Source organism: Lygodium microphyllum, chromosome 26 (genome assembly GCF_053477565.2).
Source record: "Lygodium microphyllum isolate KBCC chromosome 26, Lygodium_microphyllum_v1.1.10, whole genome shotgun sequence".
Lineage (NCBI taxonomy): Eukaryota > Viridiplantae > Streptophyta > Polypodiopsida > Schizaeales > Lygodiaceae > Lygodium > Lygodium microphyllum.
This window is the reverse complement of record NC_141160.1, coordinates 81839864-81911952: the sequence shown is the minus strand read 5'-3', so window position 1 is coordinate 81911952 and position 72089 is coordinate 81839864.

Here is a 72089-nt window from a genome sequence, read left to right as displayed (position 1 = left end):
CACTCTAGTAACCGATCATAAGAGTCTCAAATGGATTTTTACCCAGAACGAGCTCAACATGAGGCAACGTCGATGGATTGAAGTATTGGAGGAATTTGATTTCGAAATCAAGTATCGACCAGGGAAAGAGAATGTGGCTGCTGATGCACTCAGTCGCAAGGCATTCCTAAATTCCCTAATCTTGCAGAATCCATCAACGGCCAGATCTCTGGCTACAAAGGTATCCATGCCAAGCAACCCTATACTCGAATTGGCTAGAGAGGAAGCATGCCATGACTTGGCCTACCAAGCAATGATAAAAGAAATATCTACCAAGGATCAGAATCCGAAGTTACAGGCCAAGTATCATGAATTTTCTATTGACAATGGACTTGTTTATTACAGAACAAGGCTATGTATACCAGCAAGCCAGTCACTTAAGCAGAAGATATTGTGGGAAGCTCATGACTCCCCTTTCGCAGGACATCCTGGCTATGCAAAAACTCTTAATGCAGTTAGGAAAAGCTACCATTGGGAGAGGCTCAAAGGTGACGTCCTCAAATATGTCACTGAATGTTTGTCTTGCCAACGTATCAAGGCTGAACATGTCATGATGCCAGGAAAATTACAACCACTTGACATTCCCCAAATGAAATGGGAATTCATCAGTATGGATTTTGTGGTGGGCTTACCTCAAGTCCAAGGAGGGTACAACTCCATTATGGTTGTAGTTGACATGCTTACTAAGGTTGCACACCTGATTCCAGTAAAGACAAACTATAAAGCCTCCGATATCGCAAGAGTGTTTATCAAAGAAATATTCAAGCTACATGGTTTACCTAGAAGGATCATTAGCGATCGAGATTCTCTTTTCACTTCTCACTTCTGGAGAGCTATCTTTGAAGCTATTGGAACCCAACTCTGTTTTAGCACTGCCTACCATCCCCAAACAGAGCGAGTAAATCAAATCATTGAGGATATGCTTAGGGCTTACTGCTGTCGAGAGCCGAAGAGATGGATTCAATACTTGCCGTTAGTAGAATTTGCTTACAATGCTTCTTACCAGCAGAGCATTCAAATGACTCCCTTTCAGGCATTGTATGGTCATGATTGTCGAAGTCCCCTAAATTTTTCTGATCCTACCCTAAGAGTGGAAACCTCAAGACAAATGTTGGAGGACATGGATGACCAAATAAGGTCAATAAGACAGGACATACAAGCAGCCAAAGATAGACAAAAAGCATATGCGGATTTGAAACGCCAAGAGAGGATCTTCGGAGAAGGAGACATGGTTTTTATTCGTGTACGCCCCAAGAGGAGCTCTTTATCTCTAGGTAAATGCAAGAAGCTAAGTCCAAGGTATTGTGGACCATATAAAATCCTCAAAAGCCTAGGACCCAATGCCTATAAATTGCAACTTCCTGATAACCTAAAAGTTCACAATGTATTCCATATTAGTCTCTTGAAAAAGTATGTACCCAACCCAAATCATGTACTTGATGACCAACAAATTGTAATGCCTAGTCAAGGAATCCTTGAACTAAGACCGGAAAAGATTTTAGATGTCAGGGAGAGACAGTTGAGATCTAGAACCTTGAGAGAATGCCTCGTCCAGTGGAAAGATTATCCCGAAGAGGATGCTACCTGGATGGATGAAAGCTCTCTCAATCTTCAATATCCCCAGTTTATCTCGAGATGAGGAGATCTCGATTCTTCTAAGGGGGAGAGAATGTAATATTTTCGCGTACCCCGTACCGTAAATATTAACTTTCCGCACGCCGTGTAAACCCTGTGCAAAGGTATTCCCTACTTCGTAAATTATCAGTAACTTAATCCATACCATTCACGAGGCCGCCGCATTGTGAATTAAAGACCGAGGTTGAGGACCGTGAAAACCGCAAGGAAACGACCGCTTGGGAAGGGGCAAATGGATAAATTCAAGGCAATTTTTTTTATTATTATCCCTTCCCCCAGCCGATGCATGGCTGGAGGAGAGGGAGTGGGAGGGGAATGGCCAAGAGGGAGTGAAGTGGGACTGCATGAGGGGGAGTCCTCCACGTGTGTGGAGGCCCTCTTCCCCACCCCCCATGCCTATATAAACACCCCCTAGCAAGGGGGTGTGCTAGAGAGAGCTTGAAGGGGAGGACGGCTGTGATAGGGAGCTAGAGGAGGTCGCCGTGCTGGTCGCCGAGCAGGAGGAGGTCGCCGACACCACCGCGCACAGTCGCCGAGTCCGCCGCTAGCTGCCGGTCCGCCAGCGACCGCCACGATCCGCCATCGCTGCCGCCCTGACTGCCCGGCCATCTCAGGCCGCCCCGCCACGTTGGATCACGACCCCCCCCCCCCACGTGTTCTGTAGAAGCAGAAGCTTCTCACAAGCTTCTTTAGAAGCTTCTAAGGAGGGGCCTCCTTAAGCCCCCTTCCCACCACATCTCCAAAAAGACCCCTTCATACCCCTCCCCGGGACTTTGAAGAGGAGGAGGTGAAGGCCGTAAAGAACCCCACAAGACCCTCTGAAAAAGGCTTTCGTAAAAGGACTTTGAAGCCGCAAGTCATCCGAGAATCAACTCCGTGCCAACCCGGGGTTTTCCCTAAAGATCTCCTAAAGCCTTTTCCGCAAGCGCCATCCCGAAAAAGAATCCTCCGCACACGGGGAAAAAGACAAAGGTCGGGAGGCTGCATCCCGAGGCTAGTCATTTCGTAAACCACCAAGGCAAATCAGAACCGAATTTACGACTACGATGGCCCCAAAAAGATCACAAGGTGCGACCGCGGGAGGCTCATCTCCGAATATACAAGTGGACATCTCCCCGAGCCCTCAAGTCCAGGTTCTTTCGAGTTATTCTCGCATGATTAGGCGCGCTTAGCTCATAAAGGAAATTGCATTTTTACGCTTAATTTTAAAGCATATGGAAATTGGAAAAAAAAAACACATTTGATAAAGCATCTCTTGAACATTAGGCAAGATTGAAATATGTCATGAATTTGAACGAGTTATCCACCTTAGAAGGCTAGTTGCATGTAGTTTTCGTACCTTATCAAAGTAATGAGTCTAAACTTAGGCAAAGAAATGGAATTTATAAGTGCATTCTCTTTTGTCCTAGACATGGTAGGAATAAGCGTGTGCCGCATGTTAGGCAACATCCTTCTCGTAATGATTTCATGAGGAAAGGTTAGCACCATAAAGTATTATCCGAAAAGAAATAATAGAGTACGGAAATGATCGTATGGACTAAGTTAACATTAGCTTTAGTTTGGTATAAACTTCGTTAACTACATTATAGCTAGGGGAATGTTGCGTATCGCATAATCATCATGCGATAACGTCATTCATCAGAAGCCGCATTTAGGAAAGGTTGCATGGTTCGTCAAAGCATAAGATTCGGAAGTATAGACTATAAGGTTGTAAGCATGATTAATTGATGTAAATCCTAGTATGTCTTAGGAAAAGTTAACTTCCAGATTATCATGCGGTTTTGCTACACCAAGGAAAGATAAAGTTATCATGAACCATGTGATGCGTAGAAGCAATAAATCGCATGTTTACGCGTATTGGTAATTATTGTTCTCCGTTAGATTTAGTTATTACCTTTAGAAGGATCATCCTTGTCGCAAGACAAGCATATTTGAGTTGACTAAAGTAATCTAAACCACAAAGATTCGTATGGGCATGATTGAGTCGATATGATAGATATCCCAAGTGTTAACTAGGGGTTAGTGCAATAAGAATTCGACCTAGTTTTACACTGGTTGCCAAGACAAAACCCGCGAATCTAAAGATCTTACACACGTTCACGAAATGTCGAAGCAATTGGATGTTCATGCATGAAATGATCTAAGGTTTTATCCTAAGGATCATTCAAAATGATGAAACTCTGACGGAGTTGCCTATTTCTAGGACCATGGGCCAACATAATTAGGAATGGTTTGGAGGATACCCTAAAACCCTGCTACTCGGCTGGAGGTAAATTCCGTGACCGAAAAACGCTAAACAATGCGTAGAATAATCCCGTGGAATAGATGCAATACATGTGCAAAAAGCTGCAACTTTGTATAAACTTGAGATTTGCCCACGAGAGAGTTTTTGTCATCTCTCGAAACGAGGTTGGCAAGTTATTGAAAGAATTTAACTTACAAGAGGATGAGTAATCATCCTGTTACTCACTTTTCTTGGGGAATAACTGCCAAGGAAAAGGAAAGGTTAGGTGTTCGCCTTGAAGCAAATGACCAGACAATAAATTAAAGCGACATGGTCGCTGGAACCTACCACAACAAAACCTAAAGTATTGGTAGGGTATGACCCTAACCCAAGAATGATAGGAATCTTGCCAAGTTGCAATTGATTCCGGATCGAATGCGGGTTGCATTCGGAGAAAAGGAGTCACTCCTTAACAGTTTGCCAGCTGAACGACCATTGGAAATTGATTGTGCTTGTAACAATTTGGAAAGCACTGTTTGCATTGTTTGCTCAATGAACTAAAGGACGAAAATATATCTAAATACTTCAGGTTGAAGCCTGAAGGGAGAGGCAGCTTCAGTTACCCCCGACTGCCTGCCTGACCCTAACCAAGGGGGTTGTTAACCGCGCCGGGAACGTGGACCGAACCCGCCGTGAGAGGTCTCTCCGTTGAGTTCTACTTGGAGCAGGAGGACGCTTGGGTGCCAGAGGGGGCTCTGGCCGTAAATCCCTCGCCTTCCGGGCCCTGCACAAGAGGCTAACGTGACTCGCGATTGGATCTCGAGGCCCGCATACTAGTCTACGGGCGGAAACTTGGATTAGTAATCCCTGGTGGATTACTGGATAGCCTTCGGGCGGATTATGAATACGCCTACGGGCGGGAACCCCTTGTATTTCAAAGATAAAAGGATAAAATGATAACAAAGAAGTTGTTTGACATTGTTTTCTTTATGTCCTGTGATAAGATTACGTGAAGGAACCAGTGCATAACAGGGTTAATCAAAGAAGCTGTTTGTATATGTCAAACTAATGTGGTAGGTAATTACATAACTAAAACAAACCGAGGAAAGTGCGGAGGATGGACCATGGGTCCGTCCTATGGATGGGTGGTCCCGGTTAGCCGGGAACTTTTCTCAAAGTCTTCGACGAACAGAAGGATGATCAACATCACCGAAACAAGTAGTGAGAACGATGACTTGGAATTACCGATTACCCGATTCACGCTGTTTTAGGGGAACGGAATGGGACTATGCCTTTTGGCAGAGAGGTCGAGCCTTGCATCCCTCTCGTTTCCCATTCTCCTTGAACCAAGTGCAGCATGAATCCGTTTCAGACCAGGCGTTTCTGCGTAAAGTAGATCGATCAGGTCTGACGCTAGTCGCTCTTAGTAAATGACAAAACAATTCCGGTCGATCCTAAGTGGGAAACGGCCAGGACACTTCCGTTACGTGGCAGACGTGGAAAGTCATAGATTGCAAAACCCGCAACATTCCATGGGAGTGCCGGGTGGAGTTTTCTAGACAACCTTTCCGATGGACTGCTCAGATGTGTCCGGGACGATTCTATTGGACACGTTACAGTTGGTATGAGAGCCGACTTACAATGGAATTGTTTTCATAAGATTTCATTAGAAGTGAAGTAAAGAAATTGTTCCTGTCCAAACATTTTCTCATCTTCAATACTGTCTTGCAGAATTACGAGGCGTGGAACAAGTTTTTGGTGTTCCGGATCATGTTCGTGACTGCAATGCATTCTCCGCATTATAGGCAGAGAATTGAAATGATGAACATCTTGGAGCAGATCTATAATCCATCACCTCTATATATAGAGCGAAGATGGACTGGGTCTTCAGGAATCTACTACATAGCTGCCCACCGGTTCGCTTATCTACAGACCAACTTGAAGAGGATCAAGTGGTTGGAAGATTTGAAAGTCGTGAAGCTGTTCATTTTTGTGGAAGCTCACGTAAATTCGACCTTGCATATTCGGGGTCGTAGAGTTGAATTAAACTCATATGTGTATGAGGAAGTAACCCGTGTAATTCCAGCTGATAGAATTAAGGTATTGGGCCGCCATGGGAAGTATGGATTCCAGCGGAAAGGATATCCCGAACTTCCGATGAATTATCGATTCCTAAAGATACATGACCCAAAACCCTACTATTACACAGTTCCTGTAGACAAATCCAATACTATGTTGTTCTCCCCAAACTAAATGTAATGATTGGACTATCCTCACTCGAGATGTTGTATGGGGCTACGCTATATAAATATAAATAAGGACTTCTTTTATCACTATCCGATTGTGCATCAAAGTTGTTGCAAAAAGTTAAGTAGCTTCATGAGTTACGAAATAGTTGAACTAAAGATAACTAATGTCAATTATTATATAATAATGTTAAGAAAACTTTTACTCAGGCGCAACCCCAGGTACAAGTTCCAAATTCACCCCCTACGGCAAGTACGACTGTGATCCAGGAGAAGAAGTTCCTCCTCAAACAGATTAAGCCACCCGAGTTTGACGGGAGAGGCAGATTCGTCCAGTCAGACGCTAAGATTTGGATTGAATCTATGGAGGACTACTTCGAAGCCGCTGGCACTGCACCAACCAATCAGGCCATGCTCGCCAAATTAAAACTCATCGGTGAAGCCAGACTATGGTGGAAACAATGGTGCAGGGATCAAGGGATTTCAGAGGGGTCCGTTACCTGGGAGAAGTTAAAGCAAGCCGTGCAAGGGAGATATTTGCCACCCGCATATTGTACTCAGAAAATGAATGAGTTCTATGAGCTAAAACAGTTAGGACTCACGCTTGACGCATACTACTCTATGTTTGTCTCACTCTTAAAGTATGCGCCACAAATGGACACGACACAGCAGGTGTCCAAATTTTGCGCAGGCTTAAATCCACCTGTAAATACCCGTCTCGAATATATGCGACCATCAGACCTTCAGGATGCACTCATTCGAGCGGCACCTATAATTCAGGAAGTGCAAGCTAAACCAAGGAGTATTAAGAACTGGACTTATAGCAACCCAAGCAGAGGAGCATTCAGACCCCAGGTTAAGAGAGTTCAAGGCCACAATCAGGGACAAAGAAAGAAAGCAAGGACAAATAACGTCAACAACTTTGTTCCTACTCACGGTAATGGCCGGAACATCCGATGTTTCCACTGCAATGAACTCGGTCACTTCAAAAAGCAATGCCCCAAGCTCAGCGAGGGACACCGTCAAGGTATTGGCCGCGGTCAGGGAGCCGCCGCCCGTGGAAGGGGAAGAGCTGCCTGCATTACCAATAGGCAAAGATGTGAAGCAGAGGAAGAGGAAGATCCGACTATGGAAGCGGATTTCGAAAGAGCGACGGTTCATGCCGCTGTACACAAGAAGGGGCCGAATCGCCAGTTCTCGGTAATTCAAACACCGTCGGACTATCAAGGTAAAGGTTTCAAAACCTTGATTGATTGTGGCAGTACACATTCCTTTATCTCACCAGCATGTGCTAAGAGATTAGGAATAGCCACAGTAGAAGCACCTACCCTACTTGTGGAATTGGCAAACGGTCGTGAGGTAACTTGTGCTAGGCAAACTGCTAAGGAGGAGTTCTATCCGGGAGGAAAGAAAACTTCAGTCAAATTCAGAGTCATGAACTTAGGCATCCATGAGTGTCTACTCGGGATGGATTGGCTTAAGCCCAATGACGCCCACATCCACTGTGGAAAGGGTCAAGTTTCCTTTCGAAACTCTGACAGAGAGTTTGTTATGACTCAAGGTGAGGCAGGAGTGCCGAGAATCCAGCTAGCCAAGGTATCGCGGATCATAAAAGGGGTTAGGAAAGGATTACCTGTTTACTTGATCAAACTCAACAAGTTAGATCAAAAGCAAGAGTCTCATGAGAGACCCTCTTGGCTAAAAGAATATGCTGACGTATTCCCTGAGGAATTAACTGAACTTCCACCTCCAAGAGAAGTTGATCATGAAATAAGGCTAATACCTGGAGCTGCGCCAATTGCAAAGAGACCTTATAGAATGTCTATTCCGGAAGCTATTGAGTTGAAGGAACAACTCAAGCAACTGTTAGATCAGGGCTACATCCGGCCTAGCAATTCACCATGGGGAGCTCCAGTCCTATTCCAGAAAAAGAAAGATGGGACACTTCGACTATGTATTGATTACCGTGGGTTGAATCAATCAACAGTCAAGAACAAGTACCCTATTCCTAGAATATATGAGCTTCTTGATCGCCTTCAAGGTGCAAAGATCTTCTCCAAAATTGATCTCAGATCAGGCTACTATCAAATCGGGATCAAGGAGGAGGATATTCCAAAAACGGCCTTCAATACAAGATATGGGCACTTTGAATTCTTGGTTATGTCATTCGGACTTACAAATGCACCTGCCACTTTCAATAGATTAATGCAGGATATTTTTAGGCCATATCTTCATGATTTCGTGCTTGTCTTCTTCGACGACATTTTAGTCTATTCTAAACAGGAAGAAGATCATGAACCTCAACTACGGATTGTTTTGGAGACAATGAGGTCTCATAAGTTGTATGCAAAAATGAAGAAGTGTGCATTCTTCAAACGTCAGATTGAATATCTAGGATTCATAGTATCATCAGAAGGAATATCAGTAGATCCAGCCAAAGTCAGAGATGTGCTTGAATGGCCAATACCATTATCCGTCAAAGAGATACGCAGTTTTCTTGGCTTGACAGGATGGTATAGGGTCTTTATCAAAAACTATGCTTTGATTGCAGCACCTCTTACCGACTTACTAAAGAAGCAGACTTCCATTACATGGTCAACTCCCGAGCAAAATAGCTTCGACCAATTGAAGCAATGTTTGGTATCAGCACCTATTCTAAAACTTCCTGACCTCAATAAGGAGTTCGAGGTAGTAACTGATGCCAGCATTCTTGCCTTGGGGTGTGTTCTTATGCAGGAAGGTCATCCAGTAGCATATTCTTCAAGGAAATTGAAGAGTCACGAAAAGAATTATGCCACTCATGATCTGGAGTTATTAGCTGTCATCCATGCTCTAAAGCTTTGGAGACACTATCTGTTGGGAAATAAGTTCACTCTAGTAACCGATCATAAGAGTCTCAAATGGATTTTTACCCAGAACGAGCTCAACATGAGGCAACGTCGATGGATTGAAGTATTGGAGGAATTTGATTTCGAAATCAAGTATCGACCAGGGAAAGAGAATGTGGCTGCTGATGCACTCAGTCGCAAGGCATTCCTAAATTCCCTAATCTTGCAGAATCCATCAACGGCCAGATCTCTGGCTACAAAGGTATCCATGCCAAGCAACCCTATACTCGAATTGGCTAGAGAGGAAGCATGCCATGACTTGGCCTACCAAGCAATGATAAAAGAAATATCTACCAAGGATCAGAATCCGAAGTTACAGGCCAAGTATCATGAATTTTCTATTGACAATGGACTTGTTTATTACAGAACAAGGCTATGTATACCAGCAAGCCAGTCACTTAAGCAGAAGATATTGTGGGAAGCTCATGACTCCCCTTTCGTAGGACATCCTGGCTATGCAAAAACTCTTAATGCAGTTAGGAAAAGCTACCATTGGGAGAGGCTCAAAGGTGACGTCCTCAAATATGTCACTGAATGTTTGTCTTGCCAACGTATCAAGGCTGAACATGTCATGATGCCAGGAAAATTACAACCACTTGACATTCCCCAAATGAAATGGGAATTCATCAGTATGGATTTTGTGGTGGGCTTACCTCAAGTCCAAGGAGGGTACAACTCCATTATGGTTGTAGTTGACATGCTTACTAAGGTTGCACACCTGATTCCAGTAAAGACAAACTATAAAGCCTCCGATATCGCAAGAGTGTTTATCAAAGAAATATTCAAGCTACATGGTTTACCTAGAAGGATCATTAGCGATCGAGATTCTCTTTTCACTTCTCACTTCTGGAGAGCTATCTTTGAAGCTATTGGAACCCAACTCTGTTTTAGCATTGCCTACCATCCCCAAACAGATGGGCAAACAGAGCGAGTAAATCAAATCATTGAGGATATGCTTAGGGCTTACTGCTGTCGAGAGCCGAAGAGATGGATTCAATACTTGCCGTTAGTAGAATTTGCTTACAATGCTTCTTACCAGCAGAGCATTCAAATGACTCCCTTTCAGGCATTGTATGGTCATGATTGTCGAAGTCCCCTAAATTTTTCTGATCCTACCCTAAGAGTGGAAGCCTCAAGACAAATGTTGGAGGACATGGATGACCAAATAAGGTCAATAAGACAGGACATACAAGCAGCCAAAGATAGACAAAAAGCATATGCGGATTTGAAACGCCAAGAGAGGATCTTCGGAGAAGGAGACATGGTTTTTATTCGTGTACGCCCCAAGAGGAGCTCTTTATCTCTAGGTAAATGCAAGAAGCTAAGTCCAAGGTATTGTGGACCATATAAAATCCTCAAAAGCCTAGGACCCAATGCCTATAAATTGCAACTTTCTGATAACCTAAAAGTTCACAATGTATTCCATATTAGTCTCTTGAAAAAGTATGTACCCAACCCAAATCATGTACTTGATGACCAACAAATTGTAATGCCTAGTCAAGGAATCCTTGAACTAAGACCGGAAAAGATTTTAGATGTCAGGGAGAGACAGTTGAGATCTAGAACCTTGAGAGAATGCCTCGTCCAGTGGAAAGATTATCCCGAAGAGGATGCTACCTGGATGGATGAAAGCTCTCTCAATCTTCAATATCCCCAGTTTATCTCGAGATGAGGAGATCTCGATTCTTCTAAGGGGGAGAGAATGTAATATTTTCGCGTACCCCGTACCGTAAATATTAACTTTCCGCACGCCGTGTAAACCCTGTGCAAAGGTATTCCCTACTTCGTAAATTATCAGTAACTTAATCCATACCATTCATGAGGCCGCCGCATTGTGAATTAAAGACCGAGGTTAAGGACCGTGAAAACCGCAAGGAAACGACCACTTGGGAAGGGGCAAATGGATAAATTCAAGGCAATTTTTTTTATTATTATCCCTTCCCCCAGCCGATGCATGGCTGGAGGAGAGGGAGTGGGAGGGGAATGGCCAAGAGGGAGTGAAGTGGGACTGCATGAGGGGGAGTCCTCCACGTGTGTGGAGGCCCTCTTCCCCACCCCCCATGCCTATATAAACACCCCCTAGCAAGGGGGTGTGCTAGAGAGAGCTTGAAGGGGAGGACGGCTGTGATAGGGAGCTAGAGGAGGTCGCCGTGCTGGTCGCCGAGCAGGAGGAGGTCGCCGACACCACTGTGCACAGTCGCCGAGTCCGCCGCTAGCTGCCGGTCCGCCAGCCACCGCCACGATCCGCCATCGCTGCCGCCCTGACCGCCCGGCCATCTCAGGCCGCCCCGCCACGTTGGATCACGACCCCCCCCCCCCCCCCCCCCCGCACGTGTTCTGTAGAAGCAGAAGCTTCTCACAAGCTTCTTTAGAAGCTTCTAAGGAGGGGCCTCCTTAAGCCCCCTTCCCACCACATCTCCAAAAAGACCCCTTCATACCCCTCCCCGGGACTTTGAAGAGGAGGAGGTGAAGGCCGTAAAGAACCCCACAAGACCCTCTAAAAAAGGCTTTCGTAAAAGGACTTTGAAGCCGCAAGTCATCCAAGAATCAACTCCGTGCCAACCCGGGGTTTTCCCTAAAGATCTCCTAAAGCCTTTTTCGCAAGCGCCATCCCGAAAAATAATCCTCCGCATACGGGGAAAAAGACAAAGGTCGGGAGGCTGCATCCCGAGGCTAGTCATTTCGTAAAGCACCAAGGCAAATCAGAACCGAATTTACGACTACGATGGCCCCAAAAAGATCACAAGGTGCGACTGCGGGAGGCTCATCTCCGAATATACAAGTGGACATCTCCCCGAGCCCTCAAGTCCAGGTTCTTTCGAGTTATTCTCGCATGATTAGGCGCGCTTAGCTCATAAAGGAAATTGCATTTTTACGCTTAATTTTAAAGCATATGGAAATTGGAAAAAAAAAACACATTTGATAAAGCATCTCTTGAACATTAGGCAAGATTGAAATATGTCATGAATTTGAACGAGTTATCCACCTTAGAAGGCTAGTTGCATGTAGTTTTCGTACCTTATCAAAGTAATGAGTCTAAACTTAGGCAAAGAAATGGAATTTATAAGTGCATTCTCTTTTGTCCTAGACATGGTAGGAATAAGCGTGTGCCGCATGTTAGGCAACATCCTTCTCGTAATGATTTCATGAGGAAAGGTTAGCACCATAAAGTATTATCCGAAAAGAAATAATAGAGTACGGAAATGATCGTATGGACTAAGTTAACATTAGCTTTAGTTTGGTATAAACTTCGTTAACTACATTATAGCTAGGGGAATGTTGCGTATCGCATAATCATCATGCGATAACGTCATTCATCAGAAGCCGCATTTAGGAAAGGTTGCATGGTTCGTCAAAGCATAAGATTCGGAAGTATAGACTATAAGGTTGTAAGCATGATTAATTGATGTAAATCCTAGTATGTCTTAGGAAAAGTTAACTTCCAGATTATCATGCGGTTTTGCTACACCAAGGAAAGATAAAGTTATCATGAACCATGTGATGCGTAGAAGCAATAAATCGCATGTTTACGCGTATTGGTAATTATTGTTCTCCGTTAGATTTAGTTATTACCTTTAGAAGGATCATCCTTGTCGCAAGACAAGCATATTTGAGTTGACTAAAGTAATCTAAACCACAAAGATTCGTATGGGCATGATTGAGTCGATATGATAGATATCCCAAGTGTTAACTAGGGGTTAGTGCAATAAGAATTCGACCTAGTTTTACACTGGTTGCCAAGACAAAACCCGCGAATCTAAAGATCTTACACACGTTCACGAAATGTCGAAGCAATTGGATGTTCATGCATGAAATGATCTAAGGTTTTATCCTAAGGATCATTCAAAATGATGAAACTCCGACGGAGTTGCCTATTTCTAGGACCATGGGCCAACATAATTAGGAATGGTTTGGAGGATATCCTAAAACCCTGCTACTCGGCTGGAGGTAAATTCCGTGACCGGAAAACGCTAAACAATGGGTAGAATAATCCCATGGAATAGATGCAATACATGTGCAAAAAGCTGCAACTTTGTATAAACTTGAGATTTGCCCACGAGAGAGTTTTTGTCATCTCTCGAAACGAGGTTGGCAAGTTATTGAAAGAATTTAACTTACAAGAGGATGAGTAATCATCCTGTTACTCACTTTTCTTGGGGAATAACTGCCAAGGAAAAGGAAAGGTTAGGTGTTCGCCTTGAAGCAAATGACTAGACAATAAATTAAAGCGACATGGTCGCTGGAACCTACCACAACAAAACCTAAAGTATTGGTAGGGTATGACCCTAACCCAAGAATGATAGGAATCTTGCCAAGTTGCAATTGATTCCGGATCGAATGCGGGTTGCATTCGGAGAAAAGGAGTCACTCCTTAACAGTTTGCCAGCTGAAGGACCATTGGAAATTGATTGTGCTTGTAACAGTTTGGAAAGCACTGTTTGCATTGTTTGCTCAATGAACTAAAGGACGAAAATATATCTAAATACTTCAGGTTGAAGCCTGAAGGGAGAGGCAGCTTCAGTTACCCCCGACTGCCTGCCTGACCCTAACCAAGGGGGTTGTTAACCGCGCCGGGAACGTGGACCGAACCCGCCGTGAGAGGTCTCTCCGTTGAGTTCTACTTGGAGCAGGAGGACGCTTGGGTGCCAGAGGGGGCTCTGGCCGTAAATCCCTCGCCCTCCGGGCCCTGCACAAGAGGCTAACGTGACTCGGGATTGGATCTCGAGGCCCGCATACTAGTCTACGGGCGGAAACTTGGATTAGTAATCCCTGGTGGATTACTGGATAGCCTTCGGGCGGATTATGAATACGCCTACGGGCGGGAACCCCTTGTATTTCAAAGATAAAAGGATAAAATGATAACAAAGAAGTTGTTTGACATTGTTTTCTTTATGTCCTGTGATAAGATTACGTGAAGGAACCAGTGCATAACAGGGTTAATCAAAGAAGCTGTTTGTATATGTCAAACTAATGTGTTAGGTAATTACATAACTAAAACAAACCGAGGAAAGTGCGGAGGATGGACCATGGGTCCGTCCTATGGATGGGTGGTCCCGGTTAGCCGGGAACTTTTCTCAAAGTCTTCGACGAACAGAAGGATGATCAACATCACCGAAACAAGTAGTGAGAACGATGACTTGGAATTACCAATTACCCGATTCACGCTGTTTTAGGGGAACGGAATGGGACTATGCCTTTTGGCAGAGAGGTCAAGCCTTGCATCCCTCTCGTTTCCCATTCTCCTTGAACCAAGTGCAGCATGAATCCGCTTCAGACCAGGCGTTTCTACGTAAAGTAGATCGATCAGGTCTGACGCTAGTCACTGTTAGTAAATGACCAAACAATTCCGGTCGATCCTAAGTGGGAAACGGCCAGGACACTTCCGTTACGTGGCAGACGCGGAAAGTCCTAGATTGCAAAACCCGCAACATTCCATGGGAGTGCTGGGTGGAGTTTTCTAGACAACCTTTCCGATGGACTGTTAAGACATGTCCGGGACGATTTTATTGGACACGTTACAGGTGTAGACGAAGCCAAGAAATAACAAGACTTTGTCTTACAAGGATTAAAACAAGGGAGTGTATAGGTCTCAGACCAAGAGAGCGCAGGGCCAAAAGTAGGAACAAAGGAAGAAAGCTAGGGTGAATGTTGCCAATAACTTCGTTCCTACCCAAGGTAATGGCCGCAATCTCCGTTGCTTCCATTGCAATGAGCCTGGTTAGCAGAGGACAACGTCAAGGGCCATTCCAAGGAGCCACCCATGGACAAGAAGCCACAGCTAGGGCCAAAGGGAGAACCTCCAGACTCGCCAGCAAGGAGTTGTGTGATGAAGAAGATCCAACCATGGAAGCTAACATTGTGAGGGCAATGATTCATGCTGCTCTTCACAAGAAAGGCCCGAATCGCCAATTCTTGGTGATTCAAAAACCATCAGATTATCAAGGTAAAAGCTTCAAAACCCTGATTGATTGTGGCAGTACACATTCCTTCATTTCACCAGTCTGTGCAAAAAGATTAGGAATAGCCACAAAAGATGCACCTACCTTACTTGTGGATTTAGCAAATGGTCGTGAGGTCACTTGTACCAGGCAAACTGCTAAGGTGAAATTCCTACTGGGTGGAAAGTTGACTTCGGTCAGATTCAGGGTAATGAACCTAGGTGTCCATGAATGTTTGCTTGGTATGGATTGGCTAATATCCAATGACAGAATTTGCGATGGCCCCTAAGAAGGCACAAGGCGCAACCGCAGGAGGATCATCTCCTAACATCCATGTGGACATTTCACCACAAGTCCAAGTTTTTCTTCCTAACTTTGATTAACATCGTAATATTTCGATTGTGCATGGATCATTTATGGAATTAGGATGCAATTTTTTGATTGAAATACCTTGGCTAAATTAAAGGAAATAACTTATGATCAAAGAATCGGTCATTTGTATTAAACGAATGAAAAAGAAGAGCATAAGATCTCTATGCATTCCTAGCAAGTGGTTTTTATGCATTGCAAAGTAACGAACTTAGATTAACTAATGCCCATCTTTACAAGTTGAAATAATGATAGTACACTTTGATTATGCATGGAAGGAATAAATCGCATGTCCCATTATTGAACATATTTTCTTCAAATGATTCTTTAAAGAAAGTTGCTAACAACCGTAGGAAATTGCTAGGGCTGCATGAAGAAGATTAAACTCTAGGCAATTGGCATAAATCTCGTCTCAATTGCGTAATTGTTTTTTATAAAAAAAAAGGCTGCATGGTTCTAACATAAAACCCTAAAGCTTAGTAGCATGAATCTTGATTGCATGTTATAGAAGGATCAATAGGAATTATGCCATAACTTAACTTACGCTTTGATCTTAACTAGAAAAGTTATGGATTGTAAATCTACTCATACGTAGGCAATAAATCATGTGGTTACGAAAATGGTATCGTAAATATCTTCAAGAATAGACAAGTAAATTGGTTTAAACCTAAATACCTCAAACCGCGAAGGAATCGCTTAGGAAGGGTTAAATCAATGCAACATATCCCAAAGAGCTAACCAGGGTTTAGCACGTTGAGGACGTGACCTAATCGCTCTTATTGCCAAAACTAAAACTCTTATACCCTAAAGACTTTCCCACATTCATGGAATGTAGGGACAATAGGGCATACTTGTGAGAAACGATCTAGGGTTTTTACCCTAAGGATCACTCGCTAGAAGGATGAAACTCGATTTGAATTTGGAACCCTAGGATCGACAATGTCGGCCTAGTACAATCAGGAACGGATTGTTATGAAGACACCAAAACCATGTTTCCTATCTAATCATGATTTCGTGATTAGAAGACACCATTCGATGGGTAAAATAGTCCCATGGTTTTTTATGCGACACTTGTGCAACAAGTTGAAGGGTCTCATGATCTTGTGATTTGATCACAAGGGAATGGCCAATTCCTCGAAATGAGATTGGTAGTTTCTTGCGCAAGGTCATCTTGCAAGAGGATGAGTAGTCATCCAAACATAGCTTGGGAAAAGGGACCAAGATAAGGAGATTAGATATTTGCTTGAAGCAAAGGACTAATAAAAAATTTGGAGTAATATATTCACTGTTAATAGAACTTAAGGTATTGGTTAAGTTGGGTTAATAGGGTACAACCCTAACCCAAGGACATAAGGGTTAATAAGAAACGCTTGGGGATCTTGCCGAGTCGCAATTGATCCCGGATCGAGTTCGGGATGCATTCGGAGAGAAGGATTCACTCCTTAGCAGTTGGCCAAAAATAATGACCACTGGAAATGATTGTGCTTGTAACAGATGTATAGAGCACCGTTTGCTTTGTTTATTCAAAGAATTAAAGGATGAAAAGATATCTAATGCTTCAAGTTAAAGGCTTGAAGGGAGAGGCAGTCTCAGTTACCCCCGACTATCTGCCTCACCCTAACCAAGGGGGTTATTAACCGCTCCGGGAAGGTGGACCAAACCCACCATGTGAGGTCTCTCCATTGAGCGCTACTTGGAGCAGGAGGACGCTTGGGTGCCAGGGGGGGCTCTGGCCATAAATCTCTCGCCTTCCGGGCCCTGCACAAGAGGTCAACGTGACTCAGGATTGGATCTCGAGGCCCACATACTAGTCCACGGACGGAATCTTGGATTAGTAATCCCTGTGGATTGTTGGATAGCCTTCGGGAAGATTATGGATAAGCCTACAAGCTGGACTTTACAAATGTATTTCAAAGATAATATGATAAACTGTTGAAAATGAACTTGTTTGACATTGCTTTTCTATGTCAAGTGCTATGATTAGGTAAAGGAACCAGTGCCTAATGGGCTAATTAAGGAAGTTGATTGATGCATGTCCAACTAAATGTGGTAGGTAATTGGATAACTAAAACAACTTGAGGAAAGTGCGGTGGATGTGGCCATGGGTCCATCCTACAGATGGGTGGTCCCGGTTGGCCAGGAACTTTTCTCAATCATGATGGACAGCAAGAAGATCGTTTTGAAGGATACGAACAATAAAGGCGCTGACCTAGAGTCTAAGTTATAATAATCTTGATTTACATTGTTTTAGGGGAATGGAATGGGGCTATGCTTTATGTGGCAGAGAGGTTGAGCTTTGCATCCCTCTCATTTTCCATTCTCCTTGAATCAAGTGCAGCGAGAATCCGCTTCGGCCCTGGCGTTTCTGCGTAAAGTAGTTCGCTTGGGGTTCGACACTAGTTTCCGTTTAGGAAATGACCATTAGGGAAAACCCTGATTCAGGTTGGTCCTAAGTGGGAACGGCCAGAATACTTCCGCTACGTGGCAGACACAGAAAGTCCTAGATCGCAAACCCCGTGACATTCCATGGGAGTGTCGGGCAAAGCTTTCTAGATATCTTTTCCGATGGACTGCTAAGATGTGTCCTGAAGATTACAGGTGGTCACGTTACAGTTGGTATCAGAGTGAACGAACGAAGGATTTGTTTTAAGATATCTTAATAAAAAGAGATAAAGAAAATGTTGCCATTCCAAACATTTCCTTACTTTCGATGCTGTCTTGCAGAATTATGAAGCATGGAACAGGTTCTTAGTGTTAGGATTCATGTTTATGACTGCGATGCATTCCTTGGATTATCAACAAAGGGTTGAGATGATGGACATCCTAGAGCATATTTATAATCCATCGCTGGTATGTGGAACGAAGATGGATGGGTGCCTCAGGAATCTACTATATAGCTGTCTACTGGTTTGCATACCTTCAAACCAACCTAAAGAGGATCAAGTGGTTGGAAGACTTGAAGATCGTGAAGCTATTCATTTTTGTGGAGGCTCACGTAAACTCAACTTTACATATTCGAGGTCGAAGGGTTGAGCTGAACTCATATGTATATGACGAAGTGACCCGTGTAATCCCCGCCGACAGGATCAAGGGATTGGGGCACTATGAGAAGAATGGGTTCCAAAGGAAAGGATACCCCAATCTTCCGATGACTTACCGATTCCTGAAGATTCATGACCCGAAACCATACTATTATCCAATTCTCGTAGATAAATGTAATGCAATATTATTCTCCCCAAACTAAATGTAAACAGTTGTTCTATCATCTCTGGAAATGTTGTACTCCAAAAGGGCTATGCCCATATGAATGCAATAAGACTTTTTTTTATCAATGTCTGTTTTGTCTATGAGAATTGATAAAAAGTTAAGTGGTTAGGATTCTTAGTTGATAGTTGAAATGGAGATGAAATACAAACCATAACGATTAACAAGTAGTAACGTTAAGAAACCTTTATCTAGGCAAAACCCCAGGTAGAGATTCCCAATTCGCCTCCTACATCAAGTACTACCATAATCTAGGAGAAGAAGTTTCTTCTCAAGCAGGTTAAGCCTCCTGAATTTGACGGGAAAGGCAGGTCTGTCCAAGCGGATACTGAAATTTGGATAGAGTCTATGGAGGATTACTTTGAAGCAGTTGGTACTGCACCTACCAACTAGGCTATGCTCGCCAAGTTGAAGCTCGCCCGCGAAGCAAGGCTTTGGTGGAAGAAATGGTGTAGAGATCAAGGAATCGCGGAAGAATCTATTACCTAGGAGAAGTTGAAGAAAGCCGTGTAGGAAAGATACTTACCACCTGCATATCACACGCAAAAAATGAATGAGTTCTACGAGCTAAAATAGGTGGGACTCACTCTTGACGCATACTACTCTAAATTCGTCTCACTTCTTAAGTATGCACCACAGATGGACATGACAAAGCAAGTGTTAAAATTTTGTGCTAGTTTAAACCCACCGGTGAATAATCATCTCAAATCTATGCACCCATCAGATCTTTAGGATGCACTCATTCGAGCTACACCTATAATCTAGGAGGTGTAGGCTAGGCCAAGAAGTAACAAAACTTGGTCTTATAATGACCCGAAAAGAGGAGCATATAGGCCTCAAATGAAGAGAGTTCAAGGTCAGAATCGGGGTCAAAGAAAGAAGGCAAGGACTAATAATGTCAACATCTTTGTCCCTACCCAAAGCAACCGTCGAAACCTCCGTTGTTTCCACTACAATGAGCTCGGTCATCTCAAGAGGCATTGTTCCAAGCTTGGAGGAGGACATCGCCAAGCACCTTTCCAAGGAATTGGCCATGGTCAGGGAGCCGCTACCCGAGGCTAGCAGAAGAAAGAACCGCCTCCGTTGTCAATAGGGAAATCTGCGAAGAAGAAGATCCAACCATGGAAGTAGAGTTTGAAAGGGCGACAATCCATGCCGCTCTACACAAAAAAGGCCCGAATCGCTAGTTCTCGGTGATTCAGACATTATCAGACTATCTAGGTAAAGGTTTCAAGACCTTGATTGATTGTGGCAGTACACATTCCTTTATCTCACCAACTTGTGCAAGAAGATTAGGAATAGCCACAGTAGAAGCACCTACCTTGCTTGTGGAATTAGCAAATGGTCGTGAGGTCACTTGTACTAGGCAAACTGCTAAGGTGGAATTCTTTCTGGGAGGGAAGACAACTTCGATCAAATTTAGAGTCATGAACGTAGGTATCCATGAGTGTCTACTCGGCATGGATTGGCTTAAACCTAATGACATCCACATTCATTGTGGAAAGGGCCAAATTTCCTTTCGGAACTCTGAAGGGGATTTAGTCACAACTCAAGGTGAGGCTGGAAAGCCAAAAATACAATTGGCCAAAGCATCTCGAATTATAAAGGGAGTCAGAAAGGGACTACCTGTCTATTTGATCAAGCTTAATAAGTTAGATCAGAAGCAAGAGTCTAGTGAAGGACCTTCTTAGCTAAAGGAATACGCGGACGTATTCCCTGAAGAGTTGACATAGCTCCCTCCTCAAAGAGAAGTGGATCATGAGATCAAGCTAGTGCTAGGAGCTGTGCCAATTGCAAAGAGACCTTATAGAATGTCCATTCCAGAAGCAATTGAGATAAAGGAACAACTCAAGAAACTACTAGATCAGGGCTACATCCGTCCTAGCAGTTCACCATGGGAAGCTCCAGTACTGTTCCAGAAAAAGTAAGATGGAATGCTTCGACTGTGTATTGATTATAGAGGGTTGAATCAATCAACTGTCAAGAACAAGTACCCTATTCCTAGAATAGATGAGCTTCTTGATCGTCTTCAGGGTGCGAAGATCTTCTCCAAGATTGATCTTAGGTCTGGTTACTATCAGATAAGGATCAAGGAAGAATATATCCCAAAGACAGCCTTCAACACAAGATATGGATACTTTGAGTTCCTAGTTATGTCATTCAGGCTTACGAATGTGCCTGCCACCTTCAATAGGCTAATGTAGGATATCTTTAGGCCATATCTTGATGACTTCGTACTTGTCTTCTTCGACGACACTTTATTCTATTCCAAACAGGAGGAAGATCATGAACCCCAACTTCGGATTGCCCTTGAGACAATGAGGTCACACAAGCTGTATGTTAAGATGAAGAAATGTGCATTTTTCAAACGTCAGATTGAATATCTAGGATTCATAGTATCAGTGGAAGGAATCTCGATGGATCCGACCAAAGTCAGAGATGTGCTAGAATGGCCAATACCAACAACTGTCAAGGAAATACACAGTTTTCTTGGATTGACAGGATGGTATAGGGTCTTCATCAAAAACTATGCTTCGATAGCAGCACCTTTGATGGATTTACTGAAGAAGCAAACATCTATTGCATGGTTAACTGCCGAACAAACTAGCTTTGATAAATTGAAGCAAAGTTTGGTATCAGCACCTATCCTAAAACTTCCAGACCTCAGTAAGGAATTTGAGGTAGTAACTGATGCTAGCACACTTGCCTTAGGATGTGTGCTCATGCAGGAAGGTCACCCTGTAGCATACTCTTCAAGGAAATTGAAGAGCCATGAGAAGAATTATGCTACCCATGATCTAGAACTGCTAGTTGTCATCCATGCCCTAAAGCTTTGGAGAAACTACTTGTTGGGTAACAAGTTTACCCTAGTGATTGATCATAAAAGTCTCAAGTGGATCTTTACCTAGAACGAGCTCAACATGAGGCAACGTCGGTGGATTGAAGTGCTGGAGGAGTATGATTTTGAAATCAAATATCGACCTAGAAAGGAGAATTTAGTTGCCAATGCACTCAGTCGCAAGGCATTCCTTAATTCTCTAATCTTGCAAAACCCATCAATAGCTAGATCACTAGCCACAAAGGTGTCTATGCCAAACAACCCAACACTTGAGCTAGCTAGAGAGGAAGCATGCCATGATCCATCCTATCAAAAGATGCTAAGGGAGATCCCTATCAAGGACCAGGACCAAAAGCTACAGGCTAAGTATCAGGAATTCTCTATCAATAGTGGACTTGTCTACTATAGACGAGAGTATGTATACCGGCAAGCCAGTATATTGTGGGAAGCTCATGATTCCCCTTTCTCAGGACACCCTGGCTATGCCAAGACTCTCAATGCACTTAGGAAGAGCTACTATTGGGAGAGGCTTAAAGGTGACATTCTCAAATATGTCACTGAGTGTATGTCTTGTCAATGTATCAAAGCCGAACATGTCAAAATGCCAGGGAAGTTACAACCACTCGACATTCCCCAAATGAAATTGGAATTCATCAGTATGGACTTTGTTGTTGGTCTACCCCAAGTTCAGGGAGGATACAACTCCATTATGGTTGTGGTTGACATGCTGACTAAGGTTGCACATCTTATTCCAGTAAAGACAAACTATAAAGCCTCAAACATTGCAAGGTTGTTTATCAAGGAGATATTCAAGCTACACGGGTTACCCAAAAGAATCATTAGTGATCGTGATTCTCTCTTCACATCACATTTCTAGAGAGCTATCTTTGAAGCCATTGGGACTCAACTCTGTTTTAGCACAGCTTACCATCCCCAAATTGATGTGGCCAAACAGAGCGAGTCAATCAAGTCATTGAGGATATGCTAAGGGCACAGTGCTGTCGTGAACCAAAAAGGTGGATTCAATACTTGGCTTTGGTGGAATTTGCCTACAATGCTTCTTACCAACAAAGCATTCAGATGACCCCTTTTCAAGCATTGTATGGTCATGATTGCCGAAGTCCCCTAAACTTCTCAGATCCAACCTTGAGGGTTGAAGCTTCAAGGCAGATGTTGGAAGAGATGGATGACCAAATAAAGTCAATAAGACAGGACATCCAAGCCGCCAAGGATAGACAGAAGGTATACGCGGATTTGAAGCATCAAGATAGGATCTTCGAGGAAGGAGACATGGTCTTCATTCGCATATGTCCAAAGAAGAGTTCTCTATCCTTAGGAGATTGCAAGAAGCTAAGTCCAAGGTATTGTGGACCATACAAGATCCTCAAGTGCCTAGGACCTAATGCTTATAGACGGCAACTCCCTGAGAACCTAAAGGTTCATAATGTATTCCATATCAACCTATTGAAGAAGTATGTACCTAATCCTAACCATGTACTTGATGACCAACAAGTTGTAATGCCTAGTCAAGGAGTCCTTAAACTACGGCCTGACTGAATCTTAGATGTTAGGGAGAGACAACTGAGATCCAGAACCTTGAGAGAATGCCTCGTCCAGTAGAAAGATTATCCTGAGGAGGATGCCACTTGGATAGATGAAAGCACTCTCAACCATCAATATCCCCAGTTTATCTCGAGATGAGGACATCTTGATTCCTCCAAGGGGGAGAGAATGTAATATTTCTGTTGAAAATATTATGAGCCGCATGAGTCTCATGCAATGACAATGTCATATATTATGGTCACGGCCGGTGCGGGCTTTGATTTGTACACTCTCCACTGGCAAATCGATTGACTAAAGATCCTGCATAGCTTCATAAGAACCCCCTCTTGGGAGGAGTTCATGAGAATAATATTGGAATTAGGGCAAATTTTTTTTAAATTATCCCCTCTTTTCCCCAGCCGACGGTCGTGCTGGAGGAGAGGGAGAAACACGCTTGTGACTAAGCATCTAGCTGGAGGACATAGGGAAGGGGAATGCCATGCATCAAGCCGCCTGGGGGAGGGGAGGTACCTCTCATTCTCACTATAAAAACCATCACCATGGGAGGAAGGAAAAGGAGGGTAACGCTCCTAGTCAAGTGAGAGGGAGAAGGCTTGAAGGTAAGGAAGGAAGGGAGCTAAGAGCATGATGCCACCAGTCTGAGGGGAGTCGAGGAGGAGCCATAATTCCTCCAGGCCGCGAGAGAGCACGGGACTGGGTCGTGAAGCCGCCGGCAGAAGGAAGAAGACATCGCCGCTGCCAATTCAGTCGCCTCCTCTCATTCACATGGTTCCACCACGTTTTTCAGAAGCTTCTTGAAGCTTCTAAGGGCTTTTCCAAGACCCCCCTCCCCGTGGGTTCCCCCCCCCCCCCCCACAAAATTTCTTTAAAATCATTTAATCCCCCTTCCTATGAGGCTTTCATAAGGCCTTCCCTTGTGGGTTTTTTATATAACCCCCGGAGTTTAAGCCCTTTCCAAGATTGCTTTACATCCCTTCCCCGTTGGAATTTAAGCCATTTTGCCCACCTTAGGCTAGGTTTTAAAGACCCTTCCCGTGGTCCATTGAAAGCAACCCTTCCCATGGAAATCCTCACTCCCGGGTTTCAAAAACCCCTTTTCCATCGAACCTACAAAGCGGGTTTTTCAAAACCCGGAGTTTAAGCCCTTGCATTCCACAATATCCATTTAAAGCTCCCTTCCTTGGACTTTCATGAGCCTTCCCAATCGGTCCTTATAAACCTGGTCTCCTTTTAAAATCCTTACATTTCAAGTCTTTTAAATCCATTCCCTACTTCGAGGAGGCAGCCTTTAAGGCCCTCTAAAGCTCAATTCCAAAAGACAGTGAAATTGATCAAGGAAGCGGAATCACAAAGGGAGTTTTGCATGCGAAGGAGACAGCCAAGATCATAAATCTACGTCCAAGGCAAAAAAGCCGAATTCGCAATGGCCCCTAAGAAGGCACAAGGTGTAACCGCAGGAGGATCATCTCCTAACATCCATGTGGACATTTTACCACAAGTCCAGGTTTTTCTTCCTAACTTTGATTAACGTCGTAATATTTCGATTGTGCATGGATCATTTATGGAATTAGGATGCACTTTTTCGATTGAAATACCTTGGTTAAATTAAAGGAAATAACTTAGGATCAAAAAATCGGTCATTTGTATTAAACGAATGAAAAAGAAGAGCATAAGATCTCTATGCATTCCTAGCAAGTGGTTTGTATGCATTGCAAAGTAACGAACTTAGATTAACTAATGCCCATCTTTGCAAGTCAGAATAATGATAGTACACTTTGATTATGCATGGAAGGAATAAATCGCATGTCGCATTATTGAACATCTTTTCCTCGAAATGATTCTTTAAAGAAAGTTTCTAACAATCGTAGGAAATTGCAAGGGTTGCATGAAGAAGATTAAACTCTACGCAATTGGCATGAATCTCGTTTCAACTGCGTAGTTGTTTTTAAAAAAAAGGCTGCATGGTTCTAACATAAAACCCTAAAGCTTAGTAGCATGAATCTTGATTGCATGTTACAAAAATATCAATCTGAATTATGCCATAACTTAACTTACTCTTTGATCTTAACCAGAAAAGTTAGGGATTGTAAATCTACTCATGCGTAGGCAATAAATCGTGTGCTTACGAAAATGGTATCATAAATATATTCAAGAATAGACAAGTAAATTGTCTTAAACCTAAACACCTAAAACTGCGAAGGAATTGCTTAGGAAGGGTTAAATCAATGCAACATATCCCAAAGAGCTAACTAGGGTTTAGCACGTTGAGGACGTAACCTAATCGCTCTTATTGCCAAAACTGAAACTCTTACACCCTAAAGACTTGCCCACATTCACGGAATGTAGGGACAATAGGGCATACTTGCGAGAAACGATCTAGGGTTTTTACCCTAAGGATCACTCGCTAAAAGAATGAAACTCGATTTGAATTTGGAACCCTAGGACTGACAATGTCGGCCTAGTACAATCAAGAACGGATTGTTATGAAGACACCCTAACCCTGTTTCCTATCTAATCATGATTTCGGGATTAGAAGACGCCATTCGATGGTAAAATAGTCCCATGGTTTTTTATGTGACACTTGTGCAACAAGTTCCAGAGTCGCATGATCTTGTGTTTTGATCACAAGGGAATGGCCAATTCCTTGGAATGAGATTGGTAGTTTCTTGCGCAAGGTTATCTTGCAAGAGGATGAGTAGTCATCCTGACATAGCACCTTTCTTGGGAAAAGTGACCAAGATAAGGAGATTAGATATTTGCTTGAAGCAAAGGACCAATCAAAAATTTAGAGTAACATATTCACTGTTAATAGAACTTAAGATATTGATTAAGTTGGGTTAATAGGATACAACACTAATCCAAGGACATAAGGGTTAATAACAAACCCTTAGGGATCTTGTGGAGTCACAATTGATCCCGGATCGAATGCTGGATGCATTCGGAGAGAAGGATTCACTCCTTAGCAATTGGCCAAAAATAACGACCACTGGAAATGATTGTGCTTGTAACAGATGTATAGAGCAGTTTTTGCTTTGTTTGTTCAAAGTATTAAAGGATTAAAAGATATCTAATGCTTCAGGTTGAAGGCCTGAAGGGAGAGGCAGCCTTAGTTACCCCCGACTTTCTGCCTGACCCTAACCAAGGGGGTTGTTAACCGCGTCGGAAAGGTGGACCGAACCCGCCACATGAGGTCTCTCCGTTGAGTGCTACTTGGAGCAGGAGGATGCTTGGGTCCTAGGGGGGCTCTAGCCGTAAATCCCTTGCCTTCCGGGCCCTGCACAAGAGGCCAACGTGACTCGGGATTGGATCTCGAGGCCCGCATACTAGTCTACGGACGGAATCTTGGATTAGTAATCCCTGTGGATTGCTGGATAGCCTTCAGGCAGATTATGGATAAGCCTACAGGCTAGACTTTACAAATGTATTTCAAAGATAATATAATAAACTGTTGAAAATGAACTTATTTGACATTGCTTTTCTATGTCAAGTGCTATGATTACGTGAAGGAACCAATGCCCAATGGACTAATTAAGGAAGCTAATTGATGCATGTCCAACTAAATGTGGTAGGTAATTAGATAACTAAAATAACTTGAGGAAAGTGCGGTGGCTGTGGCCATGGTCCGTCCTATGGATAGGTAGTCCCGGTTGGTCGAGAACTTTTCTCAATCATGATGGACAACAAGAAGATCGTTTCGAAGAATACGAATAGCAAGGGCGCTGACCTAGAGTCTAAGTTATAATAATCATGATTTACGTTGTTTTAGGGGAACGGAATGGGGCTATGCTTTATGGCAGAGAGGTTGAGCTTTGCATCCCTCTCATTTTCTATTCTCCTTGAACCAAGTGCAGCGAGAATCCGCTTCGGCCCTGGCGTTTCTACGTAAAGTAGTTTACTAGTTGGCATTTAGGAAATGATCATTAGGGAAAACCCTCATTTAGGTCGGTCCTAAGTGGGAATGGCTTGAATACTTTTGCTACGTGGCAAACGCGGAAAGTCCTAGATCGAAAACCCCGTGACATTCCATGGGAGTGCCGGGCGGAGCTTTCTAGATATCTTTTCCGATGGACTGCTAAGATGTGTCCTGAAGATTACAGGTGGACACGTTACACCCGAGGATTGTTGGAATTGCCTTCGGTTGGATTATGGATTAGCCTTTGGGTTGGATTATATGATGTATTCCAAAGACTAATAAATAAAGATCAAATGTTGAAAAGGAACTTGCTTGACATTATTTTTCTATGTCAGTGCCTAAGTTACGTGAAGGAACCAGTGTCTAATTGGTTAATTAAGAAAGTTGTTTTTGCTTGTCAAACTAAATGTGGTAGGTAATTAGATAACTAAAGCAACCTGAGGAAAGTGCAGTGGGTGTGACCCTAGGTCCATCCTACGAAAGGGTAGTCCCGGTTGGCCGAGAACTTTTCTCAAAGGAAATTGATAGCAAGGTAACAATGACCTAGAATCTAGAAAGCTAGAGTCCCAATTTATGCTATTTTAGGGGAACAGAATGGGACTATGCCTTACGGGCAGAGAGGTTGAGCTTTGCATCCCTCTCGTTTCCCATTCTCCTTGAACCAAGTGCAGCATGAATCCGCTTCCACCCTGATGTTTCTGCACAAGTAGTTTGTCTGGGGCTCGACGCTAGTTACTTTCTAGGAACTTGACCATTAGAAAAACCCTGATTCAGGTCGATCCTAAGTGGAAACGGTCGGAATGCTTCCTCTTTGTGGCAGACTCAAGAAGACCTAGATCGCAAAGTGCGTGTCATTCCTGGGGAGAGTGCCGGGCGGCGCTTTCTAGACTCTCTTCCTGATGGGCTGCTAAAACGTGTTCTACAAGTGGAAAGGTGGACACGTTACATTTTTGCATTCCACAAACCTACCATTAGTTCTTGCACTCATTCTTTGACTATTCTTAATTAGACCTACTATGTTTCTTCATGTGTATGACCTGCCATCTACATAAAGTCTCTAGTCCTCTATGTGAGTAGTGTCTTTATCTAGAAGAAAGGCTAGATTGAGACACAAACCATAGGTTCTCATGCTATGTACCTAGTGCGTCAGATGATGCTAGGGATCCCATTTATATATGGGTCCACAAAAGCACATAAGGATCATCTCTGAATGTGGTGGAACTTGGAGACTCCCTACAATGAATAGGTTACATTCTTTGTTTGGAATGCTAGAAAGAGCTATCATGTAACCCCGAGAGAGTTCACCTTATAGAACATGTAAGATACCACATGAGTTCAAAGAAAAGGGTATTATATTTAGTAAAATTTACAGGATTATATTTACAAAAGGGTATTATGGAGCAATTAGTGAAAGAGGTTGTTTGGTGTATTCTTGTGCATTTTTTTTGTAAAATATTGCTAAAGACTTGCTTATTGTTTTGCATCAATTTTGTGAAAATAGGAGAGAATAGTGGAAACCCCATCATTGAGAAGCTGGAGAAGAACTATTATCCATGATGGAGGTTTTGTGTAATGAACTTCCTTATTGAAAATGGTATTTACGAGCTTATTTTAGGTGAATAAAATAAGTTCGAGCTAACTACACTTGTGACTGTAGAAGAATTAAAGGCATGGAAAGAATGGAATGCAAAATACAAAAATTTTATGTATTGGCTATCTACAATCATTGACAACACTATGTTGACGCATACAAAAAATGTAGAAACTTCATATGAAGCTTAGACAATCTCTGAGGATATGTTTTTAGTAAGCACAAAGGCATGGAAGATTTAACTCAAGTAAGAGTTGAACACCTTGAAGAAAGAAAATATATCTATAAATGAGTATGTTTTGAAGGCAAAAATTATTGTAGGTACCTTAACATCTATTGCCATGCAATCCTTGAAGATGATGACTTAGTTTTATCTATCTTAGGTGGCCTTAATAATGAGAAGGCTTGCAAATCATTTGTCACTTTCACATATATATCAAATTCCTTTCTAGTTTTTGATGATTTATTCTCTCTCATGATCACACTGAAGAGACCAACGTGCAGGGTGAATCATATAAAAGAAGTGGTAAACATGTCCAATAATTTTACTCAAGTTTAGAAATGGGATCTTATAGATTATCTTTAAGAGACTGTGTTAAACAAGCTAAATCAAGAGTTTAATGAAATGCAAGTTTTAGAAGGTAGTGGAAACTTTAAAGGTAGGGAGAGATCTAGATAAAGAGGTGGATGGAAAAGTACAAGTTTTTGGTAATTTTGTTCGTCAATATTGTGGCCAAATAGGTTATGTTGCAACCTGTTGTTATTCCAAGGAGGATGATATCTATAGTGATAACTAATAGCAATGAAACTATGCCTCATCTTCATGACAATGAAGACAAAAAAGAGTGTGCTCTTTGTTATTTAGCATATGATGAATGCTGTTATAACAAAGGGAACACATGATGATCAAGGCCCCAATCATGTGTTGAGATGGTAAGCTCCATACGTGCAGACATTGATGATGGACCCTGTGGCTAGATGGGTCCGCACATCGACACTTAGCATGTTGGTGGTCATTATGACACTCACATGGCCACTGACTTATCACTTATTATATTTAGTTTGTTACACCTACCTACAATTGGCAAAGATATAGCGCCGGTCAATTAGTATAGTCTAGTATGCATTGTTTGACTTAGGAGACAACTTTTCTTCATTTTGTATATTATCCATACTTTGTGTACATTTTATAGTGTGTAGAAGAAGAATAATAAATCAGCAAGAAAACTTTTTGGCCTCCATCTCTCTTCTTGTGTTCTTGAGTAAGCTTCCTCTTGTGTATATAGTGTGTGTTTGGTGCAACAGCTCAAGCAAATCCCCCCACCACATGATTTTTTATATGGTATCAGAGTGGTGCCACTAAGAGAGTCAGATTTTTAAGGCTCAAGTGAAGGAAAAGAAGCAAGGTTCAAGCAAGCAAGCAACGGGTAAGAAGCTCTTCCACTCTTTCTCTTAGATAGTGCCAGTGGAGGCATCGGAAGCAGGGTATAATGAAAATCTTAGATTGCTATGAGATTTGGTGTGCGAGCAAAGCACTGTATATTCTAAAATTTAGCCCTTTTTGGGCTTTAATATTGAAGTTTTTTTTGGGCATCCTAGGTCATTTCAAGCCCCATTTTGGAGCCACAAGGTTGTGGACAGCAGCTTCAGGGTATAGTGTGATCTCAACTGTATTGACCGAAAGTGGGTGCACAAGTTACAGATTTTGAATCTGTAATTCTTAAGGTTTTTGCCAAGAAGAAAAAATAAGGTTTATCTACAAACAAGTTGCAGATTACATGTACTATTGAGCAATCAGTGAAAAAGGTTACTTGATGTATTGTTGTATACTTGTTGTGAAAGGTTACAAAAGACTAGCTTGCTGTGCTATATCATTTTTTGTGATAATGGCATAGAACTGTGTAGATCCCATTATTGAGAAGCTTGACAAGAAAAAATACCCTTCATGGAAGTTCTCTATGACAAAGTTCCTCATTGGAAAGGCCTTTATGAGTTTGTTTCACGTGAAGAAAAGGAGCCATAGTTGAGTATCCCTCCAACTGCAGATGAATTAAAGGCATGGACAGAATGGAATACAAAAGACAAAAAGGTGATGTATTAGCTATATATAGTCAATTGATAATAATATGCTAGGATATATTAGGAATGCAAAAACTTCACATGCAGCTTGAACAATTTCTGAGAGCATGTTTTTAGTAAATACAAAGGCACGAGAGATTCAACTCAAGCAATAGTTGAATACCTTGAAGAAAGGGAAAATGTCTGTGTCAATGAGTATGTTTTGAAGGTGAGGAGGATTGCAAATGCTTTAGTAGTGATTGATGCAATGCCTGATGATGATGATTTAATTTCATCCACTTTGAGTGGCCTTAATAATGAGAAGGCATGGAAATCATTTGTCACTTCTGTATATGTACGAAAGCCATTTCAAGATTTTGATGAGTTGATCTCTCTCATGATTATCGAACAGATTAATATGCAAGGTGACTCTTCTGAAAGAAATGGTGAACATGTCCAAGCATTTTACTCAAGTTCAGGAAGGGGTCGTGATAGATCCTCTTTGAGAGGCCATGGTATGGGATATACTTGCAATAACCAAAAAAACAGGTTAAATCAACAATTTGGTGAAATGCAGGTTTCAGTAGGCTAAGGAAACTTTAGAGGCAGGGGGAGCTCTAGAGGAAGTGGTGGATAGCAAAACAAAGGTTCTGTAAAATCGGCTACTTTTTGCCATTCTTGTGGCAAAAGAGGTCATATTACAACCCATTGTTATGCTAAGAAGGATGATATTTGTAGTGTAAATTGCAGCAATGCATCGTCTTTATGATAGAATGAAAAAGAAAATGAGCGTTTGTTTGTTATGCAGCATATGATGAATGCACTTACATGAAACGGGACACATGATGATATATGATATGTCAATTCAGGTGCATCTAATCATATGACTTGTAACGTGTCCACTAGAGTCATCTAGGACACGTCTTAGCAGTCCATCGGGAAGAATGTTTAGAAAACTCCGCCCGGCACTCCCATGGAATGTTACGGGTTTTGCAATCTAGGTCTTTCCGCATCTGCCACATAGCGGAAGTATCCTGGCCGTTTCCCACTTAGGATCGACCGGAATTAGTGTTTTCCTGTTTGGTCATTAGCTAACAGCAACTAGCGTCAGACCCGAGCGAACTACTTTACGCAGAAGCGACAGGTCCGAAGCGGATTCACGCTACACTTGGTTCAAGGAGAATGGGAAACGAGAGGGATGCAAGACTCAACCTCTCTGCCATAAGGCATAGTCCCATTCCGTTCTCGTTATTTGTTTTGATGATGATGATCATCCTGTTGTTTTTCAAGATTTTTGAGAAAAGTTCCCGGCTAACCGGGACCACCCATCCATAGGACGGACCCATGGTCCATCCTCCGCACTTTCCTCGGTTTGTTTTAGTTATGTAATTACCTAACACATTAATTTGACATATAACAAACGGCTCCCTTGATTAATCCCGTTAAGCACTGGTTCCTTCACGTAATCTTATCACGTGACATAGAAAAACAATATCAAACAACTTCTTTATTATCATAACATCATTTATCTTTGAAATACAAGGAGTTCTGCTCGTAGGCTTGTCTATAATCCGCCCGAAGGCTTATCCAGTAATCTGCTAGGGATCACTATTCCAAGCTTCTGCCCGTAGACTAGTATGCGGGCCTTGAGATCCAATCCCGAGTCACGTTAGTCTCTTGTGCAGGACCCGGAAGGCGAGGGATTTACGGCCAGAGCCCCCCCTGGCACCCAAGCGTCCTCCTGCTCCAAGTAGAGCTCAACGGAAAGACCTCTCGCGGCGGGTTCGGTCCACATTCCCGGCGCGGTCAACAACCGCCTTGGTTAGGGTCAGGCAGGCAGTCGGGGGTAACTGAAGCTGCCCCTCCCTTCACGCCTTCAACCTGAAGCATTTATATATCCTTTCATCCTTTAGTTCCTTGTACAAACAATGCAAACAGCGCTTTCTAAACTGTTACAAGCACAATCAATTCCACTGGTCGTTTATTTGGCAAACTGTTAAGGAGTGACTCCTTCTCTCCGAATGCATCCAGCATTCGATCCGGAATCAATTTCAACTTGGCAAGATTCCTATTGTCCTTGGGTTAGGGTCATACCCTGTTAACCCAACTTAACCAATACCTTAGGTTTTATTAATAGTAAATACCGGCGGCCATGTCGCTTTAATTTATTGATTAATCATTTGCGTCCAAGCAAATACCTAACTTCCCTTAACTTGGCAAATTTCCCCTAATGAGGGCGATGTAACAGGATGACTACCCATCCCCTTGCAAGTTAAACTTGCGCAAGAACCTGCCAACCTCATTCCAAGGAATGGCAAAACTTTCTTGTGATCAAACCACAAGGCTATGCGACGTTGCACTTGTTGTACAAGTGTCGCTTCCATTCCAAGAGATCATTTCACCCATTGAGTGGTGTTTTCTGGTCAAAGAATTATGATTAGACTCGAAGTAGGGTTTAGGGTGTCTTCTTACTCACCCCAATCCTAATTGCACTAGACCGTCAACGTTCGGTCCTAGGGATTCCAACTCAATCCAAGTTCTAGCACTAGGTCGAATGATCCTTAGGGTAGAAACCCTAGATCATTATTTGCGTGCGCATCCCATTGGCTCAACTTTTCCGGGAAGGTGGGTAGGACCTTTGGGTTTGAGGACTTCGACTTGGTGTCCAATTACGTTACTTGGCCACATCTCTAACGTGCCAAGCCCTAACTAGTACTTGAGGTTTTTATCGAATCGGCTAGTTATGCTTATACGAAACCCTAGCAGTCGTGATACCACAAATGACTTGGGTAAATTGACCTACTTGTCTTATGACAAGGATAATTCTTTCCTAGAGATGATATACTTGATCTAAGTAGAAAAATAGTTGCAAAATGTTACAATACATGTAAACATGTAATTCATTACTTCCACGCACCATAAGATCCGCAATAGCCCTATTCCTTTTTTTTTTGTTAAAGTCAAAAGGCAAGACAACTTGAAGAATAACCTACATAGGGCTTACTAGGATTTAAATCAAGGGATAACACCTACAACCTTGTGTCTAAGTATTTGCATTTCATGTTTTTATAAGCCATGCAATCATTCCTAATACTACATGATGAATGAAATTTGCGAAAGTATAAGTGCGACCCTTAGACACAACAACATCGTGAATGAAGTTCATGAATTACTAAGGCAAGAGTCGATTTAATCTATTTGCAAGCATCATTTCCCTATGCGATCTTTTTTCATGCCGTGCAACAGAAATTAACACTTTCCTCATGCGAATCCTAATGAAGGGAGTTATTGCAAAAATTACTCCTTTCCTTAATGACCAATGCACTTAACAATTTCCTCTTTAACCCTAGGCAATATGTGGCCATGGCTTTCCTTTGAAAATGCACGACAAAACAATTTACTATTAAGGTCGTAAGATGGATGGACAATTTGCGATTATATTGAAAATACCAATTTTTCCCTATTGTATTTAACTAGGTTAGGTGAATTTGAACATGCACGGGTACTTCCTAATCCTTGGAGTTGTCATGCTTAATGCATTACTTTAATAGAAAAAAAAATAAAACCTGGGTTTGTGGGCTCGGGGATATGTCCACTTGAATGCTAGGAGAAGAACCTCCCGCAGGCGCGCCTTGCGACTTCTTGGGAGCCATCGATAGCGTGCTTACGGATTTCCGGTTTTGCCTTTACCCTTACGCGATCGATGAGTCTTCTCCAACCGTTGCGAGTCACTTCAAGATCTTTTTCCCTTTTCCCTCGTACGCCGGAGAGTCCTTCCAAAGCGCGGATCCTTGAGAGTACCGGCTTGCGGTTTTCAAGGCTTATTGGAGGCCTTGTGGGATTGGAGCTTTGATTGTGGAGATGGCCCTTTTACGAGAGAGCTATGGGAATGGAGGCTTTCTAAGCTTCTTCTCCTTCTAAAAATCCCGTGGTGGCCACGTGAAAATAGGTCTTAAGGAAGCTGGGACTTCTTCCCCTCGTTCGCAAGAATTTCTCCACAAAAATGGGTTCCCCTGAAAACCCGTGGTGGCTAGTGGGAAGGGACTTATAGATGGCTTGTGTGAATGGGCTTATGAATGCCCCCTTAGAGCTTCTTAAAAAAAACTCCTGGCTATGACCAAAATCCACATGGAAGAGGGAGGGGGTGGTAACGTGGCGAAAAATGACGTCGCTTAGGGAGGGGGTTGATTGTCCTTCTGTGGCGACGTGGAGCCACAGCGCCGCCAGCACGCTGCAATGGCAGCAACAGCAGCGCTGCAAGCGGTGGCGTTCACAGCCCGGCAGCGTCCCTTCCCCTCGATCCTCCAACTCGGGCCCCTCCTTCCCCTCTTGTCTCCTCTGGCCGTTAGCACGGTGACTGCTGGCTTGAGGAGGCGGCGAATATCAGAGCCTCTCCCCTCAGCACGACTAGTATCAGCCCCCTCCTTCTCTGCACGTAAGCGGGTGTTTATATAGGCATGGGGGGGGGAGAGAAGGGCTCCACCACGTGGCCCCTTGCATGGGTTCCCCCCTCCCCATGCAGCCCACGACTCCATCACGTCCCATCCCCCCACACTCCCTCTTCTCCAGCCGTGCATCAGCTGGAGAAAAAGGGATAAAAATAAAAAAAATTTCCTTGATAATATTCACTTTGCCCCTCCCAAGAGGGTGTTTATGTGTGATTTGCGGTTTTGAACTCTCGGGCTTTCCTTGCCAATGCGGAGGTCCTGATTTCTTGCGTGTAGGTCACAGATCACACTGCCGGTAATTCCAACAAGAAGGATAACCTTTGCACGAGGTTTACGCGGTGTGTGGGAAGTCAATATTCACGGGTGGGAATATTACATGACCACTCATGTTGAATGGTTTAGAGAGATGCAGGACTTACAAAATCCAAGTTATGTGTAAAGGGGTGATGATTCATGCCACCCAATTTTACACATTAGAAAGGTTCCCTTGTCCTTGCATGATGGCTAGAGAAAGAGTCTGCCTGATATATTACATGTGCCATCAATCACAAAGAATCTAGTTTCTATTGGCCAAACGGTAGAGCAAGGGTTGCAGGTTCGATTCAATGCAAAAGGTTGCTTTATAGAATACTTTAATGATAAGTCCATGTTGGTCGCAAAAGGAAGTAGAGTTGGTTACATGTTTACTTTAGATGATGGAATTTCTACAATAGATGCTACTATGTATGCTAAAGGAAAAGGAGTGGTTGCAAATGTTAAAATATGGCATAAACGTATTGGATATGCAAATGTGCAAAGGTTGATAGTCCAAAGGATTGGTTATAATCTTGCCTCTTTTAAGAGTTGCAAAATTTTATAAAGTGTGTGAAGCATGCTAGTTTGGTAAAAGCTGGTGAGACAACCCTTTTCACATGAGAGAAAAGTGAGTAGAAAAATACTTGATGTAAGGTATACAGATGTTTGGGGGCCTATACAGCATGCATCTCTTGGTGTGGCAACAAATACTTTGTCACATTTATTGATGAGTGTTCAAGGAAGCTATGGATATATTTCATGAAGGAAAAGAGTGATGTATTTGAGCACTTCAAATATTTCAAGGCAATTGTTGAAACATAAACAAGCTTCAAAGTTAAGTGCTTGAGATTGGATGGAGGGGGAGAGTACCTCTCTAATGAGTTTAATGGCTTCTTGAGGACTCATGGGATAAAGAGGTAATTTACTTGCAGGTATATCCCACAGCAAAATGGGATTGCAAAAAGAAAAAATAGACATATTGCAAAAGTTTAATGGGCATTAATGGCTCCAAAGAATATGCCAAAATATTTTTGGTTTGAAGCTATTCATAATGGTGTCTATATTATAAACAGAACTCCCAGAGCTGCAGTTCGTGGGATGACTCCCAAAGAATTCTTTACATGCATGAATCCCAATGTATCACACTTGAAAGTATTTGGTTGTGTTGCATAGGTTCAAGTGCTAGATGAGCTGTAGAAGAAGCTTGATCCAAAGGCTAAAAAGTTGTATTTTTAATTGGATACTCATTAGAGGAGAAAGGGTATCATTTTTATAACCCTATCATAGGTGAATTTAGAGTGAGAAGGGATGTTATTTTTTATGAGATGAGTAGTTGGTATGCACGTGTTGGTGATGTATTAGATAATAATAATGATCATGATGGCTATGTAAAGAAAGAAAAGCAAGAATTACGGAGTCTTAGTGGACCAAAAACATCATCTGGTACTACACCTAAAGAGAGCCCTTTGTCTAGGAGACTAAGGAGTAGCCCCACATCTTCACGTGGATCTATAAGTGTTGCAAGCAAAGACAAAGAAAAGAAAAAAGTGTTGGATGGTAATGATACATCTACTAAACATTTGGGATTGATGGAGATTCTAGTGGTTCAGAGAGTTTAAATGAGGAGCTTTGTATTCCTTCAGTCAGAACATCAAGTGTACAAAGAGCACATATAGTAATGTAAAGACTCCACTGAGTGACCTAGTGGTATATAGGTCTAGTACGGTTAGATACCTTGTTAAAATATTTGGTTTTGAAGGCTATGCAGTAGCTCACCATTATGCTTATATGGTGAGGATAGTTGTGGATGTTGAGCCAACTTATTTTGAGGATGTTGTTGGTCATGCTCATTGGGATGCAGAAATGGATGAGGAGATGGCTGCATTAGAAGCCGATAAGACTTGGGATATGGTACCCCTACTTTACGTTAAGAAATCTATCAACTGTAAGTGGATACAAAGTCAAGCATAATGCAGATGGTTTCATTAGCAAATACAAGGCTAGGATGGTTGCAAAATGCTATGCTTAAACGTATGGCATAGATTATGAAGAGACATTGATTCTTGTTGCTAGGATGCACATTTTTAGATGCATGATTGCCTTGGCAACAACCCAATGTTGGAGTTTGCAACAAATGGATGTTAAGAATACCTTCTTGTATGGTGAATTGCAAGAAGAAGTGTACATGGAACAACAAGTAGGTTATGAGGAATAAGAGCATCCCACATATGTGTGCAGAGGTTAAAGAAGGCGCTCTATGGCTGAAACAAGCACCTAGAGCATGGTTTGACAGGATCAGAGAGTATCTTGTCAATATTGGATTTTGTATTTTTGATGCTAATCACTCACTTTATGTGAGAAGGGGAGATGCAGGTTTAGTCATAATAGTCATCTATGTGGATGACTTGATTATTACAGGTGATAGTGACAATGGAATTGTTGAAGTTAAGGACTTCTTGAAGAAGAAGTTTGGGATGAAGTATTTGGGTGAGCTAAGATACTTTCTTAGTAATGAGGTGATCAAATGTGATTATGGTATCCCAAAGGCAATATGACTTGGATATGTTATCAAAGTATGGTATGACAGCATGCAAGCCTCTTTCAGTACCATTGGAGAAAAATGTAAAGTTGAATGCTGACGTTGGGGATGAGATAGAAGACCCTACAATGTTCAGGAGGATAGTAGGGAGTTTGATTTACATGACTACCACAAGGCCATACTTGAGCTATGTTGTTGGCATGAAGATTCAGTTTATGCAAATGCTTAGAAATCCTCATTTGGATGTAGTTAGATGTATATTGAGGTATGTCAATTCCACTTTACATTATGGACTTTTTTATGAGGCAAATAAGGATGTACAGGTCTTTGGATACACAAATGCAGATTGGGCGAGTAGCACGTCCAACAGAAGATCTACTAATGGATTCATGTTTTCCCTTCGTAGTGTAACATTTACATGGAATAGCAAAAAGCAACCTACATTTGCTTTATCGAGTACGGAGGCTGAGTATAGACGTGTTGCTATGGCATCATGTGAGGCGGTATGACTGCAAAAGTTATTAGGTGATTTGGATGTGCAGGGAGATGGGCTAGTTGTCATTCATTGTGACAACATGAACAGCATACAACTAGCTACATAATAGTGACATTGGATCCAAAAATTATAGAAACTGTGTACATTGGCCTTGAAAAATTTAGGGCTTTTTATTCATCAGTGAAATTTTGCTTAGTTGAGCTGGATTTACTGACATTGGTGCATTTTTCTATCCAAGAAATTTGGGTCTTTTGCCAAATTTGACTAAATTTGCCTATTTTATGCTCTAGGGAATACATATTAATGCAATCGAGATAGATTGCTTAATGAAATTTTGGGGCTCTTGCTAAAATTTGTGAATTTTGGTAAAATTGACATGTGAAATACACATTGGAGACATTACTGAAGCAATCTTGGTGTTGGAAGCAATGAAATTTGACTTTATTATCTCCCACTTGTGAAATTTTAAAGAAATTGTAGAGAAATCTGGTGTTTTCGTATATGAGAATTGCTTTTGGGCACATATGTATGCAATACACATGTTTGGGTTACCCATCGAACCACACAATCCATCATCAATGTCCGCACCTGTTGAGCTTGCCATCTCAGCATAGACGTGCAGACCCATCTAGCCAGGTGGCCCATGATCAATTTACGCACGTGTTGAGCTTGTCATCTCAATACTCCCCCTCAACCTCAACTCTATCTCTACAACTCCAAGTAAGCTTCAAAACTTTCAAAGCTTCTCTACACCCAATGCCTTTGTGAAAATGTCAACTATCTGATCCTGTGTGCTGCAAGGAAAGGTCGAACATGCACATCACAGTTGGTATCGGAGCACATGTTGATATAGGATAGGACATAAGTAAATAAAACTAGTTATAATTACAGCATAAAATATATTTCTCTTAAATAGTAAAAATATTCTCTTATTAATATATGTCTAGATTGTGGTAGAAGAACCTTCTCCAAGAATAATATGAGCTCTCGAACCACTCAAATAATATATCCCCTTTCTATTGACATTAAGAGTTATTTTTGTCCATCCGTTTGTCTCATTAATATTTAGAAATAGTGGAAATATATTATCCATTTGATGAGATCTTTTTTTAAAATTAAAAATAAAACTCACTTTTGAAATGTTAACCTTGATCATTATTAGAAGGAATAGTAGTACATAATTCCCTTCCTAAATTAATGAGATAGATTAAGTAAACATCTTTTTTTTCTGAATATGGTTGGAGAGAAAATTGACCACAAAAATTGCATAATTTTCCAAAACCTCACCTTGAATCTCAATGCTATAGATGCTCAAGAGAAGAAATTTCTTCTCAAGCAAAACAAGCCATCAGAGTTTGATGGTAAAGGGAGGGACATTCCAACTAAAGCAAAAACATGGATAGAGTCTATGGAAAACTATTTCACTACTATAGGGAATGCACCATCGAATTAAGCCATGATCGCCAAACTAAAACCCACAGGAGATGCCCGTCTTTAGTGGAAACAATGGTGCAAGTACCAAAGAACGTCCAAAAGTGCTATTTGGGACAAGATTCAAGATGCTGTGTGTGGGAGATATCTTCCACCCATATATCAAGCCTAGAAGATAAATGAATCCTTCAACCTAAAGTAGTTGAACCCCTAAGCCTATAAGGTTACTACTACAAATTTGTAACACTTCTAAGATACCTATCTACAATGGATATTTCACAACATCTATCCCAACTTTATTTTATATCTTCCCAACTTCCCACATATTAGACTTGAAGAATTCTAAAACATTAAATAAATGAAGACTTGAGCAAAATAGTCCGAGGATCGTAACCCAACATAGGGACTGTATCCATCCTTCACCAAAGTTACCGCACGAATGCAAGTCATGGGCCATAAGTCAAAATTTATCAAACACATTTAAAACTTAGTAAAGCAAACTGATGCTAGGAGGCATATTCCACGATGGATTCCTGAAGTTTTGCGGTGGATTCCGTAAAATTTTATTATTACCGGGGCTCATACACAAAGTGGATTCTTTGTGCGAGAAGTGGATGGGGACACCTATCCTTTTTGGGCGTTTTGTTAATTTTATGTGTACATGGGTGATTCCATAGCGGGTGATTCCACAAAATACATATTTAAATTAATAAACGTTTATGAGTTTAGAGTGCGCACTCATAATAAATTAAGGTTAGGATTGATTTCTAACCAATTTATTTATGTAGCTGAAGACTGCTAGGTATTCACTTTTGTCAGTTTAATTGTATTATTTTTCTAACAATTATGAATGCTTCAGTTGATGTGTAGAGCGAGCAGCGATGGCATTGGGAAGTATTGGAGGATAGCGTGTATTCAAACTATCGTCAATTTTTTATGGGCACGTATCTTAGGCATGGCGCCTATATTTTGTCGCACTTATTTATCAAAGCATTTGATATTTATTTATTATTTTTGTATGTACATGGGCACACGATTTAAATATTTGTATTGGACATTGTAGTTGGGTACAGCCTGACTTCTTGGGCGCCCATTAGCTTTAATTCTTTATTGGCACAAAAGCAAACTCAAAAGCTAAAGCGTGCTATTTTGTAATTTGGGCTATTATTTGAGCTTGAAGATGAATAATATATGAAATACATGTTTTGTGGAGTGCTCACACAAGGCATGGGGGGAGATTGCACCCAATTGATCTGTTGTTCATGTCGTGCAAGCTTTCTTCATTGGTTTTTGTGCAAAAAGTAGAGTTCTTTTGTTCTTGGGGACCTTTTGATGCTCACTACGCGTGCATATGGCATCCGATCTGTGCACCAATGGTATCAAAGCGAAGCTGAGATTGAGAGCTTCCAATTGCTTACCATCTTGCGCAAAGGCGGAGCTCCTAGAACGATCGAGCTCTATAGTCAGTTTTGTCGCGAATGGTCGATACCAGCGTGTTCCTAGCAGTCAAGAGCCCCCTTCTGCACCCTTTGATCGTGCAAGAGACCAATGTCTGTAGGTGAAGGACCGACGGCCAAGCTCCTTCAACAAGTCGTGAGTATACAGATAAGCCTCCATAGCCAAAAGCTTTCAAAGCTTTAATAAAAAGCTTACTAAGCTTAATAATAAGCTTATTAAAAAGCTTATTTCCTCGAATTATTTCGTCTGTGATGGGAGTATCTTCTTGCTGTCGTCAAATCGGCCGACTACATCCTGATGTCCACAAAAATCAAATAGGGTTACTTAAGCTCTTAAGTCTAAGCTTTCTTAATCCTACAAATCACCAAAGTCAAAAGGTTATTAAAGACTTCATCAACAACTATCATAGAGACAGTTCATACGCAGAAGCACACGAACCAGTCTATTGCTCTCTGGTAGATCCTGTTCACACTTGCAGACTTACTGAACTAGTTTCAGCAAGTACAGAAGTTCATACGTAGGCCATACACAGATTATACACAGTTTTTACGCAACAGTATTCTCTTGGAAGACGATTGTGACAACGAATATTGCAAACGTAAAGGAGAAAGACTACAAAAGCCAAACAAAATATACAAGCCTTGTAAACCTGCCTTTGAGCTATGGTCATCCCGCTAATAAGATTTTGAGAGTGTGAGGTCTTTTGGAATTTTGCAGGATGACTGAACAAAACATGGACGATCTTATGGCTGAAGGTGATTTGCCCGAACCAACAATGGAGCAAAAGTTGGATTTGATTATGATGCAGCTTGAAGAAGAACGAAGAGCCCGACAAGCTTTGCAAGTTCAATTGGCCAACTTACAATGATCTACCACCGACGAAGATGGATTGCAACCGGAAGATCTTATATGACATACCATCGATGCAACACTTGAAGCCCAATCCATTCGCAAAGAAATAAAGATAAGTAAAAGAAACTTCAAATTTCATACTTTCAATGGATCACGTGATGGAAAGGTTCTACTTGCTTTTATCAATCAATTTGATGATTACTTCCATGAAGAAACATATGCTGAGAAAGACCAAATTAAATGTGTCACTAATCATTTAGTTGATCGAGCATCCTTATGGTGGATTATGGTCCGCAAGAGCATTGATTGTTCCACTATATGGGAGACTTTCCAAAAGAAATTTTTGCAGAATTTCCTTCCTCCTCAATTCCATGAAAAAGCCATCAAGCAATGGGACCTTCTACAACAAAGGGATTGCGAACCTATTTCACAATACATTGAACACTTTTGGAATGCTCTACTGCAACTACGTATGCTCGAGCTCATGATACTGAAGACAAGATTCGCGGAAGAGACAAGCGACCACAACAATTTTCAACTAATGGTAACTATGGTTCCAAACAATTCAATTCAAAATTTTGGAGATTCAATCAAAGTCATTTTCTTCCATCTTCATTCTGTAAATCTTGGACACGACCACTTGCCTTGCCATCAAACACCAATCCAAACCCTAAGCCATCCCCACAGTCAAATCCCAACATTCCTAAACTTCCTGCTATTACCAATAATGTATCCAAAGCAAAACCCATAGTTTTTACAAATGCCATCAACCAAGACATCTAGCAGCCAATTGCCAAACCAAAAAGCCACATGTCCATATCAATTATCTGGGAGCAATTAAAGAAGAAGAACGTGAGGAAATGCCGGACTTTTCAGAAGATGACGACGACATTGGTACTACTTCGGATACTTTGCAGGTATGCCAACTCCCCATTCTTTATTGACAATGAAATGTTTTGTGCATGGCAAAGAAGAGATTATTTTACATAATGATGGGAGCACACATGACTTTATTTCTGCAAAATTAGTCAAAGAATTAAATTTACAAACTGTTTCTATACATTATCGCATCAAGGCTATATTCCTAGGCACGAGATATAATGGAACACAAGAGGTGCATAATTTAGAAATTAAAATTGGTGAATATACTAAATGAAGAAATTTCCTAGTTGTATATTTTTAGTCTAGTGACATTATCTTAGGAGTGCCTTGGTGTCATCAATATAATCCTGATATAGATTATTTTACGCATTCAATTAAAATTTATTTTCAATGAAAACAAATCACATTGCATGGTATACACGCTTCCAATAATTTTCCACTGCTTACTCATACTCAAGCTAAACATGCATTACGCAAAAGTAGCAAATCTTATTTAATATGGGTGAATGAAATTCAAGCTAAAGAAAAACAGATGCACTCTAGACATACACAATTTCTTGCCAAATTTCAAGATTGTTTTGCTGCTGATATACCACCTGGATTACCACCTTCACGTCCTGAAGATCACAAAATAGATTTAATTCCTGGAACACAACCACCATGTAAAGCACCATTTAGACATAACCAAATTGAACAAAAAGAAATTCATAATCAAATAGAAGAATTACTTAACAGAGTATTAATTAGACCTAGTAGTTCTCCATTTGGTGCACCTGTCTTATTAGTGAAGAAGAAAAATAATACTTATCGCATGTGCATTGATTATCGTGCCCTAAATAAAATTACTGTTAAGAATAGATATCCAATTCCTAGGGTAGATGATCTTATGGATAAGCTACAAGGATCTGCCATATTCAGTAAGATAGATCTTAAATCTAGATATCATCAAGTAAGATTGGACAAATCTGATATATTCAAAACAGGCACATCACAGTTGGTATCGGAGCACATGTTGATATAGGATAGGACATAAGTAAATAAAACTAGTTATAATTACATCATAAAATATATTTCTCTTAAATAGTAAAAATCTTCTCTTATTAATATATGCCTAGATTGTGGTAGAAGAACCTTCTCCAAGAATAATATGAGCTCTCGAACCACTCAAATAATATATCCCCTTTCTATTGACATTAAGAATTATTTTTGTCCATCCGTTTGTCTCATTAATATTTAGAAATAGTGGAAATATATTATCCATTTGATGAGATCTTTTTTTAAAATTAAAAATAAAACTCTCTTTTGAAATGTTAACCCTGATCATTATTAGAACGTATAGTAGTACATAATTCCCTTCCTAAATTAATGAGATAGATTAAGTAAACATCTTTTTTTTCTGAATATGGTTGGAGAGAAAATTGACCATAAAAATTGCATAATTTTCCAAAACCTCACCTTGAATCTCAATGCTATAGATGCTCAAGAGAAGAAATTTCTTCTCAAGCAAAACAAGTCATCAGAGTTTGATGGTAAAGGGAGGGACATTCCAACTAAAGCAAAAACATGGATAGAGTCTATGGAAAACTATTTCACTACTATAGGGAATGCACCATCGAATTAAGCCATGATATCCAAACTAAAACCCACAGGAGATGCCCATCTTTAGTGGAAACAATGGTGCAAGTACCAAAGAACGTCCAAAAGTGCTATTTGGGACAAGATTCAAGATGCTGTGGGTGGGAGATATCTTCCACCCATATATCAAGCCTAGAAGATAAATGAATCCTTCAACCTAAAGTAGTTGAATCCCTAAGCCTATAAGGTTACTACTACAAATTTGTAACACTTCTAAGATACCTATCTACAATGGATATTTCACAACATCTATCCCAACTTTATTTTATATCTTCCCAACTTCCCACATATTAGACTTGAAGAATTCTAAAACATTAAATAAATGAAGACTTGAGCAAAATAGTCCGAGGATCGTAACCCAACATAGGGACTGTATCCATCCTTCACCAAAGTTACTGCACGAATGCAAGTCATGGGCCATAAGTCAAAATTTATCAAACACATTTAAAACTTAGTAAAGCAAACTGATGCTAGGAGGCATATTCCATGATGGATTCCTGAAGTTTTGCGGTGGATTCCGTAAAATTTTATTATTACCGGGGCTCATACACAAAGTGGATTCTTTGTGCGAGAAGTGGATGGGGACACCTATCCTTTTTGGGCGTTTTGTTAATTTTATGTGTACATGGGTGATTCCATAGCGGGTGATTCCGCAAAATACATATTTAAATTAATAAACGTGTATGAGTTTAGAGTGCGCACTCATAACAAATTAAGGTTAGGATTGATTTCTAACCAATTTATTTATGTAGCTGAAGACTGCTAGGTATTCACTTTTGTCAGTTTAATTGTATTATTTTTCTAACAATTGTGAATGCTTCAGCTGTTGTGTAGAGCGAGCAGCGGTGGCATTGGGAAGTATTGGAGGATAGCGTGTATTCAAATTATCGTCAATTTTTTATGGGCGCGTATCTTAGGCACGGCGCCTATATTTTGTCGCACTTATTTATCAAAGCATTTGATATTTATTTATTATTTTTATATGTACATGGGCACACGATTTAAATATTTGTATTGGACATTGTAGTTGGGCACCGCCTGACTTCTTGGGCGCCCATTAGCTTTAATTCTTTATTGGCACAAAAGCAAACTCAAAAGCTAAAGCGTGCTATTTTGTAATTTGGGCTATTATTTGAGCTTGAAGATGAATAATATATCAAATATATGCTTTATGGAGTGCTCACACAAGGCATGGGGGGAGATTGCACCCAATTGGTCTCTTGTTCATGTCGTGCAAGCTTTCTTCATTGGTTTTTGTGCAAAAAGTAGAGTTCTTTTGTTCTTGGGGACCTTTTGATGCTCACTACGCATGCATATGGCATCGGATCTGTGCACCAATGGTATCAAAGCGAAGCTGAGATCGAGAGCTTCCAATTGCTTACCATCTTGCGCGAAGGCGGAGCTCCTAGAACGATCGAGCTCTATAGTCAGTTTTGTCGCGAATGCTCGATACCAGCGTGTTCCTAGCAGTCAAGAGCCCCCTTCTGCACCCTTTGATCGTGCAAGAGACCAATGTCTGTAGGTGAAGGACCGACGGCCAAGCTCCTTCAACAAGTCATGAGTATACAGATAAGCCTCCATAGCCAAAAGCTTTCAAAGCTTTAATAAAAAGCTTACTAAGCTTAATAATAAGCTTATTAAAAAGCTTATTTCCTTGAATTATTTCATCTGCGGTGGGAGTATCTTCTCGCTGTCGTCAAATCGGCCGACTACATCCTGATGTCCACGAAAATCAAATAAGGTTACTTAAGCTCTTAAGTCTAAGCTTTCTTAATCCTGCAAGTCACCAAAGTCACAAGGTTATTAAAGACTTCATCAACAACTATCATAGAGATAGTTCATACGCAGAAGCACACGAACCAGTCTATTGCTCTCTGGTAGATCCTATTCACACTTGCAGACTTACTGAACTAGTTTCAGCAAGTACAGAAGCTCATATGTAGGCCATACGTAGATTATACACAGTTTTTACGCAACACTATTCTCTTGGAAGATGGTTGTGACAACGAATACTGCAAACGTAAAGGAGAAAGACTACAAAAGCCAAACAAAATATACAAGCCTTGTGAACCTGCCTTTGAGCTACGATCATCCCGCTAATAAGATTTTGAGAGTGTGAGGTCTTTTGGAATTTTGAAGGATGACTAAACAAAACATGGACGATGTTATGGCTGAAGGTGATTTACCCGAACCAACGATGGAGCAAAAGTTGGATTTGATTATGATGCAGCTTGAAGAAGAATGAAGAGCCCGACAAGCTTTGCAAGTTCAATTGGCCAACTTGCAATGATCTACCATCGACGAAGATGGATTGCAACCCGAAGATCTTATACGGCATACCATCGATGCAACACTTGAAGCCCAATCCATTCGCAAAGAAATAAAGATAAGTAAAAGAAACTTCAAATTTCGTACTTTCAATGGATCACGTGATGGAAAGACTATACTTGCTTTTATCAATCAATTTGATGATTACTTCCATGAAGAAACATATGCTGAGAAAGACCAAATTAAATGTGTCACTAATCATTTAGTTGATCGAGCATCCTTATGGTGGATTATGGTCCGCAAGAGCATTGATTGTTCCACTACATGGGAGACTTTCCAAAAGAAATTTTTGCAGAATTTCCTTCCTCCTCAATTCCATGAAAAAGCCATCAAGCAATGGGACCTTCTACAACAAAGGGATCGCGAACCTATTTCCCAATACATTGAACACTTTTGGAATGCTCTACTGCAACTACGTATGCTCGAGCTCATGATACTGAAGACAAGATTCGCAGAAGAGACAAGCGACCACAACAATTTTCAACTAATGGTAACTATGGTTCCAAACAATTCAATTCAAATTTTCGGAGATTCAATCAAAGTCATTTTCTTCCATCTTCATTCTGTAAATCTTGGACACGACCACTTGCCTTGCCATCAAACACCAATCCAAACCCTAAGCCATCCCCACAGTCAAATCCCAACATTCCTAAACTTCCTGCTATTACCAATAATGTATTCAAAGCAAAACGCATAGTTTTTACAAATGCCATCAACCAAGACATCTAGCAGCCAATTGCCAAACCAAAAAGCCACATGTCCATATCAATTATCTGGGAGCAATTAAAGAAGAAGAACGTGAGGAAATGCCGGACTTTACATAAGATGACGACGACATTGGTACTACTTTGGATACTTTGCAGGTATGCCAACTCCCCATTCTTTATTGACAATGAAATGTTTTGTGCATGGCAAAGAAGAGATTATTTTACATAATGATGGGAGCACACATGACTTTATTTCTACAAAATTAGTCAAAGAATTAAATTTACAAACTGTTTCTATACATTATCGCATCAAGGCTGTATTCCTAGGCACGAGATATAATGGAACACAAGAGGTGCATAATTTAGAAATTAAAATTGGTGAATATACTAAATGAAGAAATTTCCTAGTTGTATCTTTTTAGTCTAGTGACATTATCTTAGGAGTGCCTTGGTGTCATCAATATAATCCTGATATAGATTATTTTACGCATTCAATTAAAATTTATTTTCAATGAAAACAAATCACATTGCATGGTATACACGCTTCCAATAATTTTCCACTGCTTACTCATACTCAAGCTAAACATGCATTACGCAAAAGTAGCAAATCTTATTTAATATGGGTGAATGAAATTCAAGCTAAAGAAAAACAGATGCACTCTAGACATACACAATTTCTTGCCAAATTTCAAGATTGTTTTGCTGCTGATATACCACCTGGATTACCACCTTCACGTCCTGAAGATCACAAAATAGATTTAATTCCTGGAACACAACCACCATGTAAAGCACCATTTAGACATAACCAAATTGAACAAAAAGAAATTCATAATCAAATAGAAGAATTACTTAACAGAGTATTAATTAGACCTAGTAGTTCTCCATTTGGTGCACCTGTCTTATTAGTGAAGAAGAAAAATAATACTTATCGCATGTGCATTGATTATCGTGCCCTAAATAAAATTACTGTTAAGAATAGATATCCAATTCCTAGGGTAGATGATCTTATGGATAAGCTACAAGGATCTGCCATATTCAGTAAGATAGATCTTAAATCTAGATATCATCAAGTAAGATTGGACAAATCTGATATATTCAAAACTGCATTTAGAACGCAATTTGGACACTATGAATTTCTAGTTATGCCTTTCGGTTCAACTAATGCACAAGCTAAAGATGGATGACTAAGTAGAGATTGCTGCCAATAGAGGTAGCATTTCGGTGAGCACAGAGAATGACAATAGAGGTAGTGTTCTTAATTGTGCTAGACCTCCCCAAGGCTAGCATGAATAAAGCCTACTCTAAGGGGTTTTCTCTTTTTTTGTTTCACATTAGTGAATACAGACCAATCATGACACGAAAGGTCTCATTGTAGGGAGCTCTAGTAAGCAAGAGGAGGAGAGGATACCAGGGGACTTTGGTCATAAACTCCTTAGGCTCTTACAAACTATCAATTAAACTTAAGGTGGTAAGTAATTAGATAATTCAAATTACTCTCTCAAGGGAAGCGGAAGGATCGGATCCAGACCGATGGTTAGGTGGTCTCGGTAAGTCGAGAGTTTTCCTAAGAAGGAACAAAAATGGCATCTTTGTTGGACCATTAGAGATCAAAAAGCCTAACTCGCGTCACTTCAAAACCATGGGCAGAAGGGATTAAAGTGTCATACTTCCTTTAGTTTTCCATTCTCTTGAAACTAGTGCAATGTAAGCCCGTTTCAGTTAGCAATTTCTATAAGGGATGCAATCTCAAACCGCTGATATTGATCAACTGTTAGTAGTTGATTTGACCAAAAAGACTTAGGTTATCCTGGTGGGAACAGCAGGAAATTCCACTATGGGGTAGACTCAAGCAAGCCTAGTTAGCAAACTCTGAGGGGTTTCATCAAAATCCTAAATGGTGCTTTCTAGGACATCTCTTGATGGGCTACTAAGAACGTACCACTAAGGAAAGCTCGGGTTGGGCACTTACAAATAGAGAGCTTGCTATCTATGAGTTTTTCTTTTTAAAAAAACTATAGCATTATATAAGTGATACCTAAATATTTAGGCCTCGCTTATATGGTAGTCTTTAATATATATATATATATGCATTTCTTAATTGCAAGACAGTAAATAATACTCATATATCACCTGAGTTACACATAAAAGCACATTTCATAATTGATGTAACCATACAAATGCCCATAGCAACATGTAGGCAACACATAAGTGATGCTACTTAGTGCCCATCCCTCCTCTATTAGTGTATAAAAATCATGACCTTTAAAATTTACCAACTACTTCTATTTTAGATGTTTTCAAAATAGGGAGGTCTTCCTAGTGACTAACACGATAGTTCTAACTTTGGTTTACAATAAGAAGTGATTTTAATGATTCCACATATAATAGGGCTCTTATATCCTTTTACAACATCAATTTTTGGTCATTCACAAACGTAAACTACCTTTTCAAAATGATAGCATAGACCAATTTAGAACAAAAACCAATGTGAGGAGGAATGAGTACAAACTAGTTTGATGCATCCAATGGAAACATAGGCTAAAGCAAAACCAGTTTGAAGGATTACAAGTATCAAAAGAGTTAAATGTTACTAAGGATTAGAAGCCTTATAAAAGAAGCTTAATAAGGAGATTTCACATGCTAGTCAATGATTTTTCATGACATTAATAGGCTCAGTCTTGAGGATGTTTCTATCACAAACAACATTTAGCTCGAGAACATATACTTGTAGCACAGAATTAGTATGAGAGCTTTGAGCTATTGTTAAAGCACCAAATCAATATCTCTCTCTTCTTTTCCCATTGACACAATCTTTAAGCAAACCTCATACTTGTTATAGCAAGCTATCCCTGAGCTTGTATGGAAGCAAGCCCTCACCTTGTCTGAAGTGGGCCCCTTAAGCCACTTCCTTAAGTAGAGGGTACAATTAGACCTCTTTCTTAGTAGGAGCCTCCAAGAAATACCAAAAAATTTGGGCTTGAAACTATCCCTCAAATGATTGCAAGACTTCTCCTCCTTCTTTCACAATGACAACCTTCAAAATGGATTTGAGATGCTAATTAGAAAAATAAGGGAAATATAACTCTTCCTTGAAATCAAAATCCACATCTTTACAAGCCTTCAATCCCCAAGGTTTGAGCATCTTGGATAGAAAAACCACCAGTACTTGTTGGATACCCGAATCTTGAATCATAGCTATGGAAACCCTTATACTCACATAGCCTCTAGGAAGGAGGATTTGATATCATGTTGAAAAACATGGTTGAGCAAGAAGAGAGCAATAGATTATGGGGGAAAGAAGAAAAACAAGAATGGAACCATAGTGGCATGAAATAAATTCTAGTTGATTTGGATGGTTGCAAGAATATTTTTTGATAGCTGTTTAGCTTGGATACACACATCCCTCTATAGTTATGGGATTTATTACATTGCCATAAATTTTAAGAAAAAGTTACATTGACCATTTGATTGAGTGCATGGAGAATGGATTGATACCATCAAATTCTACACCTATCTTGATGTTGTGTGGCTCTATTCTAGACTTTTGCCATGTGGCATCCATATACTTAGATGTAGAATAATCGACCAAGACCTATTGAATCCTAGTATTTTTTACACACATTGTTTGCAACATCTTTATATCAATAAGAAAAACACTTTGAAGAAGTACTTAAATACTTGTACAAAAAGATGCAATTGATACACTTATGAATCAATCATATTATAAGATAGACTAAGCCACACCATCATCTTTTTTTATCTCATCTCTAACTTGTTGGGGATGTTTTCTGTGAAGAGACACTTAATTGTTGATACATTTATGAAATAATCATGTTATAATATAGACCAAGTTGCATCATCATCTTTTTTATCTCATCTCTAACTTGTTGGAGATGTTTTCTTTAGGAAGAAACTTGGTTAAGAGATACTTATGAAGAAGAGATAATAAAAATGACATAAAAACCATCATCATAAATAGAAAACATAAACACCACATTGTAGAATATGGGAATTTTCCAAGTCCCAATTTAAAATAAGTGATAGATATCTAACCATGTGGCTAAATCTTCGTCCATATTTGAATGTGGGATTTGGGAAGGTAGCTTATATAGCATTTAAGATAGACTCCACCTTTAAGTGAGACAACAAGATTTGACCATGTGGTCAAATAATAAAGCTACTAGGGGTTCCCAAAGTGCATGAAAATTTCCAAATTCCCTAATATAGAGTTAATCAAATTAAAAGCAAGATAACTACTTTATTAGTGTTGTACTTATAATTGGGTCCAAGTTTTAGCTATGGTCACCAAGTGAAAACTAGTTATACCAACTCTATGGAACAACAGAGCCTTAACATGCCCAAACCCAACACAAGGGTGAGCTAGCATCACAGATTGAACAAAAAATCATACCAAAAGAAAAGACTACCATTTGTACTAATTGATCCAAGCACTTAATCAAGAAAAGAAATGCTCATATATTCCAACAAGATTTTGTTTATAGGTTTTGATAACAAACTCAAAATACAAAGTACATCCCAAAAGGATAACCACTCAGAAGAAATACGACTAAATCATCTTGGTTGCCATCATAATGTTAGAGTGTATAGAAGAATGTAAGGTGAACTCAAAGTTAGGTCAAGACTTAAAAAGAAAGAAAAGGAAGTAAAGACCAAGAAGGGTGAGTGATGAGTTGAGAGTAGAGGAGGGAAGAAACATAATATTTCTTCTTTGGTCCTTTTATAGCTTCTAGTGCCCAGAGTGTCTTGAAGTCCATCTTCCACAATCCATGGCTAATCCATTGCCCTCTATTACTACAGTGTTATTAGTAGCATTGATGGCCTCTTTTAGCTCCCATTTTATTAATGTTATTTTGGGCCATCAATTAGGTTGTCTTGCGTCCAACATATGGCATGCACAGAGGACTTAAATCCATAAGATTCACTCTTCAATGAGAGATTTATCTTCCAATGAATCTTGTCCAAAATTTGGTCACACAAGCACTGGGTTGGGACTAGGACTTGACTAGTAGTAGACTGAGGAAAATGGGAAGAGTTTGAGGAGGAGTGAGCCAATTTTGAGTAATGGGTGGTGGTCTAAGAAACACAAAATGAGCTAAGGGTAGGAGAAAGGAATAGTGGAGGTGGTTGTGCTGGAGCCAAAGGTCCATGTAGTTCTAGTTTAGAGGCTATGGAATCCAATGAGCATGGAGTTTTGCCACCAGGATCTCAAAGTCATAGGTACTTGTTCACACTTCCTGTTGAAGCTGATCACACTCTACCCTTGACACCACTACAAGCTACTACATCATATTCTCAATCATCTTATCTTGTCAGGTAGGAGCATTTTGGAGAGAGTAAATATGCATCATCATCTTGGATGCTAAGGCCTCCACTTGCATGAGTCTCGCATTTAGTTGCTCCACCTTGACACGTAGTTTGAAGTTGGGCTCCACTTTTTTATTTGTGTGCAATGAGCCTTGATATCTTTCATATTTGTGTGCTCCACCCTTGCCACCACAGGATGCTACATCAAATTGTAATATATACCAGACACTATCGGCATGAACCCCCTTTTAAGTAGTGGAGATAATAATATAACCTTTTTATAAATTACCAGGATAATGCCAAAAAAAATTTCCTTATTCCCCTCCCCAGCCGACTATCACGCTAGAGAGGGAGGGGAATAGAATGCATGGGAAAAGCTCCTCGGTGGAGCTCGCTGGTTACAAACCACCATCAAACAGACATGTAGGGGAGGAAGGATTCCCTCCCCCTTACCTATATAAACTAGGGGGGGAATCGCCGGGAGGGAGGAGAAAAAGGAGAAGAGATGGACACTCTGTAGCATCGTGAGGAGAGAGAGAGATCGAGGACAGACTGACTGCTACTTTTGGGAGTGGAGACGAGGCGCTGTTGATCTGCCGAAGGCCAGGACGGCGTCGCCTCTGCTGTCAGGCCGCCCATAGCCGTTGAACGCTGCCAATTCGGCGTTGAAATTTCCCCCTCATGCCACGTGTCTTAAAGAAGCTGTAGAAGCTTCGGAGGGGAAGCTTCTAAGGGGCTTTATAAGCCCCCTTTTCCCCCCAAAAGAGTTCAGACCTTAAAGGTCTTATCACTCCCCCCCTCGTTTTTAATTTCCCTTAGTCCCCCCTTCCTATGGGTTTTAGGATTATCCCCTCCTCCCTCCGATTTTGGCTTTAAAGGCCCTTAGGCTTTTGCCCTCATTCCGAAAGGTTTAGCCTTTAAAGGCTACTTTTTCCCCTTTAAAAAAAAAAAAACTCTTTCTAAGGCTCCCTTAGGGCTTCCCCCCCCCCCCGCATAAAAGGTTACTCCAAATGACCTTTCTTTTCTTCCCCGTGTTTTCTTTAAAAAACCCTTAGGCCCATAGCCGTTAAGGCTACTTTTTCCCTTGGAAGTTCTCTCTTAAGATTCTATAGGGCCCATTTTCCCCCAAGAAAATTTTACCTTAGCCCTTTCCTTGCCCCATGCAAAAATAACCCTTGGAACCCTTCCGCACCTTGTTTCTTTTCCCACACGTAAAAGAAAGAAGAATGTGGAGGGTCTTTTGACACCTTCCTTGCCCACTCAAAAGCCCTCATAAGGGATTCCACACCTTTTCATTCCTCGTTTGTGCTAGTCATTACAAGGCCATTCAGCCCCTCCCATGGCTTTAATGGGTCTTATCCACAAAAGATTTTGAAACATCCCTTCTTTCGAAATCCCTACTTCAAGGAGAGAGCCTTCTAAAAACTACTTTTGACGGATGGTGCAAGGGAGCCACGGTGGAATTTCAAAAAGGAGTTGTAAAGCTACTTCCATGTCCGAAAGACTACAATTGTGATGCCTCCCAAGAAATTCCAAGGTGCAGCTGTGGGAGGGTCATCCCCTAGCATCCATGTGGACATCTCACCCCAAGCCCAGGTTTTCCTTCCTAATTTTTATTTGATATTGTTGTAATTCAATCATGCAAGGTTAATTGTTAGAAATAGGATATATTTTTGCCCTAGATGCTCACAACGGAAGAACTTAGTCATTAATACTTTTAAATGAAACATGCAAATTAAAGAAAGCATAAACACATTTCTAGCAAATAGCTTTATGCATTGAAATGAATTATAAACTAGATTATTGTCCATTAAAATAGTATACTTCATTTAAGCCTAGATGTATAAACTGCATATCGCACTATTAACCCATATCCTGTTCACAATGAATCATCATGGAAAGTTCAAAGCATAAAATAATTCATACAATGCATAAATCTAGGAAATTATCGTTTGTCAACTACATAAATTATCAAGGAAAAGGTTTCTTGTTTAGCATGAATTTTGTTCGCAAAATATAGGAAGATTAGTTGGAATTTAACCTAACCTATGCCTAACCTCAAATCGATACGTTACAGTAAAAATCAATTTACGCATAGACAACAAGTCATGTGGAAATGATCAATAAATTATCTTCTAGAGTTAAACAAATTGGCATAAACCTAAAACACCTAAACCACGGAGTCCTCGTTTAGAACAAGTTAAATTCCAATAAATTCACTAGGAATTAATACATAACCTAATCGTTACGTATTGCTAAAAAATGAAACTCCTATACCCTAAATACTTGCCCTCTTTCACCGAAATCTAGGGATAGGGAAACATAATTGTAAAGTGAGCTAGGGTTTGCCCCTAAGAATCTTACAAGATGAAACTTGGAAACCCTAGGTCTAACGACGTCAGCCTAATGTAATCAGGATCAGATTGTTCCGTGACTCTGTTCAATGCATAGAATAAATCTCATAGTTTGATGCGACACTTGCGCGGCAAGTGTGGAGTCATATGATCTTGTGATTGGATCACAAGGGGAATGGCCAAATTCTCGCAATGAGGTTGGCAAGTCCTTACGCAAGTTATCTTGCAAAAGGATGAATAATCATCCTAATTTAGTTTTTTTTTTTTGAGTAAAGAAGATTGATTGGAAACTAAAGACCAGCCAAAAAAACCGAAATAACCAATGAACTTAAGGTTTGACCAAGTCAGGTTAATAGGGTAGGCCCTAGCTCAGGATATAGGGGATCTTGCAAAGTTGCAAGTCATCTCGAATCGAGTGCTGGATGGATTCGAAAGGAAGGATTCACTCCTTAGCAGTTTGCCAACAAAAAACGATCAATAGAAATGTTTGTGCTTGCTACAGATTTTAGAGCACTGTTTGGCTTTGTTTGATCAATGAATTAAAAGATAAATGGATATCTATACTTCAGGTTGAAGTCCTGAAGGGAGAGGTAGCTTTAGTCACCCCCGACTACTTTCCTGACCCTAACTAAGGGGGTTGTTAACCGCGCCGAGCATGTGGACCGAGCCTGCCGCGAGAGGTCTCTGTGTTGAGCGCTACACTTGGAGTAGGAGGACGCTTGGGTGCCAGGGGGGCTCTGGCCATAAATCCCTCACCTTCCGGGCCCTGCACAAGAGGCTAACGTGACTCGGAATTGGATCTTGAGGCCCACATACTAGTCTATGGGCAGAAACTTGGATTAGTGATCCCTGTGGATTGCTGGATAGCCTTCGGGCAGATTGTGGATAAGCCTACGGGCTGGACTCTTTGTATTTCAAAGATAAATATAATAACTTGTTAATAAGGAACTTGTCTCATATTGTTTTTCTATGTCAAGTGATAAGATTACATGAAGGAACCAGTGCCTAACAGGTTAATTAAAGAAGCTGATTGTTACATGTCCAACTAATGTGTTAGATAATTCAATAATTAAAACAACCGAGGAAAGTGCGGAGGATGGGCCATAGGTCCGTCCTACAGATGGGTGGTCCCGGTTGGCTGGGGACTTTTCTCAAATCACGATGGACAACAGGAAGATCGTCAAATAACATGAACAACAAAAGCGTTGACCTAGAGTTATGATTAAACCCGATTTACACTATTTTAGGGGAACGGAATGGGACTATGCCTTATGGTAGAGAGGTTGAGCTTTGCATCCCTCTCGTTTCCCATTTTCCTTGAACCAAGTGCAGCGTGAATCCGCTTCAGACCTGGTGTTTCTACGTAAAGTAGTTCGCTTGGGTCCGACGCTAGTTGTCATTAGGAAATGACCAATTATAAGGAAAACCCTAATTCAGGTCGATCCTAAGTGGGAACGGCCAGAATACTTTCGCTACGTGGCAGACGCGGAAAGCCCTAGATCGCAAACCCCGTAACATTCCATGGGAGTGCCGGGCGGAGCTTTCTAGACACCCTTTCTTATGGACTGCTAAGACATGTCCTGAAGATACAAGTGGACACGTTACACAAATGCTCAATCATCTTGTCTTACTGGGTAGCAGCACCCTAGAGAGAGTAAATATGCATCATCTACTTGGACACCAAGGCCTCCATCTACATCAGTCTCCTTTTCAATTGCTCCACTTTGGCATGCAATTTGATGTTAGGCTCTCCATCATTTTCCTCTATGCATTGAGCCTTGGCCTCTTTTGCCTATGTGCACTAGTCTTTTTGGTCCTCCTTGGACTTCATCTCCAATTTTTGTTACTTTTAGACTATGCCACAGTTAGCATGATGTTTGGGCTTGGGTGCAAGCTCCTACTGTGGTTGTGATTATGACTAGAACTAGGTTAGAAGAGATAACACCCTAATGCATCATCTAGTCTAAGGTTTTCTAGAATGGTACAAGTACTTAACCTTCATGTTTGCATCATCTAATAGCTAGAAATGATTATTTTGAAGAAATTGGACTCGCTCAAGAGACTTATCACACGATTGCTCAAGGTTCTTGTAGTGTTCCATGAGCAAAATCCATTTGGGATCTAAGCAGAAGTGCTTGTTGAGAAGTCAAAGAAGTCATAGGCAATGTTTGCTTGGTGAGCTTCATCACCACTCTTAGAGATGTGATATTTTTTTATAATGGTATTTCTTTTCCAATGGAGGATGGCATCGGCAAGTTATGCAAAGGGTGCTTGTAAGGAATGCTCCCTTTCTTCTTGCATTTGAGCTTCAAGAATGAGAAGGGGTTTATGACCTTCTCTATCTTGAGCTGCAAAATTTGTTGTAATGAGAGTGCAAGATGGTGCTGCTATCGCCTTGCCAAAATCTATGGGCACACCTTGGGGAACAAGGGTTAGGGTAAAGGTTAGAGCTTTCTATAGAAGTGCTATTACCAGTCCAATGGTAGAAGGAGAGGCTACAAGGGTGGAAGAAGAGGGTGCAGTGGTTTCAGGGTTTGTAGCTAGCAAGGCAAGATGCATCAAGGTAAGCTAGGCTACAGGATAGGATTGGGGATTCGAATCTCACTCATCTTCCAAAACATGGTAGGGGTGCTAAGCTGGGAGCTAGGATTTGTGAGGGAAATGGAGAATTTCAGGATTGCATCTCCCCACATACCACATGTTTTTACTTGGACGCTTACCTAAATGTCTTACAATGTCTCCAAATCAAGGAGGCACTATGTTATTCACATTGGTGGGTAAAGCCAATGTCTTTCGTAGGAATCTGAAATCTATTGCCACCCCCACTAGAACTGGTCATTGACCAAGCTTAACTAGGATTGGCAACATGTATGGAGATGTAGCTACTACTCTTGAATCTTGCTTGCTCTTGTAGAACCTAAGCTTGTAGGGCTTCATTAACACCATATTAGAGATTTTGGGAATTTCCCAAGTCCCACTTTGAATGAATGTCTTACTTTTGTGAATGAAAGAGAGCACTATGTTTATGTTTATCTTTAAAGGGCACTTTGTATGTTACAAATATGAGATCAGACATCTTGAGAGCTTAAATGATGAATGTAAGCTATGTGGCTGTTACGAGATTTGGAATTCACCTCTATCTTTTCAAGCATACTAACAAAATATGATGTTGTATGTTGGTGGAAACATCAAGGAGGCTTAACTAGTATATACCTAGGAAATTTCCAAGTTTAATGTAAGAATACAAAGGTTTGATGGAGTGGAGAGAGAATTTAGAATACAAGAGCCTTAAACATTGTATGAAAATATATTATCATGGCCAAAATTTATAATGTTATGGATTTGAAGATATTATAATACGAGTTTTTTCTTTTAGATATAGCATCATTTAAAGTGACATGTATAAGTTTCATGAACTAGGACCTTAAAAGAGTCACCACTAACTAGGTGTGGTTTAATAACTTGATCTAATACCATATCGTAATAAGTTTGGATAACCTATGATGTGATGGTTCTTTTATTGTGTAAACCAATAGACACAATTATGTAAATAATTGCTCACTCCATTTACATTTTTTGTATGTATATGCATGATATATAAATATCTTTTATTCAAAATTTCTATCTATCTTGACAATATATGGACAAGATGGATATTGACTTTGGCCAAAATTAACAAGTTTCACACCTTGACTAGCTAAATGAATTTTCATATCATAAAATAAAGATTTATATACCAAGCTAGAAGTTTATGATTTTTCTAAGACTAAAGATTTAACCTTTGACCAATGGTTTGTGTTTCCAAAGAAATAGACATAAATTTTATAATCAATCACGACTTATTTGTTAGCTAAGACATAAAGTACAAAATTGGACTTAAACCACTTTATAAGAAATTTCAACACAATCAACTAATGTTATTGAAAGAATAAAAAACATTAAGTAGATTCTCCTCATTAATATTAGTAGCGTTTAAAAACTCCAAGGTAGCTACACAAAACACTTTAAATTTTTAACAATCATATATTTTATAGCCATGCAAGAGCCCTTAATGTAAGGGATATATTTACTATGGAAGTCAAAATTAGTCCATATAGAGTCATTGTCTTGTTGCATCATGTATATTGGAAAAATACAACTTTTGTAGATAGCTGCACTACCATTTATGAAATGTTTGTGATATCCTAACTCATGAGCAAGTTGCATTGCTTCCATATCTTTCAAAGTAGATACTAAATGAGTCTACTTCAACATGGATAATTGTGAGTTGTTCAATGTAAGTGATAGAAGATGTGAGGCATTTGTTAAGTATGCTTGTATAGTAGATGGTTATAAAGTACAAAATAGGATTTAAACCACTTTATAAAAAATTTCAATACAATTAACTAATGTTATTGAAAGAATAAAAAACATCAAGTAGATTCTCTCATTGATATTGGTGGTGTTTAGAAACACAAAGATAAGTACATAAAACACTTTAAATTTCTAACAAGCATATATTTCATAGCCATATAAAATACTTTAATGTAAGGGATATATTTATTATGAAAAGCAAAATTAGTCCATATAGAGTCAGCGCCTTCTTGTTAATCATGTATATAGGAAAAATACAAATTTTGTAGATTTTGTATAAAACATTTAGCTACACTACCATTTATGAAACGTTTGTAATATCCTAACTCATGAGCAAGTTGCATTGCTTCCATATCTTTCAAAGTAGAGATTAAAGGAGTTTACTTCAACATGGATAATTGTGAGTTGTTCAATGTAAGTGATAGATGATGCGAGGCATTTGTTGAGTATGTTTGTATAGTAGACTATCATAAAGTACAAAATAGGATTTAAACCACTTTATAAGAAATTTCAATACAATTAACTAATGTTATTGAAACAATAAGAAACATCAAGTAGATTCTCTCATTGATATTGGTGGTGTTTAGAAACACCAAGGTAATTACATAAAACACTTTAAATTTTTAACAAGCATATATTTCATAGCCATGCAAAAGCCTTTAATGTAAGGGATATATCTATTATGAAAGTCAAAATTAATCCATATAGAGTCAGCGCCTTCTTGTTACATCATGTATATTGGAAAAATACAAATCTTGTAGATTTTGTATAACACGTTTGGCTGCACTACCATTTATGAAATGTTTGTGATATCCTAACTCATGAGCAAGTTGCATTGCTTCCATATATTTCAAAGTAGAGACTAAAGGAGTTTGCTTCAACATGGATAATTGTGAGATGTTCAATGTAAGAGACGGATGACGTGAAGCATTTGTTGAGGATGTTTGTATAATAGATGGTCCCTTGAAGCAAGAAGTAATTGAAGATTGAACATATATACCATCTTTATCAATCATGGTCTCGTGCGGTGCTGATGATGAAGATGAAATACCATCATTCTCTGCTTTAGTCCATTCATCAATGACAACCTTGAATTGAGCATACAATTCATGTCCATATTGAACTGGATCCTGTCCATATCGATCAAACTTGATGACTTCACGTGCATCATGGTATTTGCTTAAGCAAGTTAAGTATGGTAGAAGTTCTTTGATCAAGATAGAGTCTTCACGATCAATATCAAATGTTTTTGGATAAATGTAATTCTCAACAGGATTTGGACATCCTTTGTAAGGACTATCATCTATGAGAATAGTCTTGGTATGCTGACAAACATCTCCATATTGATCTCATACATACTTCAGAGGCTTGAACATTGCTTCTACTCCCATCTTATCTGGCCTATATATGATTTTGAGTCGATGTCTATGACATTGTTCTTGGCCCCAAATCATGAAGAAAGGATACTTCCTTTTTGCATGGATCTCCAAGCACTTAATAACTGCCATGACATTCTTATGTAAAGCTGCTGACCAAACTGCCACTTGGAATCTTGCAAATAAGGCTTCAAGAAACTCCATACATCCTGGTCGAAGAACAAGCCATTGCTTTCCCATTTGAAAGCTTTGAAACCTTTTAGACTTAGCAAAGCATCATTGTAAAAGAAGACCATTGAGATCAAGTATTACACATAATTGTGTTGCATTTCTTATCAAGGAAACATCAATCACATCATTGTGCTCTACTGTTGTTGAATCTGCTAGATATCCAACCATAGATGTCTTAGTTGAAGTTACAAAGAAGAAAAAGAAGCACATTAGATTCATTTACTTCCTCATCATTCTACCTAATTTTTGAGTTATAAACTGGCATAGAACACTAAAGCAATTTAACTTCACATTGATAAATACATAAATAGGTACTACTTAAAAAATGATGTCTTAAGAAAAGAGACTATTGACCATGTGGTCAAATCTAATGAAAAGTAATATTATGAGGTGAAAAAAATATATGTGACAAATTTTTTGAAGTAAAATATATTCTAATAAAGTCATTTTTCCATATCTACTTTTTATCGCTAGTTATAAGTATACTTGAGATACTAACAATAGATTCTTGTAATTAGTTGCACAAATTATATTATCATTATAATATTTAACATACTCAATTTTTAAAAAGACCTTCAAAATGGCATGTACAAAGAAGATGTTTATTAGTCCTAATTATTAAAAGAAAATTTAAACATGATACTTTTGACCATGTGACCAAAACTATGTCACATATAAGTGACACATGACAATTTAATTGAGATAAGTTATACTTTATTTGAATAAGTTTTCATAGTTTCTTCTTAAGGACTAACCATTCTATTTTTGAACTAGTTATATCCCATAGATATTTAAACTCATGAATTGTAACAAGGATTTTACCTTAATATTCCATATACACATCTCAAAAGATACATTGGAGAGAAATCTTTGTTGCAATATTTATAATTGAGGTAAAACTCCTTTGGGAGGTGCAATGAATCTTTTTTGGGGTGTGGAATATATTGTTGGCTTTCTTATCCTAAGGTACATGCATAGACATACACTAGTGATGTAGTAAAGGAGGCTATAAGAGATAAGAGATTTGACCATGTGGACAAATCTAACCAAAACTAACATGATAAGATCATAACACAACACATATAAGAGTTTAATTGAAATAAGATCTAAAATAGACTTAAGTAAATTTTTCATAGATAGCTCAAACTTTTCATTATGATAAGTATTATTACACACTAGATTACAATTAAATAGTTATCCTTACAAAGGATGATAAATTTTGATGAGCTCTTTAATACCGATTTGGTAAAATATTTACTTAAATAAAATTTTTAAACCAAACATGCTTGGTACCTTTTATAAAAAATTAAAAAACCAAAGACATAGTTTCTTTAATTAATATCACCAAAGAAAGAAAATATTGCAAATGCTAATGGAAGTAACTTCTCAAGAAAAAAATCAAAATTACATCAATGTGTCTTCCTTGATGAAAGGAGAAGGAACGGAGTTTAAACACCTGAAGTAGCCCTTAATTTCTCTTTCATAATTAGACTTGCTATATCTTGGCTTGATTCTTCTATGCCCTCGGGTGGTACTTCAAGAACTTGAACTTCAGTAGGAGGAACCTCTTGGGAGTTTGAATTTTGTTTGGCACTCTCATGGACCCTCCACAATTGTGCTTCAACCTCTCTTTGCTCTTGAGTGTTGCAAACCACTGCAATAGTCTTCATATGATTTATCAATGCCACCTTAGATGCAAGTCCACTTGCATATACATCAAATACAACCTCATGAGCATCATTGAATGCTTTGATTGTAGTTTCCATAACTTTTATTTTCTTTCTCAAAACGGCCTTTGCAATCCTTTGTTCTTCTTCAAGATCTTCATCATTGCACTCCTTGTCCAAGCCTTCAAAGTCCAAAATGGAAGGCTTGTTGATATTGTTTATATATCGCTCAAAATTGATGAAGCTTTTCTCCATGGTCACTAATGTCAAAACCACAAAAGAATCTATAGATCCAAAAGCAAACGTTCTATCCATTGGTAGGAAGTCAACACTACCAACTAGCATGCGATACTTGCAAGAAATGCTTTCAAGAACATTTTCCAAAGTTGCCATTTGCTTTCGATCAAGAAATGATAACAACATGAATTGTTTAGGTTCACATGTCATTTGTAGTAGAGTGGATACAACCTTTCCAAACTTTATAGAGTCCCATTTCATTCCCTCAAACCCATGTGCTGCATCTAGAATAACAACCCTAATGGTAATTGGATCTCTGTAAACATTATGTATAAGATCAAAGGTTTCTAGATTGCATCCGACAACATATACACGCCAAGGGGAAGTAGTGGAGTATTGAAGAGGATTTTACTTTTTTCCAATTAGAAAGTTCACAATATCTTTTGCTCCATTTGGTAGGGACCCTGCATCAGCTCCACGTGTGAGCTTCTTTGATACCCAATCATTGCAAATGCCTAAAATCTTTGTGTAGACTTCATCATTGATATCATAATCATCAACAATCTCTTCCCAAGTTTTCATCACAGCGCTACTTTCTGGAACTGAAGCATTGAAAAGAGTGACTAATTCCTCCTTTAGGACCCTATCTTGCTTGATTTGCTTAGCCCTTGTTTCCATGTCAATCATATCTTCCTTATCCCATTTGTTTCTAAGAAAAAGGATATGACCTTCATTGATCTCCTCTTGTAATGTAAGGATGTCTCCATCCTTTAAACCCATAAGGCAACGAAATGCAGCAGGAGAAGGTTGCCTTCCCTTTTTTCTCGAACTCTCCTCTTGGGATATAAGTTCACCTTTAGAGTATCTCTTCATGATTTTGATCCAACTATCAAATATTTCTTGGGAGATAACAATCATATGGCAATCTCTAGATGCACAATTTTCTCCAATGTATGCCACAAATCTCTGCAAAAAAAAGATCAAAATAGTGAGCATAGAACAAAAGAAAGAGCATCACACTAATCTTCACAAAAAAAGAAGGTAAGCTTATATATGATTACCTGCCATGGTACTCTTTGAGAGCTTGTCTTAGAAAGCCCTTGTTGGGGTTTTGGTGGAGAACCAAATGCTAGCCACTGATCTCTTAATTGTTGAAGTTGCTCAACATAAGGTGCATTCTTCATAACATTATGTGATTCCATATTTGTCATTCGTGAAAGCTCAATGCAAATTTCCGCAGGACAATCAACTAATATTCTAACATTTCTTGTGGTTATAAATGCTTGGTTGCTAGACAACGTGTAGTGTTACTCTGAATATATATCTTTGCTGCATGAATTGAGTGAAGCCCTGATATAATCCAATAACTATAAGTGTCCAACTTATTAGCATCCACCTCATCACGATGCATGGGTCTCTTCTCATTGTTGTCTTGTACAAAAGGCATAAGATATGCTGCTGTTGCTGGGTTCATGGGAGTCTTTATGAAAGACGTGGCTAGCTTCTCTACATAATCCCAACATAGTGACCTATAAGCATACAAAGGAGGTGCCTCATAACACCTATCAACGAGAATATAAGCATACAAAGGAGGTGCCTCATAACAAGAATTTTTCAAACATGTGAAATCCTGATTCTTCCTTCTTTCCCTTCTTCTTAACTATTTCAGGAAAATTGAATGTTCTTTCTACTCCCTTGACCTCAAGAGAAATTATTGGCTTTGCAGGTGTAACTTCTAACATGGAAGGTAAAGTGGCATCATTCTTAGTAGTGTTAGCAGACATACTAACAACAAGAGCTTGTGACAAGGAACTTTGTTGAGGTGATTTTGACTTTGAGCTTGTGGGATTCCATGAATTATTTTCTTCTTGAGGAGAAGATGAAGATCTCAAGTCTATTTGTTTATCTTGGAGCTTCATTCTTTTGTTGGGGCGATCACATTTTCTTGATAGGGAAAGTAGCTCACTATTTTGAACAGCTTGGAATGGTAATATAATGTCTTCTGTGCCCTTTAATTACCTTCTCAAATAAGGTCCATCCCATTGTTTTCAAAGAGTATTTTTCATCCTCTTTAATACTGGCAAAGTGAAATGACAAAGGATCAAGTTTGTATACTACATTTTTCCCCTTGATCTTAACAAGATTACATGGTATTCCCTCTTTCCCAGCACATCCATCTGTTATCTTCTCTATGACACCATCTTGTTGAAAAAATGCAATATCACTCTTCAAAGTGAATAAGAGAACATTGTCAGCTCTTTTTCCTTGACTATCATAAACATCCACATACCATGGATACACAAAACCACCACTAACTCCATCAATGGTTTGGGTCTTCTTTTTGGATGTGCTATCTTTCTTTGCCATTGAATAGTTCTATAAAGAGAAAAAGTTGTTAGACAAAAGTGGATTTAAAAATATTCAAAATTCACAAAACCCAAATAAATGTATAAGATTTCTAAGTTGAAAATTGAAAACACAACAACACAAGATTTTACGAAATACAAGATAAATGTACTCTAAAGGGACTCTTCCATAAAATGGAATATTGAAATTTGAGATTAAGTGTGGTATGAGATCCAACCATAAATATGTGTGCTTATGTATCAAATCTCATGGATTATCCTGGCCCTAAGTTAGCATTAATTATGTTTCTCTTACAAGAACCATATAGTAAAAACTTTGCAATGGACTTCGGTGAGAAGATCAAATTCTATTAATAGTGAGACTTGACCATGGACTTAACCAAATGGTCAAGTGATAATGAAATGTTGAGTGTGAGTGTGGTATGAGATATAGTGAAAAATCATTGTGGTTATGTAGAAAATGTCATGGATGATTTTGTCACTAGGTTAATATTGGATTTCTTCTCCATGTAAGTTTCCTATGCAAGGATCATACTCTACAAACTTTGCTAAGATTTTTGGCCATGTGGTCAAATCCTATTTAATCAAAGAATGAAATTTAGTCCAATATGAGATCCACCTATATATCAATGTGGTTATGTAGCAATCTCACAATTCCATTTGGCCCAAAGTTAACATTTTAATTACTGCACATGTAAGTTTCCCTTGAAATAAGCTATATTGTAGAAACATTGTCATTGGTTTTAGCCATGTGGTCAAATCCTATTTAGTCATAAGACTTATCTATCAGATTAGAAACTTTGCCATGGTTTTTTACCATAGGGTTCTTAAAGGCTAGTTAAAGGGAGGATGTAGTTTATTGTGATATGAGATTCACATATAAACAAATATAGCTATATAGCAAATCCCATAGATATCAATATAAGATAAAGTGAAAAACACTTGAAAGGTGGAGATTTGACCTCATGGCAAAACCTACAAGACAAGACGATTTCTATAAACTAGTTTTAACCATATGGCCAAATCTAGTTTCATAACCATATGAAGAAAGTGATTCATTTGTTGTAACATGCTGTGAAATTGGATTTGACTATATAGCCAAATATTGTTTTATAATGGAATGAAAAAGTAGTCTCATGGTTTGTAATATTTATGAGATTAGATTTGATCATATGGCTGAACAAAACAAGAATGGGGGATTCTTGGATGCTAGCATTGATAACAAAATGAAATATTTGACTATATGGCCAATTTTTATTTTGTAGTGGAATGGAAAAAGTGACTAATTTGTGGAAAAATGATATGATATTTATAGGAAGTAATGAAAAATTGAAATGAAAGAAATGGTTAATGGAAACAAAGTGGTTTTTTTGTTGCACAACAAGTTTTGACCACATGGCGAGACTTCCTATAAATATAGTAGGTAATCAAGGAGTTCCAAGTAGAATATGGTCTTCCTTTTTTGGAGATAATATAGAAGATGTTTTTCTTAGAACATTTTTCCATACAACCAAATCTAGCATACCCAAAATTTGTGTGATTGAACCCACCATAGATTTAGTCTTAATTTTTTAGGATCAAATTCCAAAAAAGTGGTTCATTTGTTGCAAGACAAGATTTCACCACATGGCCAAATTATAGAAAGTAAGGAATTCTAAGTAGAAACTAGCCTTTCCCTTTGGAAGTAAGCAAGGGTTGATAATATAAGAAAGCATTTGACCAAATGGAAAAATATCATTCTTGTAGTAAAAAGAAAAAAGTGCTTGATTGGTTGCAAGATATTGTGATACTACAGGAGTCCTTATTTTGGCCAAGAGATAGCTTAAGGAGAAGATTTGGCCACATGGCAAAATCTCATAGTATATTGGAAAAACGAACATAAATTACTTCTTATATTATAAGAAAATATTTGACCTCATGGCCAAATCTCAGATTGTATTGAATAAAATAACAAAAAGTACTTCTTATATTGCAAGAAATTTTTTGACCATATGGTCTAATCTATAAATTGATGAAAGATCATGATATGTGTTGTTAGAAAATCAAATTACATCCTATGGCAAAATCATATTGACTATTTGTAAATATTGTATAGCCATATGCTTATTGCAAAATTATAAACAGTGTAACTATAAAATCTGATGGTAATGCTTTTACTATGAAAACACAGTATAATGGAAAGTTATATATATAGTAAAGTATAATACAATGTATAAGAACTTGATAAAATGCTCTAATATTACAGAATGATACAATAAATATAAGGCTAGGTTTAGCCTTGAGGCAAAATCTTGAGGTATATAGCATCATAGAATAGAAAGAAAGGCTAGTATTTTGAAAGCACTCATCATTGATAAAAGCATTGCACAAACCATTTATTCCATATTCATATCTAAGAGACTTTTTTCAACATTACACAAATCATATACTTCATATTCACAACAAAAAGAGTATTTTCAACAGTGCAAGAAGTCATATTTTCAATATTGAGATAGAGTGAAGCTATCACTTGCAAGGTAGTGGTTGGAGAATAAAAAACACAAGCACTCCACGAGATCAATCAAGCAATCAAGAAGAAGAAGAAGACATTGAATTCTCAAGAGTGAGTGCCTAATCTCATTGCTACAGAAGTACATATACAGAAATACATATTGCATTTAGTTTTCATACATGATTCTTATTTAGAAAATGCTTTTGGTGTTTGATCTTAATATTATTCAATACTAATCGTACAAAAGAGTAGTAGTGTGATTTGTAGTAATTGTATGGATTGAAATGGTCATAATCAATGTAGTTTAGCTCAAAATCAGAAATGAAGTAGGGAAAAGTTGAAAACCTACTGTAATTAGTAGGTCAGTCATGTGTGCCAACGTAACAGAAATCACCCGTGAAGTAGGAGCAGGCATGGTGTGGACTAGCGATCATTCACTAGCTTGTTGAATTGCTGAAGCCTTGGAGCAAGATTTTTGATTTGAAGACGCACGTACTTTTGGTCATAATACCCTGATTCAAACCAGAAATTGCATTGCACAATCTGTTTCAATTTGAGAAAATGAAACACTGAAGAGTAGTCAAAGAAATATCCTGATTCAAACTGGAAATTGAACTGCACAATCTGTTTCAGTTTGAGAAAATGAAATAGTGGAGAGAAGTCAAAGAAATACCCTAATTCAAACCAAAATTTGCACTACACAATCTGTTTCAGTTTGAGAAAATGAAACAATGGAGAGTAGTCAAAGAAGAGGAGGGGGATAGAACTGCCAAAGATTAGGGCTGCAACACCTGTAGTAAGAGAGAGGCGACAGGAGCAGAGATAAAAATGCAGAGGATCAGAGATGTGAAACCTGCAACTGTAAAAACACAACAGAGAAAACGCCCAGGTTAGAGAGTTACGTGCAAGAAAGAGGGAGGGGAAGAGAAACTCATTTTGAAAAACGTCATGATTAGTTGTAAAGACTGACTCATGAAACGAATCATTTAATGTATCACGCTATTCGAATAACCATAACTTATTATGGAATACGAGTAGATTTAGATCTTATTTTTGTGTCTATTTTTTAATTTCATTAAAGATTTCAAATCGCGATTTTTTCAAAAATCACGTAATGGCTATACCATAGACCCCGGACCCCGCCGTTGGGGCTGTTGCCCCCGAACCCTCGCTGGAGGCGTTGCCCCCAGACCCCCACAGGGGGGTGCTGCCCCCCGGATCCCTCGCTGGGGGCGTTGCCCCCAGACCCCCATGGGGGGCGCTGCCCCCGAGACCTCCGCTGGGGGCGTTGCCCCCAGAACCCCACAGGGGGGCGTTGCCCCCAAACCCCCATCGGGGGCGCTGCCCCCGAACCCTCGCCGGGGGCATTGCCCCTAGACCCCCACAAGGGGGCGCAGCCCCCTGGACCCCCCGTTGGGGACATTGTCCCCAAACCCCCACACTAGGGGCACTACCCTCGGACCCTCGCTAGGGGCGTTGCCCCCAAACCCCCATCAGGGACATTGCCCCCAAACCCCCACACCAGAGGCACTACCCTCGGACCCCTGCTAGGGGTGTTGCCCCCAAACCCCCATCAAGGACACTACCCCCAACCCCCTACTAGGGTTGTTGCCCGCATACACCCACCAAGGGCCCTACTGCTTAAATCCCCCACTGGGAGCTTTGCTCCCAAATCCCTACAATGAGTGCTATCTTGAAACCCCAACTAGGGGCATTGCTCCCAAACCTCCACTGAGGAAAACATTGCCATCAAACTCTTACTAGGGGCATTTCTCCTAAACCAGCTCTTTCCCCCTCGCCCCTCCTTAAGAACCCACCATTGTGATATTGCCCCTGTTTCCAGAGTTAATTTAATATATATATTTTTAAAATATATTTTGATAATATATTCCATGATATGCACATAGTACGATATACTAATATAACATGATTTAGACTAATAGTATAACTTAAAAATAAAATGTAATATGATACATTTTACTATTATCAACAAGTAGGTAGTATAAGATTTATAAATATTTAACCATGATAAAAATTATCTTTCCTTCTCAAATAGCTTCTAATTGATGCTAAAATTTTCTCAATATTTATAACTTTGTGTCATAGTGAATGAAATCTCCTATTCTTTACAGGTCATTGTGGTTTCAACATTTAAGCACAAGGTCAAAGTTTCTCAAAAATATCTTTTTCCTTGTTGTCATGTGGAATACCTGAAATAAAGGTTTTGATCATTTGATCAAATATTTTCCAATGGAGATCACAGAAATTATTTATTCTTGTTGACATACAATAAATTCTTTGAACATTTGGCTAAATCTTGTTCTATGGACATTACAAAAAATTATTATTCTTGCTATCATCTAGGTTAAATACATGTTTTGACCATATGGCTAAATCTTTTCTTGTGGATATCACAAAGAATTTTAATCCTAAGTCTTGTCTAAAATAGTTGCAATAGAGGTTTTGACCATCTGGCTAAATCCTTTTCCATAAAGATCACAATGAACTTTTATCCTTGTTATATGTATTTGGCTTGAGTTTTGACCATTTGGCTAAATATTTTTCTATGGAGACCACAATGAGCTTTTATCCTTTTTGTCATGTGAAATACATACAACAAAGGTTTCAATCATTTGACTATGTTTTTCCCTATGGGGATCACAAATAATTTTTATATTTGCTATGGTATGGAATACATACAATAGATTTTTGACCACGTGGCTAAATCTTTTCCTATACACATTATAAATAATTTTAATCATTGTTCTTGTGTTGAATAGATATAGTACAAGTTTTGAACATCTGCTATATCTTTTCCCAATGAGAACACACAATGAAGTTTTTGCTTACTCAAAGAGTAGCTACTAAAATAAAGTAAAGTCAAGGCAACTAAAAATAATAGAAGAAACTTTTCTTATTTACTTTAGGGCGGCACAGTTCATGAGAAAGTTTGTTTTTGGCCATATGGTCAAATCTATCCCCTTCTTTCTGTACGATGTTTCCATTAATACTTTCTATTATGGAAGTTGGACTCATTCTATCTAATGTTTAAGTACTTTTTTTGTTTGAATGAAATTTGATACTTCATTGTATTTAGCAATTTCATCACTATTTTCTTCTTTCTGAGAGGTGACAACATACAAATGATAAAATCTCCATTTTCTCACTTGTACAGGTATCATGAATAACAAATTTTATTTTGGAGAAACTGTAAATTTTCTAGTTGATCATGAGATTGTTGCACTTGGTAGAGTGCATGCAACACATCCAAATGAGACATGCCATGGAGAAACACTTGAAGATGGATATATTTCAGTGGCTATTGATAAATGTTTAAATGTAGCAGCGTATTTGCCATTCCCAACAATTGATGCAACGAAGGTTCATGAAGCTGTAGGTGGTTTTGCAAAACGGGGAAAGAAAGATGTGGTGGTTGTTTCAAACTCAATAACAATTCATGATAGAGGAGATGATTACGAATCAGACCATGTCCTACCTTCTGAGGATATTGATGTGCTTAGCATTCGTGAAAGTTGGAGAGAACGTAGAGTGATGCTATGGACAGAAGGCAACACTGTGTGTGTTGGGACAGGGGTTATATTATTGGCTTTTCCATATGATGTGATAAACTTTGAATTGCTAGGAGAAGAGGATGTTGGTGTGGTGGTACATAAAGCCCTTGATCAAACCACAGGAACATACATAGATGACAACCTCCACTGTGTCACTTTGGAAAGATGGCCTATTAAACAAGTCACCTTTGATGATGGAACATCACTGCTACAACAACAATCATACATGCAATTTGTCTCTACAAATGCTTGTGCCAAAAACATGGAAGATACCAATGAAGATTATGTTTCTGCAAAAAAATCAATTTTTGTTCAGAAGAGATCATATTGTATGGTTAATAGAAAGCCTCGAATTATTGCCCCCTAAAGGTGCAAACTTGAGGACTTCTATGGACTCCATTTCACAGGTTTCCATGATTGATTCTTGCCAAGAGAAGTGTTGTCAGTTTGCTGATAGAGAAGCAATGCAACAATTACGT